The 72,089-nt window shown below is 34.7% G+C and overlaps 3 annotated features.

Moving 5' to 3' along the window:
* Positions 57,410-57,964: an enhancer, noted in NCBI's record as "H3K4me1 hESC enhancer chr3:84597531-84598085 (GRCh37/hg19 assembly coordinates)". NCBI's record gives its function as "activates a minimal SCP1, AML or CMV promoter by ChIP-STARR-seq in naive H9 embryonic stem cells {active_cell/tissue: H9 hESC(naive)}" and the evidence as "EXISTENCE:reporter gene assay evidence [ECO:0000049][PMID:30033119]".
* Positions 57,965-58,520: an enhancer, noted in NCBI's record as "H3K4me1 hESC enhancer chr3:84596975-84597530 (GRCh37/hg19 assembly coordinates)". NCBI's record gives its function as "activates a minimal SCP1, AML or CMV promoter by ChIP-STARR-seq in naive H9 embryonic stem cells {active_cell/tissue: H9 hESC(naive)}" and the evidence as "EXISTENCE:reporter gene assay evidence [ECO:0000049][PMID:30033119]".
* Positions 58,190-58,249: a silencer, noted in NCBI's record as "silent region_14543". NCBI's record gives its function as "represses an Ori minimal core promoter by ATAC-STARR-seq in GM12878 lymphoblastoid cells {active_cell/tissue: GM12878}" and the evidence as "EXISTENCE:reporter gene assay evidence [ECO:0000049][PMID:35858748]".

The following is a 72,089-nucleotide window of genomic DNA, read 5'->3' as shown; positions in this document are numbered from 1 at the left end:
ACCTTGCTCTTCATGCTGTTGTTTTCTACCTTTTCTTTTGTAATTGGACTTCTTTGCTCCTGGTTCAGAAGCAGAATTTCAAACAAAGCATTCCCATGTAAACACATTCACACTTACAAAGACCCTTATCAAAAAGTAAAAGCACATTCAACTTTGATCTTTATTTTGTGGAAATATGGTTTTCTTAGATCTATAACCTCTAAGAAATTTTGTAAATCTTGTTCTTCTGAATTTTTGAAGAGTATCTGGAAAAACACACACACACGCACATATGCACACACACAGAGGCACACATATCTGCAAGTGGTATAATGCATTATATAATTGAAAATATATAGAAGACACCATAGAGCACATGTACATAAGTCTTTGAATAAAGGCAAAGTATATGATAAAGCAAAAGAAGGAGAAAGAGATGTCAGACAAGAATTAGGGGCCCAAAATACTTTCAGTAGCATTTCACTTAAGTCTGTGTTACAAACACAAGGACATGATTTGTCTCTAAATTGAATCACCAAAATTTGTATAAAGAATGTTGGTTTCAGGAAAGCTGAGTTTCACATGGAATGTTTCATGATCTTCTGATTACATAATTTAGTCAGGTTCTCTACTGATTACTAAGTTTAAGCATCAGTAAATCAACTGGCTCCGAGTGCAATAAAGGAATTTCAAACTTGAAACAGCGCATGATAAACAATTGGCTAGCCTAATATCTTTAGTTTGGCCAAATGTCAGTGCCACAATTCTAGGCAACCCTAGAGATAAACACAGGGCTGTCTGAATTTGAGTGAAATAACTCCATCCTAAATTGTATACACACACACACACACACACACACACACACACACACACACATATTTTATTATAGTCCTTTTATAAAAATTAAAACAAAATAGTAAACATTTAAACACATTCAAGATTTTATTTTTAAATATGTTAAAAATGGTAGCAGATAGCTTGTGCTATGTGAAAAATTATCTCGAGAGTTTGATATCTTAAATCAACAACCATTTATTTAGGTCTTGATTCTGCTATTTGACAATTTGGACTGGGCTCATCTGGACTGTTCTTCTGGTCTAAGAACAGTTTACTCATGTGTCTACAGTCAACTGCTGGGTTGTCTGGGTGGCAGTTGCTTTGGATGGTCTCAACTGGGATATTTCATTTCTGTTCTACATGATGTATTGGACTCATTAATATGGTACCATGGAAGGGTTCCAAGAGACAGTGGAAGTTTGCAAGACTTTTTGACATCTAGTCTCGGAACTGATACTTGCTACTTATGTCACATTTGATTGACAAAAACAAATATCAGGTCGTTTTCCACAAAAGTAGATGCTACGATGGTATACCTATTAAAAACGAACACCTATTAAAGGAAAAGAGAGGAAACAACATTGTGCAAAAGAAAAAGTTGATCAGTAATGCAGGTGCGAAAGTCTCAGACAACCTGGTAATGAGCTCTGGAGAAAGGCTAGCCTGTCCGAGTGTCCTCCATTAGGTAAAAATGAACTGGCATTTAGTTTCTTGCTCATGAACTGATTTCATGATAACCTGGAAAAGAAATGACCTTAGGTGATGTGGCTCTCTACAACTGAGGCAGACTCCAAAGCAGCTGACATTTATAGGCTCTCTACTAACTGTATACCTCACAGTTGAATAGTAAGTTCTTGCTTGAAGGGGAATGTGAGCTGAGCATTTCTGCATCTATGGTAGCAAACCAGAAAACGAGCCCAGATTCAAGGGGAGAAAAATAGGCTTGATATGTTATTGGGAAAAGCAAATGGTATCAACTGCAGCCATGTTTGGAAACTTTCACAATGCTAAAAAATACTGATCACAGTTTGTACTCAATATAAATACATATTATTGGATGAACTACTATAAAGCAATGAAATACATTTATGAAGTACATAAGTTTTATTTGATCATTTTCAACATTCATACATACATTGAAACATCAAATTTACCTCACGAATATTTCCTATTAGAATGTGCCAATTAAATAAGGAAATAAATAAATAATCAATTGACTATAAAGTAGATAGGTTTCGTGCTAAGTAGATACAGTAGTACATCTACCTACTTGTTCCTAGATAAAATTGTATGATCTCTCTGTCCTTAGGCATAATTCTTGTCAACTAGACATTCGCATCACAAATATAATTTGTGAAATGCTAAGTGGTTTCACTTTAGAATTAATGGCCTTATCATTTTCCCATCCTAGACAAGCCAAGTACTTTGATGTAATTTCACTGTCTGAAATTTAACTTGTCAGTCATCAATTATTAAAATTTGATGTAGTCTGGCCTACTGAAAAGAGAAATTTGGACAAGAGTCCAAGAGGACCGAGATGCAATCCAAGATATTTGCCTACATTTTCTTATGGTCCTTGGGCAGAATATATTTCTCATTTGTAGCCTCTTCAAATGTAAAGTAGAGACCCCCCTGTTTAAGTTCTTTGCCTTCTTTCTCCCTCATCTCTTTTGGTAGCACAAATTTTGTGACTTACTTTTTCAAAATATTTTTCCTTTGGGAAATGCCTTATGTTAAATACAGAGTTAGAGACTTCATTTATCCACTTTTCAAATTCAATATTGATTTTCACTAGAGTATCTTTCATGAGTCTGCATCTTGCTATCAGCTCCCTTCTCATTTTGCAGAGGTGAGTTATCTGATGGAAACTGCTCTATATATCAGTCTACTTCCTGTATGTTCTTCAAGTCAGCAGAAGTAATTGTGGAAGAGTAAAAGAAAACCTGACATTCTTTGTCGAAAAAGAAATCACTTGGGAAATCTATTCTTTCCATTGGGTAATTCTTGGTAAGTGGTGGCTTCTGGTGAATGACCCTGACTATGCAGCCTTAGGGGAGATGTTCCCTATTCCAAGTGATGGGTCTTAGCTGTCAGTGTGACAGTCAGCCACTTGTCACAAAAACCACTAAACTTCACACTCTGAATCTAAGTACTGAGCCACCAACATCAGTGACTATGCCCTGGACATGAAAAACACTGATAAGAGAAAGAGATTTTATAGCTATCTAGACATATTTATTGTAGCACTACCAACATCGAATGTGGTAATCATTGTGTACGATTTCAATGTGTAGGATAGTACTATTGCCAACATATGGAGAAAAAGGTATGTCACTGGATTGGAAAGGAAAACAAAACATTTTAGTAAATACTCCATCAATAAGAATGTGCTCAGAGTAAGAACTATCTGTATATAATATTTATTAATAAAATTTCTCAATGTATTAATAGTATAGAAAAGGTGCCAAAGGACAACTAATAGGGAAATTTGAGATGGAACAAAAACAATAACAACTTAGACTGATTACATTTGGGTGACTCTCTGAATTAATGTCTGATGATTCTATGATTACAAATAAAACCTATCATTAATGTTATATAGGAAACCTAGATTTAACATGTTCAGGTGGGTTCAAATATGTTTCCCAAAGTGACAATTAAAAACCATGATTATTTCTTGGCTAAATTCTTAGACTAACTCATCTGAAGGAAATTACTCTCAAGTTATACTTGAAATGCATACCATATATTTTTGCCCTAGAGTATTTATTTTCCTTCTTTGCTTCAGAAGCTATTGTTAAAATTAGATGGAGTTGAAACATGCCATATTGCCAAACAGTTTATTCAGGAATTTTTCTTTAGAAAATAAACAATACTGGAGCAAGGTATGAGCATAATGTGCAGAAATGACTGGATCACCTTTATGCGCTTTGGTTCCAATAGATACAAAAGTTCCTGTCATACTGCCTTGAGTCCTTTGTCTCAAAGTTTTTATTCTGTCTTGCTATTTTGAGCCTTCAAAAACTTACAATCTTCATTAATAAATGAAAATCATTGAAGAATATGGGTTTTTCTAGATCCTTGGGGGTCAGGTCTCTTTCATGTCTAGTCTTGAGCAAATTTCTATATTAACTATGGGAGGTGTGAAAAGCAATAAAAACAATGAGAGGAGGTTATCACCTGGCAACTTTCTTCATTGCACAACGAAATTCCACTTGGATTTCTATAATATTAATTAGTTTAGAATGGCAAGGTGAAGAAATACTGCCTCATGTTTAAGTAGGGAGTCCCTGATTTAATTGAGGCACTCTATGTATTTGCTTATTTTAAAAGATTTACTTTTTGTTATATGGTTTAAGTCATTCTATATATAACATTTTAAAACTTAGCATTTAGGGGAAATTTTATATATCAGTGGTAGGTAACTCAAGCTATCACATTTCAAAACTACTTTTGTCCCCAAATGATACAATTCTCTATTTCTGTAATCCCTTGGATACTTTACTTGGAAGTTTAAGGCATGTTTCATCAAGTAGTTGCTTAAATTTGAAATTCCTCTACTACCAGGATCAAGTATATAGTTATTTGGCAAATGTATTTTTCTAGTCCTTAAGGTAAAGAAACCGAAACTAAGCACAATATGGGAGAGACCATTAATTGCGTATATACAGAATCTTGCATTAAATCTGGGTTGTAAATTTTTTCATTCACTTTTAAAGTTAAGTCAGTTGATTTCAAGTTTGCTTTTTATTTATGTTCTTTTCTAAATAATTCAAATAAAGCAAAAGCAAGAGAAGAGCTTCATCAACACACATTGCTGTGATTTGTGAAGTCCTTCACATCAGAATTGAGCCACAGTTGACTACTCATCCCCCCTGACATTGAGTCACTGCTATTTTCTCCACCCAGCTCCAAAATAAAGTGACAGATTTTAAAGGGTGGAACAAGAAAAGCACAGGTGGTACCACCTACTGTGAATCTTTCAGTTCTTCTTAGCTCAGTAACAGCTGTTGGTCTTTTCACAGTCTGTTAAAAGCAAAACAAGGAATAGAATGTGGGCTACTGACATTGTGCAACAATACCATTTGTTTGCTTAGATTATGAAAACCAATGGCAACTTGAGAAGGAGCGTTTCCTATTCAGGCTTTGGGTAAAAAATCTTCCGGCTTGACTGTCTTCCTTGCACACAGTGCTGTTGATCTATTGATTGATTTTGGGAACATTGCAAACGATGTAACTACCATGTGTCTTAATCTCACTAATCTGAAAGTGTATATTATATATTTTGAAGAAATTTTAAGAATTAATGAGCATCTGTTTCACCCTATCTAGGTATACGGGGAGATAGGTGGAAAAAAAAAACAAACAAACTGTTTTGAGCACGGGCAATGTTGCCTCAAATGCCCCTATACAGTGAAGACGGAAATTCTCTCTCCTACCCCCACATACACGCACACACACACACACACACACACACACACACAAACCCACCAAAAATACAGACTTTCTATTCACAGAGTCTTAGTGTATACAGGAAGAGGCAAAATCCCATACCTTTAATAACTACAGGGCCTCCGAGGAAAGAATCTTAGGCACAGGGCTGACCTATGCACTGGGTGAAAATGAGTTCCAATTTGAATAAACAAAAGGAAGTGACTCATTTGGGCTTGATTCAGGCTATCTTCAAAAATCTAAGATAGTGCAGCTTGTTGGATAAAACATGCAATAAGGTACCCTCGACCATAGCGTTAAACAGGTAAAAATTTGTGTTTCCATTTGGTGGTCTACTTTGAAAAAAAATATTCTAATAAAGACATAAAGAGACAGTGGAAAGCACTCAGAAAATAGTCCCCAGGGAGCAAAATGTATAACAACAAGGCTGACAGCAATCTACCCTATCAGTCAGACGATACTGATAATCTGAAAACATATTCAAGATTAGATCAGAAAATTTGTCAGGCTGAGTCTGTGTATTGGTCATAATTGATATAAGAGAGGAGGTGGAAAAGACAAGAGTAAGTAAAAGAACTTATAGCAGGGGATCTATAACACTAAGTGTCTGTAAGAATATACTTTAGCATATTGTAGAGAAGGTAATTGCAAGTTGTCCAGTAGTTCTGGACCAGTTCCAGGAATTTTCGTTTTAATACCTCAAAGGATTTTAATGCAGAAGATAGCCCCCATACCCAAATCAAATTTTTATAAACAAGACCGATTGTCTAGAAAGAAAATAAATTAATGCCTAAAGAAACATAATAAATCATAAAAAAAAGATACATTACCCTAAGAGAGGCATGGATAATGAGTTTGGGGCCGGCATCAGGGAAGGTGTTAGGTTGTTTAAATTCATTTTGTCTTTAAGAAAGTTCATCACAGATGAAAGTAAAGAGTGAGAATTATACATAATGGAAGGTGGTAAGCAGATATGTGGGGGTCGGTCAACTCATGTTATACACACCATTAAGAACTATTCGGGGTAGTTTTTATAAATGCAGTAAGGTGTCAATATCTAAAAGATAACACTGAAATAGTAAAACTGGAAGATTGTTAGAGATCACCTTATTCAGATGTTTTACTTTGAGATAAGGAAACAAACCTAGAAAGCTTCCTCATTTCATCTTTAGATAATCACAACTATTTTGTCATGGCAACTAAATATAGCTCCTTAATTTTCAAATACTAATCCGAAACCATGAAATTCTATTTTCTGAGACATTTGAAATCCCATTGTTTTTAAATTACTTCTAATTTTTTAATCCCTAACTCAAACGATTTTTTTCCTGGTATTTTTATAATGATGTGGCACTTTATTCCATGAATTTTTTCAAAAAATTCTAATTTCTGTTCATGTTAAACATTATAAGAAAATAAACCCACAAGATTACAAATACTGTGAGTTTGAGTTTCCCCAATATCCTCTTTTTGAATATGCCCTTCTTGGGCTATGTCCTCCTTTTTATGTAATAAAGGAAGTCAAACTCCAGGGAATAAGAGGAAGCAGAATAGCCAGCTTGAAATATGCTTTACTTGGTTCTCACCAATTTATTAATGTCTGATGAAGAGAATATGAATCATGGGCAATTATGGAAGTAATGAAAGAGTGATATCACTTAACCATCTGCAACCAATCTTTAATTCACCCTGACATGATTGTCTTTAGCCACAGAATTCTTACATTGAGGATCAAAATCAAGCTCTCATTCATATTCAGACTGGACTTTAATGTCCCTTTCACTGAGTGAAAGAACAAAATAGCAATTGACAATATAATTATTTATAAATTAAAAATATAATTTCATTACAAAACAGTTATGAGAAAAATTATTAATATATAATAAATTTCATTTGCCATAAACTTATATTATCGAAATGGAAAGCATCTTATAGGAAGTATTCTCAAGTGAATTGAACAAAAAACTTAGAAGGAAACAAAAATATGGAAGAAATGAATCTGCACTCACTTGGTAAACTATTTCAGTTCCAATAATGTTCAGTTTCTTTATATATAAAATAAAGAAATAGGTCCTATTTTTTACAAGGATTTTGAGGTAATTAAATAAGAATTGTAAATCATAAAGCATTATATAATCTATGTTATCAATATTATAGTATTAAAGTATAAAGATAAAATATAGTATAATAATATTAATTTAATATTATTCCCTCTTAAAGTCATTCCAAGTATTTAATATGGGATATTTAAGTATAATTTAATATTTTATGGGTCCAAAATTAGGTTATAAAAATGGAAGGATTTTAATATTACATAGAGAGTTTTTAATTTTAATGAGAATGATTTTAAGTAAGGACTCAGATAACATGTAATCATCTTATGTTGTATTTTACAGAAACAGATCCTGCTGCAACTATTTCAGTCTCTTAACTTCAGTGAGCTAAGGTGGTTTGATCATCTTTAGGACCTGACACTGCTTGTGTTTGTTTCACGTTGCTATTAAGGAATATCTAAGGATGGGCAATTTATAAGGAAAAGAGGTTTATTCAGCTCATGGTTCTGCAGGCTGTACCAGAAGCATGGCATGAACATCTGCTTCTGGTGAGGGGCTCAGGAAGCTTCCACTCCTGGCTGAAGGGGAGGGGGAGCCAGCATGTGCAGATCACGTGACAAGAGAGAATCAAGAGACAGGGGAGGGAAGTGCCAGGTTCTTTTTAACAACCATTTGTCATAGGAACTGAGAGTGAGAATTCACTCAATCTCTCAACAATGGTACCAAGCCATTCATGAGGAATCTGCCCCATGACCTTAACACATTTCACCAGGCCCATCTCCAGCACTGGGGATCAAATTTCAACATGAGATTCGGAGAGGATAAATATCCAAACTATACCACCACCGATATGTTCAAGTGTCAACGTCAGATTAACAAAGAAAGAACAGAGATTATATACAGATCATTACACTGATTCTCATTTAATTAACATGTAATTACTATAACAAAGAAGGACTATATTATATACTATATTCTTTTTTTGCCCTGTTTGCTTTTATTATATTTAAAGGTAAAAGTTCAGCATGATTGAAATGTCCTTCTGAGTGTACATTTATGTGATTCAATTAATTCAGATATTTGGCATTTTCAGGGTTAACATGTTAATATTTTAACTGATTAAAACTGACAAAGTTTTATTAAGTCTTATTCTTTATTAGAAATAATACTTTCAGTCCATTATTTATATTTATATGATGTTGATGTACTGTTAGGATCTTTCATATGTTTATAGTCTATTTACATTGAGTTTGTTCATCATTACTTGTTCCATCTTTTTAGCTAGTGACTTTCTTTTAGTAAATCACATTGATTTCTCCTCTTTTACACATTTATATGTCTACATATATATGTAGACAAATGTATGTCAAGACCGTTGTCTAAATGATTATTTACAATGTTTGGTCTTCCATTCCTGAGTTACTTCATGTAGAATAACAGTCTCCAACTCTATCTAGGTTGTTGCAAATGAGATTATTTCATTCCTTTTTATAGCCTAGTAGTATTCCATTTATATATATATAATGAAATATATATATAAATATATATAATGTATATGATTATATATAATGTATTATATAATACAATGTATGTAATATATAATGGAATATAAATGATGTATATAATGTAAATATAAATATATATACACACACACAAACACATACATCACATTTTCTTTATTTCCTCATTGGCTGGTGGTCATTTATGCTCATTGCATATTTTTACATTGCAAATTGTGCTGCTATAAACATACGCGTGTAAGTGTCTTTTTCATATAATGATTTTTTTTCCTCTGGGTAGATACCCAGTAGTGGGATTGCTAGATCAAATGGTAGTTCTTCTTTTAGTTTAATCTCCATACTGTTTTTCATACTGATTGTACTACTTTACATTCCCACCAAGAGTGTAAAAGTATTCCCTTTTTACCACACCATGCTAACATCTATTATTTTTTGATTTTTAAATGATGGTCATTCTTACAGGAGTAAGGTGGCATTGCATTGTGGTTTTATTTTTCAGTTTCTTGATAATTACAGATGTTGAACATCTTTTCATGTGTTTGTTGGCCACATGTATGTCTTCTTTTGAGAATTGTCCATTCACGTCTTTTGCACACTTTTTGATAAGATTATTTGCTGTTGTTGTTTTTCTTGCTGATTTATTTGAGTTTCTTTGATGGGATTATTATTATTATTATCATTATTATTTTGCTGATTTGTTTCAGTTCCTTGTAGATTCTGGATATTAGTTCTTTGTTAGGTGCATGGTTTGTGAATATTTTCTTCCATTCTTTAGGTTGTCTGTTTATTCTGCTGAGTGTTTGTTTTGCTGTGCAGAAGCTTTTTAGCTTAATTAAGTCCCATCCATTTATGTTTGTTTTCATTTCATTTGCTTTTGGGTTCTTGATAATAAACTCTTTGTGTAAGCCAATGTCTAGAAGAGTTTTTCTGATGTTATCTTCTAGAATTTGTGTGGTTTCAGGTTCTAGATTTAAGTCTTTGATTCATCTTGAGTTGATATTTGTATGAGGTGAGAGGTAAGGATCCAGCTTCATTCTTCTACATGTGACTTGGAGCTAGGTTATGACAATGCAAAGCCATAAGAAACATGTAATGGACTCTGGAGACTTTGGGGGAAGGGTGGGAGGCGGGTGAGGAATAAAAGACTGCACAGAGGGTGTAGTGTACATATCTTAGGTGATGGGTTCACCAAAATCTCAGAAATAACACTTAAATAATTTATCCATGTTACCAAACACCACAAATTCTTCAAGAACTATTGAAATAATAATAAATAAATTAAAGATTACTTTGTTTATAGGTGTTTAATTAAAAGTACCAGATAAGAAAGAGCCTCTCCTTTCAAACATACCCACATTCATTGAAAAAAATACATAAGGTAATATTTTCCCTCTCATCTCTGTTTCCTAAGCGTAATCAAAACTAATTAGTTATTCAACAGCAAGTATATTAGGAGGCCAAACAAAGGTCAGAAACACCTTTGTTTAATTGCCACCATTGCATAGTACAGAGATTTGGTTGACGGTGGCTCCAGAAAAGTTTAAAATTCTGCATTTCTATCAATGGTTTTACTTACACTGTCAATTTGCTTTTTGATCAATTTTCCTATAATTAACTACCATTTTTAACTATGATTCTTAATTATTGACTATTTTGCAGGCTTTATTTTTCTTTAATGAATTATAGTTTATTACTGTGCTTACTAAATTGCACTATTTTTTCCAATTCATTTATTTCCCATATAATAAATATTATAGTATTTTTCTGGCATTTACTGATGACTAGCATTACTCATTTTGATTAACAAATTAATTATAATTTACTTTTACTTTTTAAAAAATCATTAACTATTTTATCTATTTAGATTTTATGTCAGCGAATTTTTGTGTCATCATGTTACTTTCTTACTTTCAATATAATAACTTCCAATCATTGCTTTGAATTTGATTCTTGCACTAATTTTAATTGCTGTTTATGTTCATATCTAAGTTAACTCAAGTTGCTGTTAAAAAAGTCATACAATCATTATGCTAAAATTTTGATATTATAAAAAACCTTATGTATCATTATTTATAGCTCTTAATTAGCACCTAATTAATAAACCAATTTACTTTTACCTTTTATTTCTCCCTATGACCCAATTTTTCCATAATCTGTTATAATTTATTTTTACCTTTATGCTGTGATAAATGACTGAGTAACAAAAAACAAAACACCCACGTAACGCATATGTATAACATAACAAATTATTACAAGGCATAATCCTAGTGTTTTGGTAACTTTTTTAATACCTAGAATAAGAAGTTTTAGCCCATCTTGGGTATTTCCTGCCACAACTTGCAAAGAGCTGTTTTTCCAGTAAGTCCTACTCTCTGTAGTAGGCAGTGGTGTTTCAAGGCTGTAACCTGAATGGTATGGATGCTCATTAGTAATGGGCTACTCATCGATTTCAGTTCCTTTTTTATTTTGAGGGGGGACAGAGTCTCACTCTGTTACCCAGACTGAAGTGCAGTGGTGCGATCTCAGCTCACTGCAAACTCTGCCTCCCGGATTCAAGCGATTCTCCTGCCTCAACCTCCTGAGTAGCTGGGATTATAGGTGCGCCCCATGATGCCTGGCTAATTGTGGCATTTTTAGTAGACACGGAGATTCACTATGTTGGCCAGTCTGGTCTCAAACTCCTGACCTCGTGATCTGCCCACCTCGGCCTCTCAAAATTTCAGTTATTTGCTAAGGACAGAGTTAGGATGTGTGTGAGAGAAAGAAAGAAAGAGAGAATGCGGGAGAGAGAGAGAGAGATCTTTATTTTCTTCTTTTTCTATGCAATAAGCCTGGTTCTCACTAACACAGGAAGAACTCAAAATCCTGTAACTATGTATTTGTTTTATCCACATTAAGCACACAACATCTCAGTTGAACAATACTAATGCTATGATGAGCAATATGCTTAAAATAGTTATAATATTTTTGGTTATAATATCTATTGGTTATAATATCTATTCTCTACACAATTTAAAAAATAGTTAAAATCTAGAAGAAATGGATAAATTCCTCGACACATGCATGCTCCCAAGACTAAACCAGGAAGAAGTTGAATCTCTGAATAGACCAATAACAGGCTCTGAAATTGAGGCAATAATTAATAGCCTAACAACCAAAAAAAGTCCAGGACCAGATGGATTCACAGCCAAATTCTACCAGAGGTACAAGGAGGAGCTGGTACCATTCCTTCTGAAACTATTCCAATCAATAGAAAAAGAGGGAATCCTCCCTAACTCATTTTATGAGGCCAGCATCATCCTGATACCAAAGCCTGGCAGAGACACAACCAAAAAAGAGAATTTTAGACCAATATCCCTGATGAACATTGACGCAAAAATCCTCAATAAAATACTGGCAAACAGAATCCAGCAACACATCAAAAAGCTTATTCACCATGATCAAGTGGGCTTCATCCCTGGGATGCAAGGCTGGTTTAACATACGAAAATCAATAAACGTAATCCAGCATATAAGCAGAACCAAAGACAAAAAACACATGATTATCTCAACAGATGCAGAAAAGACATTTGACAAAATTCTAGAACACTTCATGCTAAAAACTCTCAATAAATTAGGTATTGATGGGATGTATCTCAAAATAATAACAGCTATCTATGACAAACCCACAGCCAATATCATACTGAATGGACAAAAACTGGAAGCATTCCCTTTGAAAACTGGCACAAGACAGGGACGCCCTCTCTCACCACTCCTATTCAACGTAGTGTTGGAAGTTCTGGCCAGGGCAATCAGGCAGGAGAAGGGAATAAAGGGCATTCAATTAGGAAAAGAGGAAGTCAGATTGTCCCTGTTTGCAGATGACATGATTGTATATCTAGAAAACCCCATCGTCTCAGCCCAAAATCTCCTTAAGCTGATAAGAAACTTCAGCAAAGTCTCAGGATACAAAATCAATGTGCAAAAATCACAAGCATTCTTATACACCAATAACAGAAAAACAGAAAGCCAAATCATGAGTGAACTCCCATTCACAATTGCTTCAAAGAGAATAAAATACCTAGGAATCCAACTTACAAGGGATGTGAAGGACCTCTTCAAGGAGAACTACAAACCACTGCTCAATGAAATAAAAGAGAATACAAACAAATGGAAGAACATTCCATGCTTATGGGTAGGAAGAATCAATATCGTGAAAATGGCCATACTGCCCAAGGTAATTTGTAGATTCAATGCCATCCCCATCAAGCTACAAATGACTTTCTTCACAGAATTGGAAAAATCTACTTTAAAGTTCATATGGAACCAAAAAAGAGCCTGCACCACCAAGTCAATCCTAAGCCAAAAGAACAAAGCTGGAGGCATCATGCTACCTGACTTCAAACTATACTACAAGGCTACAGTAACCAAAACAGCATAGTACTGGTACCAAAACAGAGATATAGACAAATGGAACAGAACAGAGCCCTCAGAAATAATGCCGCATATCTACAACTATCTGATCTTTGACAAACCTGAGAAAAACAAGCAATGGGGAAAGGATTCCCTATTTAATAAATGGTGCTGGGAAAACTGGCTAGCCATATGTAGAAAGCTGAAACTGGATCCCTTCCTTATACCTTATACAAAAATTAATTCAAGATGGATTAAAGACTTACATGTTAGACCTAAAACCATAAAAACCGTAGAAGAAAACCTAAGCAATACCATTCAGGATATAGGCATGTGCAAGGACTTTCATGTCTAAAACACCAAAAGCAATGGCAACAAAAGCCAAAATTGACAAATGGGATCTAATTAAACTAAAGAGCTTCTGCACAGCAAAAGAAACCACCATCAGACTGAACAGGCAACCTACAGAATGGGAGAAAATGTTTGCAACCTACTCATCTGACAAAGGGCTCATATCCAGATCTACAATGAACTCAAACAAATTTACAAGAAAAAAACAAACAACCCCATCAAAAAGTGGGCAAAGGATATGAACAGACACTTCTCAAAAGAAGACATTTATGCAGCCAAAAAACACATGAAAAAATGCTCATCATCACTGGCCATCAGAGAAATGCAAATCAAAACCACAATCAGATACCATCTCACACCAGTTAGAATGGCAATCATTAAAAAGTCAGGAAACAGCAGGTGCTGGAGAGGATGTGGAGAAATAGGAACACTTTGACACTGTTGGTGGGACTGTCAACTAGTTCAACCATTGTGGAAGTTGGTGTGGCAATTCCTCAGGGATCTAGAACTAGAAATACCATTTGACCCAGCCATCCCATTACTGGGTATATACCCAAAGGATTATAAATCATGCTGCTATAAAGACACGTGCACACATATGTTTTTTGCGGCACTACTCACAATAGCAAAGACTTGGAACCAACCCAAATGTCCAACAATGATAGACTATATTAAGAAAATGTGGCACATATACACCATGGAATACTATGCAGCCATAAAAAATGATGAGTTCATGTCCTTTGTGGGAACATGGATGAACCTGGAAACTATCATTCTCAGCAAACTATCTCAAGGACAAAAAACCAAACACTGCATGTTCTCACTCATAGGTGGGAATTGAACAATGAGAACACATGGACACAGGAAGGGGAACATCACACACCGGAGACTGTTGTGGGGTGGGTGGAGGTGGGAGAGAGAGCTTTAGGAGATATACCTAATGCTAAATGACGAGTTAATGGGTGCAGCACACCAACATGGCACATGTATACGTATGTAACAAACCTGCACGTTGTGCACATGTACCCTGAAACTTAAAGTATAATAACAATGATAATAAAAAAAAAGTTTTTCATACTTCATTGTCTGAACATACGCTTATTACACACTATATACCACTATATACTTTTAACCTTCCTTTTTTCTAAATTTACTGGTAAACATATGTTTAATGCCCACTACTTGTTCTTATGTCAATGTTTCTCTGGTCATTTTGACTTTTTGAAATTTGTTCTTAAGTATATTCTTCAGGAAGTTTTGATAAGAGCAGTAATATTTGAATTATTCTATATTTATGCTGATAGCAGTCTGTCAGTGACTTTTATACTTAAAAATATATCTCTATTTCTTGCCTCATATTTTCTTGACTATCTTGAATGCTTTTACCATTTTATTCTTACATGCCAAACATTTTTGTTAAAATATAAAAAAAAGGAAAATGATTACTCTAAAAGTAAAAAGAAAATTTGTGATGGTAGTCACAATTTTTTCCTCTTGAAAGTCTCTGTTTTTCCAAATACCCAAATAATTACTCTTTTTTACAATTTAATATATTTACTAGAACATTTCTTGGTTTTTGTAAGTTTTCTTCAATATTCTTAGGTATACAATGTGCTTTTTCACTGTATTTTAAAGCTTATAGTATATAATTTTAACATAATTTTTCTCTTTCATGAAAGTTGATTTATGTGTAGCTTTTGAGTAGTTCTGCACTCTTGCTATTGCTTTTTCTTGATTGAAATACAACTATATTGGATCTCATCTGACTCTCTTAATATTTGTGCCCTTTTTGCATCCATTTTATTTGTTTGTTATTTTCATGTCCTTTTTTTGTTGTTCATTTGTTTGTTTGTTTTTGAGACGGAGTCTCGCTCTGTTGCCCAGGATGAAGTGCAGTGGCGCGATCTCGGCTCACTGCAAGCTCTGCCTCCTGGGTTCACACCATTCTGCTGCCTCAGCCTCCCGAGTAGCTGGGACTACAGGCGCCCGCCACAATGCCCGGCTAATTTTTTGTATTTTTAGTAGAGACGGGGTTTCACCATGTTAGCCAGGATGGTCTCGATCTCCTGACCTTGTGGTTCACCCACCTCGGCCTCCCAAAGTGCTGGGATTACAGGCGAGAGCCGCCGTGCCTGGCCTATTTTCATTTTCAATATATATTTTTAATTATGAAATAATTTCAAACATGGGAAAATAACAAGTAAAATACCGTTAACATTTTTTTCCTGACATTTGGAGATAATTAATTAATGTGGTGCTTGTCATCACCATATGATTTATTTTATAGTTCCTATACAAAAGGACTTTCTACAACACAATCATAGTAACTATCAAAATCAGGAAATTAATGTAGATACATTATTACCATCTACTCCTCAGACATATTCAGTTGTTGCCAGTTATCTCTGTCTAGGCTTTCTCGGGTTTTACCTTATTTGTAAGCTAACAAGTTAACATATCACATGTTTGTTTCAAATTCTTTGCTCCTCAGTTCCCATGGAGGTGATATGGTGTGGTTTAGGTGAATGCAACACAAACAAAGTACAATCTGTACTGCAGATTAAAAAACCTGAACCTGGCCGGGCGCGGTGGCTCATGCCTGTAATCCCAGCCCTTTGGGAGGCCTAGGCGGGTGGATCACGAGGTCAAGAGTTTGAGACCATCCAGGCTAACACGGTGAAACCCCGTCTCTACTAAAAATACAAACATTAGCTAGGCGAGGTGGCAGGTGCCTTTAGTCCTAGCTACTTGGGAGGCTGAGGAAGGGGAATCGTTTGAAACCAGAAGGCGGAGGTTGCAGTAAGCTGAGATACTGCGGCTGCATTCCAGCCTGGGCAACAAGAGCGAAACTCCCATCTCAAAGAAAAAATAAATAAATAAAATCATATCTACCAAGCCTTTTGTTATACAACCATCCTTGAAAACATATGGCAGAACAAATTCTGTCAGTACCTCTGTGAATGGGATGTGCAAAAATGTAAAAGACTCATGGAAAATTGTCTTGCCTACATCCCAAAAATGTCTATTTGTCATGTCTGTTTCGTTTATTTCAGTGGGCAAGATTTTTTAAGTTATTCTGTGACTTTTGTAATCTTGACATGTTTGAAGATTACAGGTCTGTTATTTTATAAAATGTCTATCAATTTAAATGACCTTATATATTTTTTCACACATGAACTCAATTTATGAATTTTTGGTAAAAATATCATACAAGTAGTCCTGTATTTTTTATGTGTCTTATTCAATTTATCCCATCACTGGTAAAGCTACATTGTATCACTTTATATAAAGTGATATCTGCCAGATTTCTTTATTAAAAATCACTACATTTCCCATTTAATAAGTGTTTAATGGTGAGATACATTGTAAATATCTTGTTCCTTATCAAACACTTACCATGTATTTTGTTATCTATTGGAGCTTCTTGCATTCATTATTACTTTGATAGTTAACAAATGGTGATTTAAAAATTTCACTCTTTCTTGTTTATGTATTTATTGCCATTCTGGTTTAGAGCTTTTTCATTTATATATTGTTTTATTTTATTACATAGCTATGGATTCATGAATTTCTATTTCATTTAATGAATTGCAATCCATGTCTATTATTTTGTATTTTAATTATCAAAATTTCCAATTTTAATTTGATAATTAAAAGTGTCACTGGGAACTACCTCAAGCTAGTTTCAGTGTCTTTTGACATTTTTATACTTGTGGGATTTATAGTCTGGGCACTAGGTGGGCTATTTTTATTGTTACTATTCACAGGCTGGTCACAGTAGACGTATGTACAAATATCACTAGCATTCCTACACATCAACAACAGTCAAGCTCAGAGCCAAACCAGAAAGGCAATCTCATTTACAATTGTCACAAAAAGAATAAAATGCCTAGGAATACAGCTAACCAAGGAAGTGAAAGATCTCTACAATGAAAATTACAAAACACTATTTAAAGAAATCAGAGAAGACACAAACAAGTGGAAAAAAAATCTCATGCTCATGGATAACAAGAGTCAATATCATTAAAATGGCCATACTGCTCAAAGCAATTTTATAGCTTCAATGCTATTCCTATCAAACTACCAATGACATACTTCACAGAACTAAAAAAAAATAAAATAAAAAAATAAAAATTCATATGGAACATAAAAAAAGCCTGAATTTGCAATTGTAAGCACAAAGAACAAAGCTGGAGGCATTACATTACCCAACTTCAAACTACACTGCAGGGCTACAGTAACCAAAACAGCATGGTACTAGTACAAAAACAGGCACATAGAACAATGGAACAAAATAGAGAGCCCAGAAATAAGATCACAAACCTACAACCACCTGATCTTCTACAATGCCTACAGAAAGAAGCAATGGGTAAAAGACTTCCTATTCAATAAATGGTGTTGGGATAACTGGCTAGCCATATGCAGAAGACCAAAGCTGGATCTTTTCTTATACCATATACAGAAACCAACTCAAGAAGGATTAAAGACCTAAATGTAAAATGCAAAACTATAAAATCTCTGGAAGACAACCTAGTCAATACCATCTGAAACATGGGAATGGGCAAAAGTTTCATGACAAAGACAGTTGAAGCAATCACAATGAAAGTAAAAATTGATAAATGAGATCTAACTAAACTTAAGAGCTTCTGCACAGCAAGAGAAGCTCTCAGCAGAGTGAACAGACAGCCTACAAAATGCAAGAAAAAATTTGCAAACTATTCATCTGAGAAAGGTCTAATATCCAGCATCTATAAGGAACTTAAACAAATGTACAAGAGAAAAAGAACCCATTAAAAAGTGGGCAAAGGACATGAACACTTTTCAAAAGAAGACATACATGTGGCCAAGAAGCATATGAACAAAAGACTCAATATCACTGATCATTGGAGAAATACAAGTCAAAACTACAATGAGATACCATCTCACACCAGTCAGAATGGCTATTACTAAAAAGTCAAAAAAAAAAAAAAAACAGATGATGGTGAGGTTACTGACAAAAGGGAACACTTATACCCTGATGGTGGGAGTGTAAATTAGTTTAACTATTCTGGAAAGCAGTATAGCAATTCCTCAAAGAGCTATAAGCGGAACTACAATTCAACGCAGCAATCCATTACTGGGTATATACCCAGAGAAACATAAATCTTTCTACCATAAAGACACTTACAGGCGAATGTTCACTGAAACACTATTCATAGTAGAAAAGACATGGAATCAACCTAAATGCCCATCAATGACAGATTGCATAAAGCAAATATGATCCATATACACGATGGGACACTATGCAGTCATACAAAATGAATGAGATCATGTGTTTTGTGAGAACATGGATGGAGCTGGAGGCTATTATCCTCAGCAAACTAATGCTGGAATAGAAAACCAAATATGGTATGTTCTCACTTATAAGTGGGAGGTGAATGATGAGAACTTATGAACACAAAGAAGGAAACAAGAGACATTGGGGTCTTGTTGAGGGTGGAGGTGGGAGGAGGGAGAGGAGCAGAAAAGTTAACTGTTGGGTACTGGGCTTAATTCCTGGGTGATGAAATAATCTGTACAACAAATCCCATGACACGAGTTTACATATTCAATAAACCTAAACATATATCTCCGAACCTAAAATAAAAGTTAAGAAAAAGAATGGCTATACTGTCAAAAGCAATTTATAGATTCAATGTTATCCCTATTAAACTACCAATGCCACATTTTGTCACAGAATTAGAAAATACAACTTTCTAAAACTCATATGAAAACGGTCTAAATTCATATGGAAACAAAAAAATATCCTGAATATCCAATGCCATACTTAGCAAAAAGAACAGAGCTGAAGCATTCCCAAATTAAAACTATACTACAAGTTTACAGTAACCAAAACAACATAGTACTGGTACATAAACAGAGACATAGAGGAATGAGACAGTATAGAGAACCCAGATAATAATACTACACACCTGCGACCATTTAATCTTTGTCAAAGTCAACAAAAACAAGCAATGAGGAAAAGACGTCCTATTTAATAAATGGTGCTGGGAAAACTGGCTAGCCACATGCAGGAGATTGAAACTGGGTGTCTTCCTTACACCATATACAAAAAATGACTCAAGATGGACTAAAGACTTAAATGTAAAACCCAAAACTATAAAAATTCTGGAATATAAATTAGGAAATACCATTCTGGCCACAGCCTCTGGCAAAGATTTCATGAAGAAGTTGCCAAAAGCAATTGCCACAAAAGCAAATATTGACATATGGGATCTTATCAAACTAAAGAGTTTCTGTACAGTAAAAGAAACTATCAACAGATTTAACAGAGGACTTACAGAATGGGAGGAAATATTTGCAAACTAAGCATTTGACAAAATTATAATATCCAGAATCTATAAGGAATGGATTCAGAAGCAGAAGACGACCCCATTAAAAAGTAGGCAAAGGACATGAACAGAAAACTTTTCAAAAGACATACATGCAGCCAACAAGCATATGAGAAAATGTTTTATATCACAGGTCATTAGAGAAATGCAAATCAAAACCACAGTGAGATACTATTTCACACCAGGCAGAATGGCTATTATTAAAAAGTCAAAAGAAAAAAAAAAAACAGATACTGGCAAGGTTGTGGAGAAAGGAGAAAGTTTGTACATTGTTGGTGGGAGTATAAATTAATCATTGTGAAAGGAGGGTGGTGATTTTTCAAAGAACTTAAAACAGAATTACCATTTGATCCAGAAATCCCATTACTGGGTATATACTCAAAGGAATATAAAACATTCTGCCATAAAGACACATGTACATGTATGTTCATCGCAGAAATATCCACAACAACAAAGACATGGACTCAATCTAAATCCCCATCAGTTGTAGACTGGATAAAGAAAATGTAGTAGATATGTGCCATGGAATACTATGCAGCCTTAGAAAGAATGAGATCATGTTCTTTGCAGCAACGTGAATGAAGCTGGAGGTCATTATCCTAAGTGAACTAATACATGAACAGAAAACCAAAAATAGTACGTTCTCCCTTACAAGCAGAGCTAAACATTCAGAACACATGGATGCAAAGCAGGGAACAACAGATATTGGGGTCCACTTGAGAGTGGAAGGTGGGAGGAAGGAGCATTGGGTACTGGGCTTATTAGTTTGTGATGAAATAATCTGGACATCCAAACCCCCATGACACACAATTTACCTATAACAAACCTGCATATGTTCCTGTGAACATAAAATATGAGTTAAAAAAAGTAAACATTAAAATTAAAAATATTTTGTAGTGTAATAGAGAATCCTTCCCAACCAGTAGTTTTGCAAATGTTGCCTGTAAACATTCAGGTCTCCTGTCTCATTATATTTATATACTTTCTTGTGTCATGTGGGGAAATTAAAAGATATGTCATTTATAAATCATGTTTGTCCATTGTTTGACTAATATGCAATAAAGATGTATGAATAGAGAAAATCTATATACATTTACAAAAAGCATTATGTTGCACATAAAATTTTGAAACCTGCTTATGAATGTTTTTCATGTCAAAATGTAATTTTAATGAACAGATATGATAACCTGGAATTAATTTTAGGTATAATGTCCACTAAGATTCTTTCTTTATTATTTTGTAGGGGTTTAAAATTTCACATAAACTTGATGGTAACAAGCTGTATGGTACATGTTTAAGGATAAATAAATATGAATATATGTACCAGAATGGAATATATTATTATGATGTCTTTTACATAGGTTGAGAGTAGAAACTCTTTCCTGAAAAATTGATTTTTGTTTGTGACTTTCAATAAACTTTATTTTAGAGGGTATATGAATGGGTCCAATCAAAAATAATTCTCTTATCCACAAAGCTTAGAGTAGTTGTTGTTGGCTTACACAAATTTTGTGTGCTTTCTAACATACTCTTAGTTTTAAGTTCCCCTATTCAAGCAGGCATGTTACAAAGTCTAGTGGGTAAACTCATGTTCTATTACATGTACACAGATTATAATTAAGTTTCCTCAAAGCAATCAGAAGTCTATCCATGAATAGAGCTCGGTAAATAGTCAGTAAATATTAATATAAAAGCCAATATTCTTGATGCCAACGACATAACAGTTACCCAAACAGAATAAAATTGCTGTCCACAGAGTGTTTATATTATTTTTGCAATAAAATATGTAAATTTTTGCATGCTAGAATGTGGTAAATATTTTAGAGACACATTTAGAAGGTAAAGTTTGAAAGTCGAGGTTGTTATAATTTTAAATAGAACAGATAGAAAAGACTTAACTGAGAAGGTGACTTTGGAGCACAGATTTAAAGAAGGTGAACAGTTAAGTCATTAAACTATTTTGAGGAATGAGTGTCTGTGATCAGTAGAGGCAAAAGCTCATGAGCATGTTTAGCATGCTCAAGGTGCAGGAAAGAAGGCAAAAGGAGATAAATGTAATTCAAAGGCAGGAGAACAGATGAGGTCACAGACAAAATTGTGGGGAGTGAGGGAGGTAGCAGTTCATAAAGGGCCATTCAATGTATTGTAAAGTTTAGATCTTACTCTGAGTGAGGTGACAAATCATTCAAAGGTTTAGAGTGAAAAGCTGATATGATCTGTTTTTAATTTTAAAAAGATCATTTCCACTGTTGTTTTGATCATATAATTGAAGAAAAGATGTGAGGGGCCAGGACTGTAATTATGGAGTCCAATTAACTAGATAGAGGGATAATCCAGACAAGAGATAATGATGTCTTGGACTATGGTGGTCTCAATAAAGTTTATAAGAAGGAACCACGCTCTTAATATATTTTATTTTATTTTTATTATACTTTAAGTTTTAGGGTACATGTGCACAATGTGCAGCTTAGTTACATATGTATATATGGAATACTATGCATCCATAAAAAATGATGAGTTCATGTCCTTTGTAGGGACATGGATGAAGCTGGAAACCATCATTCTCAGCAAACTGTCACAAGGACAAAAAAACCAAACACCGTATGTTCTCATTCATAGGTGGGAATTGAACAATGAGAACACATGGACACAGGAAGGGGAACATCACACACCAGGGCCTATTGTGGGGTGGGGGAAGGGGGAGGGATATCATTTGGAGACATATATTTTAAAGGTAGAACCATCAAAGTTTGTTGATGAACTGGATATAGTGGTCAGCTAAATTAATGTCATGGGTGTTTAATATATGCAGTTGCATATGGCTCCACATTAATAAGGATCCTATACTTGATTTCATGCTTTGTTTTTCCATCTTTAAATTTATGAAAATTTTAACTTCTGACTTGTATCTTCCATTATTTGTTGGAACAATGGATCATGTCCATGATCAGAGGAGATAAGCACAATATGCCTGCCTACCTTCATTTCTTTCTACTTCATTCACAGAAAGTTGTCAAGATTAGCCATACGCACATAATTCCCGTAGTTGTACTATGTGTGGAAGTTCAATGATACTCAGAGACACTGGCTTCCATATCACACTACCCTTGTACTCTCTTTGAGTCTTGCTGAATTCCAAAAAATAATGGGTGCACTGGAATGTGTGCTCGTATTCCATATCGACATGTCAATAATTGACTAAATGAGGACACTGAAAGCCCTGTGAGGTTATGCTTTCCTTTCCAATAAAAACTTGCTTTGAACGCAGAAGCAGTGGTATTCCAAGAAACAAAACTAACAAGGAATTATATTATATCCCTTCTTACTCATGTCACTTTCCTCTATTAGCCAACTATGTATGCTGATAATCATGAGATAGGAAGAATGGGAAAGATGGGACATCCGCATTTCCTCTCCATTTAGTCCTTCCTTACTCCTCAGTGAACTGAAGACAGAATTAGTAAAATATGTTGTAGAGCAAGAAGTAATTAAAAAGAGATGAGTTGTTTTGTGTAGTGTTTCTTCTATTCTAATAAAAACAAATTAACAATAGCAAAATAAATAGCATGAGATTATTATGATGGGTTTAATCCTGGAGGAAAGTAAAATTTTGGAGATTCAGTGGGAAAAAATTGTGCTTATGTGATGGTTTTTGTTGGTCAAAAATAAATATAATCTACTTCACAAAGTGGTAGATTTAGCCTTTGAAAGGAGAATAAATATGATAAGACTACAAAATTACATAAAAATGGGATTACAAGATAAAAATAAAAATAATAAACTTTATTTCACAACATAACCTCCATCAAGGTCAGCACACTTTTGTAAGCAGTGATATGAATATTATTCATATCAAAATCATATTATTCATGTCAGGTAACATGAGTAAGAAAGGATATATTAGAATTCCTTGTTTTGTTTCTTAAAACACCACTGCTTCTGCAGCCATTTAGTCCATCCCTAAAGAACTGAGGGTCCTGGGAACTTAACCATGTCAATGCATTCTTTTTTACATTATTAACATTAAAAAAAGATATCTTTAATTTTTTTTAAGACTAGGAAACAAAAAGAAGTTAATATAAACCAAATCATGACTATAAGATAGATAGATGCATGTTGATTTCCCATAAAAATTCTCACAAAATTGTGCTTGTTTGATGAGAGGAATGAGCAGGAACGTTGTCATGATGGAGAAGGAGTCTCTAGTGAAGGTTTCCAGGACATTTTTCTGATAAAGCTTTGGCCAACTTACTCAAAACATACTCTAATAAAGAAGATATTATCATTCTTATGGCCATCCAGAAAGTCAACAATCAAAATTCCTTGAGCATCCTAAAAAAACTTTTGCCATGACTTATGCCTTTTGCAGATCTGCTTTTGCTTTGACTGAAACACTTCCACCTCCTGGTAGCCATTGCTTTGATTGTGCTTTGTCTTCAGGAACGTACTGGTAAAGCCATGTTTCATCTCTTGTTACATTTCTTTAGAGAAATGCTTCAGGATGTTGATCCAATTTTTAAAATTTTCCCCTGATAGTTCTTACTGTGTCTGCAGCTCATGTGGCATAAGAGTTTTGGCACCTATCAAGTGGAAAATGTGCTCAGCTATAGTTTTTCAGTCAGAATTACGTAAACTGAATTGAGACGTCTATGATGTTGGCTATTTTTTCTGCTGCTAATAGTTGGTCCTTTTCAATTAGGAAATGAACAAGATGAATTTTTTTTTCTCACAAATTGATGTGAATGGTCTGCTGCCACAGGCTTCAACCTCAATATTCTTTGTCCCTTCTTAAAATGAGCCTTTCATTTGTAAACTAATTATTTCTTTAAGGTATTTTCACCTGAAACATTTTATAAGGCATCATTGATTTCACCACTTTTCCACCCAAGCTTCGTCATAAATTTGATGTTTGTTCTTGCTTCAATTTTAGCAGAATTCATATTGCTCTGATAGGGGGTCTGTTCAAACTGCTATCTTACCCTTCTTAATGCCTCAACCTAGACCCTATTCAGACATGTTATAACAACTTAGTATGAGTTTATCTTGGTGTAAAACATTTAGAACCCTTGCATTGCTTTTTCATAATACACGTTTTCCATGAGCTTTTTGAAGCCCTCTCATTGTTCATCGCTAGCAACGGGAAAGCAAAGATACATGTATAGAGCTTGGTAGATATGCTCACACGAAAATAGTTTGTAGAAGTTATCCTCTGATTAATTATTTTCTCAGTTAAAAAGTTAGCAAGTTCAATTTTCACAAATGGGAATAAGAGAAAGGAGAGGAATGGGAAGGAGAGGAGTAGGAAGATTTCAGTCTTATGGGCACCTTATCAGAAAAGTCTTTTCTGAGTCCTTAGAATATTTTTACAATATTAGCACCATCTTCATCTTGTTATAACTTTAAAATTTATTTGTATATTTCATTTTGCAAATGATTCAAGTCTATTTCTCCTAGTAGGTTGTAAGCCTTGTGAGAGTAGAGATCATGACATCTTACCAATTGCTGTGCCTAGCACAGTGTTTTGAATATATTAGACAATAAATACACAACTACTGAATCAAATAATTTGTGAATGTGTGTTTCTGTTTGAAATCTTAATTTTTAAGCCACTTTATTGAGGTGTGTAAGAGCTGTACATATTTAATTTATACAACTTGATGAGTTTGGAGATAATTATACACCCAACAAATCACCATAATCAATGTCATAAGCAAGTCCATCACTTCCATAAGTTTCCTTCTGCCCTCTTTATTATTATTGTTATAATTATTATTTATATGGTAAGAACACAAGATCTAAAAACTGTTTCAATGTGTGAGTAAAATAGTAAATGAATTATAAGGGATAATTGACTTCAGCTTTGAAATTCAGACTGGTTATGATGTCCAATTCTTTCCACAGAATTTTGTAAAGTTTATGCATTCGCATAATCATGTTTAGATTTTTGTTTCTCAAAAAATGAACAGCAATTCTGAGGTCTCAAGTCCCAGAAGTATTTTGTTTCTTTCACTTTATTCCAACACAGACTAATCATTAACTTAGTGGCCACACTCCCATTAGAATTTTCTTGTAGGTCATTTATCTTGTAAGGTATAGTCTCCTGACTAATTGTTGACCCAATATCTCACCCCCTTTTTTGACTGGTCTGTTAGAATCCAGCTTCAAATTCCAAACCTTGCTTGTCTTTGTTTTCTTATAATATTTTCTCAAGAGGTTTTGCAAACGCAAACATGCTGTTTTACACACCTAATAAATGTTGTAACACTTAGAGTCTGTAGGTGAGGTTTATCTATTTGTTTCATCATATTGTATGTCATATCAATATCAAACTATATCAAACAATATCAGTTTATCATATTCCCCTTTATCTTTAAAAAACAAACTTAAATATATTTTGTAACAATACATACACATTTAATGAATACAACTTGATGAGTTGGGAAATAAGAATATATCCATGAAACTATCACCAAAATTTATGCCAGAAAATTTTGTATCTCCAAGGAATTTCTCCTACCCTCTTTATTTTTGGTGATAACAATATGTAATATAAGATTTATTTTCTTAACAAAGTTTAAAAATGTACAATACAAATTTTTAAGCCGTATTCACATTGTTGTACATTAATTCACCAGGCATTATTCATCTTATATAACTGAAATTGTGTATCCCTGGGCCAACATTTCTACATTTTGACATTTCTCCCTTCCTCCAAGCCCCACAACCATGGTTCCATTCTCAGCGCCTGCGAGTTGGACTATTTTATATTCCACATATAAGTCAGATAATACATTATTTGTCTTGCTGTGTCTGGCTTATTTCATTTAGTATGATGTCTAAGCAGGTTTATTCATGTTGTTGCAAATGTCAGGATTTCCTTTTTTTTCTTTATCCATTCTTTGATAAATATTTGGTTTATTTGTGTATTTTAGTTATTCTGACTAATGCTGCACCAAATGTGGGATCTGAGATCGCGATTTCATTTCCTTTGCATATGTACTAAGTATTGACATTGCTGTTTCACTTAGTAGTTATATTTTTTATTTTTTTGAGGAATCCCCATACTGCTTTCTATAATGGTTGCACCAGTTTACATCCCAACCAATGGTGCACAGATAAAATATTTGCAAACAAATATCTGATAAGGAGTTAGTATTCAAAATAGCCTACAACTCAATAACAAACAAGTAATCCAATTTAAATATGGGCAAAGAAACTGAATAGACATTTGTTTAAAGAAGACATATAAATGGCCAGCAGGTATATGAAAAGGTGTTCAACATCACTAACAATCAATGAAATGCAAACCAAAATCACAATGAGTTATCATCTCATACATGTGAGAATGGCTATTATCAAAATGACAAAAAAATCAATATCAATTCTTCCAATCCATGAACACAACATGTTTTTCCATCTATTTCTGTCTACACTAATTTGTCAATGTTTAATAGTTTTCAGTATACAGATTTTTCACCTCCTCAGTTTAGTTTATTTCTAAGTATTTTTTATCTTTTTGGTGGTATTGTAAATGTTTTCTTAATTTCATTTTTAGGTAATTAATTCCTAGTGTATAGAAATGCAATTGCCTTTTTGTATACTGAGTTTGCATTCTGCAGCATGTCTGCATTCATTTACCAGTTATAACAGTTCTTTTGTGAAGTCTTTGGAGTTTTCTACCTGATCTATAAGATTGTGCAGTCTGCAAACATAGATAATTTTCCTTTTTCCTTTTCTATTTGAATGACTTTTATTTCTTTCCCTTGCTTGATCCTTTGGATAGAATTTCTATTACCATGGTGAATAGAAATGGCAAGTGGACATGTTTGCCTTGCTCCAGATCTTACAGAAAACACTTTCAGTTTTTTTTATCATTGAATATTATGTTAGCAGAAGCATTACAAGATATACCTATTTTGTTGAGAGTTTTTATCATGAAAGGATGTAGAATTTGTCAAATGGTTTTTCTGCATCTATTTAAATGATCATATGATTTTCATCTTTTATTCTGCTCATGTGGTGTATCTCATTGATTGATTTGCATATGTTGAATCATCCTTGCATCCCACTTTATCATGGTGTGTGATTGCATTAATACCTTGTTGAATGTGGTTGCTAGTACTTTATTGAAGATTTTGGCATCAATGTTCTTCAAGGATATTTGACTATAGATTGTTTTTTTTTCTTCTCCTTCTCCTCCTCCTCCTCCTCCTCCTTCCTCTTCCTCCTCTTCTTCTTCTTCCTTTTTTTTTTTTTTTTTTTTTTTTTTTGAGGTGGAGTTTCACTCTTGCTGCCCAGGCTGGAGTACAATGGCACGATCTCAGCTCATCGCAACCTCCACCTCCCAGGTTCAGGTGATTCTCCTTTCTCAGCCTCCCGAGTAGCTGGGATTACAGGCATGTTCCACCACACCTGGCTAATTTTGTATTTTTAGTAGAGACGGGGTCTCTCCATCTTGGCCAGGCTGATCTCAAACTCCCGACCTCAGATGATCTGCCTGCCTCGGCCTCCCAAAGTACTGGAATTACAGGCATGAGCCACTGTGACCGGCACTATAGATTCATTTTCTTGTGATATCTTTGTCTGGCTTTATATCAGGGGGATGCTAGCCTCATTAAAACAGCTTAGAAAGAGTCCCTCTTCTATTTCGGGAAAAGTTTAAGAAGGGCTGGTATTAATTCTTCTCTAAATGTTTGAGAGAATTCATCCATGAAATCATCTGGCCCTGGATTCTTCTTTGTTTAGAACTTTTTAATCTCTGATTAAATTTCCTCATTTTGTATTGGTCTGTTCAGGCTTCCCAAGTGAGTCTTGGTATGTTGTATGCTTCTAGAAATTTATTCACTTTTTCCCAGTTGTTCAATATTTTGGTGTGTAGTTTTTGGTAATATCATTTATGATTTGTGTGTCTATGATCTATTTGTCATATTTTTTATAATCTATTGTTTATGATCTCTTTGTAATATATCTCTTCCATTTATTATTTTATTTATTTTTGTTTTCTGTTTTTTCTTTTAGTTTAGCTAAGTGTTTGCCAGTTTTGTTTATCTTAGAAACAAACTCTTAATTTCATTGATTTTTCCCCTATTTTTAGATTTATTTATTTCATTATTGTTACTCTAATCTTTATTTCCTTTCTTTCTTCTAGTTCTGGGATCAGATTGTGCTTCCTTTTCTAATTTCCGGAAGTGAAATATTAGGTCTTTTATTTGTGTTATTTCTTTTTTTAATGTAGGCATTTACCAGTAAAAATATTCCTCTTAGTACTTTATTTGCTAATTTCTATCAATTTTGATATATTTACTTTCACACTTTTCAAGATGTTTTCTAATTTTTCTATTGATTTCCTCTTTGATCTATTGGTTGCTGAAAGGTGTCTTGTTTGATCTCCATGTTTATAATATTTTACATTTTTCTTTTGTTATTGATCTCTAATTTCATTCCATTGTGGTTGGAAAAGAAACTTCACATTGTTGTAATTATTCTTAAATTTATCAAGCTTTTTGTGCAACTTATCATATGATCTGTTAGTCGGAAGTTTCTATGTGCAATTAAGAACAATATATATTCTGTTATTGTTGGGTAGAATGTTCTGTATGTTTCTTAGGCCCATTTTATTTATAATATTTTTCTAGTTCACTATTTCCCTACTGATTTTCTGTCTGGAATATGTGTCCATTGTTGTAAATGTAGTATTGAAGTCTCCTACTATCGCCGTATTGCTATCTACTTCCCTTCTCAGATCTTGCTTTACATATTTAAGTACACTAATGTTGGAGATATATATATATAGTTGGATATATATATGTATACATATATATATATAGTTGGATATATATATATGTATACATATATATAGTTGTGTATATATGTATACATATATATATCCAACATTATGCAAAGTGAGAATTTTCTTATGTAAAGCAATAATTATAAATAATGTAAAGCAATAGTTATATGTAATTGTATGTATGTATGCACATATATGTATATACATTGACAATTTAATTATAATGTGGGTTGGTATAGATCTTTTTAGACTTAACCTATTAGGGTCCTTTGGGGCTTCATTCATATGTATGTATGTATGTACATACATATATGTAAAGTAATATATGTAAATCAAAATTATAAACAAATATATATTATATTCTATATTATAGCTTCCTTTCAAATTGATTTTTTAAATCATTATATAATAATCTGTGTCTCTAGAGGCAGTTTTTGATGTGAGGTATATTTAATCTGCTATAAGTATGGTTATTTCTGTCTTTTTTGGTGACCATTCTCTTGGAATATATTTTTATATGTCATCTCTTTCAGCCTATATATGTATTTAAATCCAAGGGAATATGTTGCAGGCAAAGAAAAATTATTTGATATTTTAAAAAATCGATTTGGGCACTCTATATATTTGATTGGTGAGTTTAATCCATTAACATTTAATTATTGATAGCTAAGGACTTATTATTATGTTTTATAGTTTTTTTAGTTCCTGCTTTCCTCTCTTGCTATCCCCCTTTTTGATTTGATAATTTTTGTGGTAATATATTTTGATTCTTTTTCTCTTTTTCGGTATCCACTTTTAGTTTTTTTCATTGTGGTTACTATGAGGCTTACATAAAATTTCTTATAGCTCTAAAGGTCTATTTTGACCTGATAACCAGTTAACTTCTATTGCATACAAAAGTCTCTATTTTTCCTCTCCCCACACACTTTGTGTTTCTGATGTCAGATTTACTTCTTTTTGTATTGTATCCATTAACTAATTTACGAAAGTTATAACTATTCCTTGTACATTGGTCTTTTAAATTTTACACTAAATTTAAAAGTGAGTTACACAGCACCACTGCAATACTACATTATTCTGTATTTATTTATATATTTACTTTTGCCACTGAGATTTATACTTTTATATGCTTTTGTGTTACTGTTTAACATTCTTTTATTTCAACATGAAAAACTCCCTTCAGCACTCTTGTAAGGTAGGTCTAGTTTTTGCTCGTTTGGGGGAAATTTTTATCTCCTTTATTTTTAAAGGACAGTTTTTTTGAATATAATATTCTTATTTGGCAGGTTTTTTTTTTTCTTTCAATACTTTGCATCTGTCATCCCATGCTCTCCTGGCCTGCAAGATTTATGTTGAGAAATCGGCTGACAGTAGTACAGCTGTTCCTTAGAATGAAAGAGCCACTTTTCACCAGCTGTTTTTGAAATTCCCTCTTTGTATTTGACATTTGACAATTTAATTATAATGTGTCTTGGTATAGACCTGTTTAGGCTCAACCTATTCAGGTCATTTGGGGCTTCATGATTCTCAAAGTCTATTTTCCTCCCCAGATTTGGGAAGTATTCAGCAATCATTTTTCCAAGTAAACATTCTATCCTTTTTTTTAAATCCTACTGTGACTCTCATAATGTTTATTTGCTTCACTTAATGATATCCCAGATGTCTCAGAACCCACTTCGTTTTTAAACATTTTTTCTGTTATTTGACTGGATAATTTCAAAGGACCTGTCTTCAAGCTCATTGATTCTTCCCTCTTCAGAATTAAGTCTGCTATAGGACCTCTCTATTGGATTTTTCACCTCATTTGTTGTATTGTTCAGCTCCAGAATTTCTGTGTTTTCTTTTTGATATTTTTGACCTCATTATTGAATTTTTCATTTTGTTTATGTATTGTCCTTCAGGTATTGTTTAGTTATCTGTGTTCTTCTGTAGCTCACTAAGCTTCTTTAAGATTATTAGTTTGCAGTCATTGCCAGACAGTTCATGGATCTTTGTTTTTCAGGGTTGGTTAGCAATACTTTATATTGTTCTTTGGTAGTGTCTGTTTTTTTATGATTTTTGTGACCTTTCTATCCTTGTATTCATGTGTACACATTTTTAAAACAGTAACCTCTTTCAGTCTTCATAAACAAGATTTGGCAGGGAAAACCCCTCACTAGTCAGTCTGTCCAGAAATTCTGCGTAGGCCTGGTAAGTAATCTGGGGTCCATGGTTGGGTGGACAGGTGGGCCTGATGATGGAAATTAAGAACAATCAGGCCTTGTGCCATACCCGTGTGCATGTAGGCCTCATGCTAGGGTCCATGGATTGCCTGAGTTTAGATCACCCATTTGTGGATGGGTGACCCTGACTGCTGGGTCTGCAGTCTAATGGGTCTGCTGCTAGGGTTTGTTGTTGAGTGGGTCTGGTGCTGGGATCTGCATGTGGATTTGGTGCTGAGGTCTACAGTCACATGTGCTTATTGCTAGTGTCTATGCTTAAGCTGATCTGGTGCCAGAGTTTATTAACTGTACTTTGGTGCCATAGTCTATGGGCAAAGTGGCCTGGTTCCAAAATCCACAGCCAAGTTGAATGCTAACTTTATTATTACTTTTATTCTTAGGATATCTTGTGGGCCAAGGGAATCTCTCAACACTGTGCTATTTGGGCTGGTTTGTGAGCGTTAGGAAAATGATATGGTTTGGCTGTGTCACCATCCAAATCTAAACTTGAATTGTATCTCCCACAATTCCCATGTGTTGTGGGAGGGACCCAGGGGGAGGTAATTGAATCATGGAGCCGGTCTTTCCTGTGCTATGTTTGTGATAGTGAATAAGTCTCATGAGATCTGATTGGTTTATCAGAGTTTCCGGTTTTGCTGCTTCCTTATTTTCTCTTGCTGCTGCCATGTAAAAAGTGCCTTTCATCTCCTGCCATGATTGTGAGGCCTCCCCAGCCATGTGGAATTGTAAGTCCAATTAAACCTCTGTTTCTTTACAGTCTCAGGCATGTCTTTATCAGCATTGCGAAAAAGGACTATATGGTAAATTGGTACCAGTAAAGTGGGGCATTGCTACAAAGATACCTGAAAATGTGGAAGTGACTTTGGAACTGCATAACAGGCATCAATTGTAACAGTTTGAAGGGCTCAGAAGAAGACAGAAAAATGTGGAAAAGTTTGGAACTTCTTATAGACTTGTTGAATGGCTCTGTCCAAAATGCTTATAGTGATATGGACAATAAAATCCAGGCTGAGGTGTTCTCAGATGGAGATGAGGAACTTGTTGGGAACTGGAGCAAAGGTGACTCTTGTTATGTTTTAGCAAAGAGACTGGCAGCATTTTGCCCCTACCCTAGAGATTTGTGGAACTCCGAACTTGAGAGAGATGATGTAGGGTATCTGGCAGAAGAAATTTCTAAGCAGCAAAGCATTCAAGAGATGAGTTGGGTGCCATCAAAGGCATTCAATTTTATAAGGGAAGTAGAGCATAAAAGTTAGGAAAATTTGCAGCCTGACAATGCAGTAGAAAAGAAAAACCCATTTTCTGGGTAAAAATTCAAGCCTGCTGCAGAAATTTAAGCCTGCTGCAGAAATTTGCATAAGTAGCAAGCAACCTAATGTTAATCCCCAAGGCCATGGGGAAAATGACTCCAGGCCATGTCAGAGACCTTCTCAGCAGCCCCTCCCATTAAAGGCCTGGAGGCCCAGGAAGAAAAAGTGGTTTTGTGGGCTGGGTTCAGGGTCCCCGTGCTGTTTGCAGCCCAGGTACTTGGTGTCCTGTGTCCCAGTTGGTCCAGCCATGGCTGAAAAGGGCCAAAATACTGCTCTGGCTGTGGCTTCAGAGGGTTGAAGTCCCAAGACTTGGCAGTTTCCATGTGTTGTTGAAACTGTGCGTGCACAGAAGTCAAGAATTGAGGTTTGGTAACCTCCGCCTAGATTTCAGAAGATGTATGCACCAGACCCACTCAAGAGCAAAGTTTGCTGCGGGGGCAGGGCTCTTATGGTGAACCTCTGCTAAGGCAGTGGAAGAAAGTAAATCTGGGTTTGGGGCCCCCACACAGAATCCCTACTGAAGCCCTTCCTAGTGGAGCTGTGAGAAGGTCACTGTCCTCCAGACCCTAGAATGGTAGATCCAAGAAAAACTTGCACCATCCACCTGGAAAAGCCACAGACCCTCAATGACAGCCCGTGAAAGCATCTGGGAGGAAGGCTGTACCCTACAAAGCCACAAGGGTGGAGCTGCCCAAGACCATGGGAACCTACTTCTTGCATCAGCATGACCTGGATGTGGGACCTGGAGTCAAAGAGATCATTTTGGAACTTTAAAATTTGACTCACCCACTGGATTTTGGACTTGTGTGGGCCCTGTAACCCCTTTGTTTTGGCCAATTTCTCTCATTTGGAGTGGCTTCATTTACCTATACCTGTACCCTCATTGTATCTAGGAAGTAACTAGCTTGCTTTTGATTTTAAAGGCTCACAGTCAGAATGGACTTGCCTTGTCTCAGATCAGACTTTGGACTGTGGACTTTTGGGTTAATACTGAAATGAGTTAAGACTTTGGGGGACTATTGGGAAGACATGATTGGTTGTGAAATGTGAGGACATGAGATTTGGAGGGGCCAGAGGTGGAATGATATGGTTTGGCTGTTTACCCACCCAAATCTTAACTTGAAGTATATCTTCCAGAACTGTGTTGTGGGATGGACCCAGGGTGAGTTAATTTAATCATGGGGCCCAGTCTTTTCTGTGCTATTCTCATGATAGTGAATAAGTTTCATGAGATCTGATGGGTTTATCAGGGGTTTCTCCTTTGCTTCTTCCTCATTTTCTCTTGCCACTGCCGTATAAGAAGTGCCTTTCACTTCCCACCATGACTGTGAGGCCTCCCCAGCCATGTGAAGCAGTAAGTCCAATAAACCTCTTTTTCTTCCCATTATCAGGTATGTCTTTATCAGCAGCATGAAAAGGGACTAATACAGAAGATAATGTTATTCATGGATAGGTGTTAAACCAGTGTTTCTGTGGGAAGATGAAGACAAGAACCTCCTATTCCACCATCTTTCTTATATCATTGCTAAAATGCTAATGGTATTAGTATTTCTGTATTTTTTCCATTCAGGTATTCAAAATAATTAGAGAGTCATTATATACTTCATTTAAGCATGACATTCATTCTTACTGGTCTCTAGAAAGAGCTTGATTAATCATGGGAGTCCCTCTTTCACATTTTAATGCATGCTCTATGAAGAAATCTCATCTTCCTCCAGAAAAAAGTTATTAAAATCACCTACCTATACTTTAATGTGCTATTTTATTTTTAACTTTAGCAGTCTCTGTGTGAAGTTGTTGCTACATGTTGTAGGAATCGAATCTCATTTTTGGTGAAGCCAGTGGCCGTGTGAAAATTCTTTACCTATTACAGATTGTGAGTGTGGCTTCTTTGTTCCTTGGTGTCATGTACTTCTTTGTGTTATGCCACAAGCTTTGTTAAATTGTTTTTAACATTGTTTTGGTAATTGAAAAAAAAATCTTCTTTAATTTGCATTATTTTGCCAAGTGCTGTAGGAACTCATCAACCTTTTATATAAGCTGAAATTTGAAGATATATTTCCTAAAACCTTTACACTTTTCCACTAAAAGAAAAGTTACCTTGCATGTAAAGCACACTTAATTGGTGTTCTTTAACTCATTTCAGGCAGGAATATATACATAGCACTCGATACATACCAGAACATTTCCTTCAGTGTCTCTATTCAGTATCTCATGGGGAAAACTATAGTCTTTTGTTAATCTCGCTAGAATGGCTTAACTTTGGAGATTGTTCACAGGTTCACAGTGCTGTTCTTGAGATGGTTTGATTACATTTCTTTTTATTCTTTATCCCAATAGAGCCTAGAAAACAAACTTAATGTTGTCAATGAAGTTTCAACTATTTAATATATACAAAACCAAATTCATAAAATCAAGTTATCATGTTTTTGCTAACAATTCATAAATATGTAAAAAAAATTTTTAGAAAATAAATTTCTACTTAATAGTAGAAGAAACCAAAAATTTTCCTTCTGAAATCAGAGGCTAGGATTTCCTTTCTAAATATGAAAACAACTTATTTGCCACATGGTTCTATATTAATCCTACCACCTGCTGTATTTCCAAAGGAGATTCCATTCAGCCTTTTTAAATACAATTCTGAACATAAAGAATAAATGTGCCAGAAAGAAGCTGGAAAGTAAATAACAGCAGGTTTCACTTGAAATATAATACTTGCAAATTTAGGCATGAAATTTTTAGTGACATTAATGAGGATGGTGGGACTAAATATCCCTCTGCTTCACTAAATCTACATTTATATATAACTGCACAGTCAAAACTGAAATATCTGACCTTAACTGACTCCATTAGGCTTAGATGTTGCAGGAAGAGTTATGTGATATATATTCTTTAATTTAATTCCATATAATACTGTATCTTCCTTTGTTAAATGATAAAGTGATTCTTTCAGAAGCCAGCTGTGTATGCATGTGTGTAACATGGTAAAAACCAATGTTAACAGCTGCAGATTGACCAAAGATAGCATAATGCATATTTTCTGACCAGTAAATTACATATCACAGCACGCACTGATGAAGCAGAACAAAGGTGTTTCTTCACAAGGATGACAGAGCTCAACAAATACCTACAACCATAACTGAAATAAGAAACTATTCCTTTAGCAAGAAGAAAATTCTATTCTATTAAACAATCTACTAATTTTTACCTTTGTGTTATTTACTTACTTTTATCTTTATTACTAGTTAATATGATCTTTTATATGTCAATAAGCTTACATTTAATTGTTAAAATCTGTGTCCATTAATGATTTTGTCTTAATTTCTTTTATAATATAACCTGAAATGATCAGAGCTAGTTTGGAGTATATGGAGGGCTTTTCTGAAAGATTAAAACAAAAGTCACATGCTTTATGCAAATGTCAAATGACTAGAACAAGAAAAGCTAGACATTTTAAGTTAATTTTAAAGAGTATGTTATGTGCCTTGCTCCTATGTTCCTTAAAACTGCATTTTCTTCACGCCTGTAATCCCAGCACTTTGGAAGGCAGAGGCGGGAGGATCAGAGGTCAGGAAATCAAGACCATCCTGGCTAACAGGGTGAAACCCCGTCTCTACTAAAAAAAAAAAAAAAAAAAAAAAATTAGCAGGCCGTGGTGGCGGGCTCCTGTAGTCCCAGCTACTCTGGAGGCTGAGGCAGGAGAATGGCGTGGACCGGGGAGGCGGAGCTTGCCGTGAGCAGAGATCGCTCCACTGCACTCCAGCCTGGGCGACAGAGCGAGACTCCGTCTCAAAACACACACACACACACACACACACACACACACACACAGACACACACACAAACAAACAAAAAAACCACTACATTTTCTTTACCTCTTGAAGGAAACTTTAGTTTGACTATTAGAGGGCACTGTATATATGGTAATCCATTGGTACCCTGAATTTGATTAAGGGCTCTGCCCAAGAGGCAAATAAAATAATTTGACAAAACAAAATTATGTTATTAAAACACAGAGGGGAGGAGGAGACAGGAGGAAAATAACCAAGAGTATTTTAGAGGTGCCACTGAAGAGAAAGATTGCAAGAATACTCTTGGTTTTTATTCCAGTTCACAGGCATCATAAAATAATTTTCTTTTGTCAGGAAAGTTGAAGGCATCTCTGGTTATTAAAACATAAAGGGCCTAAGTAGCATGTTCATGTTGCTATTATCCTATTAAAGTGACAGTGACAGCAGTAGAAGGGTCTTGGATTTGATTTTGGAATTATCATATGTCTATTGTAAACTCTAAGTTGGATTCATAATACATAGAAAAAACAAAGAAGTGAAGATGCTCAGTTTTGATGAAGTTATATTGTAAAGTTATGACAGTATTCTTTTGACACTTTAGAAAACTGACCATTGGAAAGATGAAAATATTTAATTCAGGTTTTTATCTTACCATTAAATTTTTATGTTGCTTTTTCATTTATTTAATAATTTTATTTTAAACCAGTTTAAATATTATTTTATTAAGCATATATAGTATTTATGGTTTACATTTCTACTTAACAAAATATCTTCCTAGCAGATAAATATTCACAGCTGGCAGGAGTATTAGACTGCATTTAATTCAACTGCAATTGTCATAAAAGCTCCAGGTTAATGAGACTTAATACTTGTGATGGTTATTATTGAGTTCCAACTTGACTGGATTGAAGGATGCAAAGTATTGTTCCTGGGTGTATCTGTGAGGGTGTTGCCCAAAAGAGATTAACATTTGAGTCAGTGGACTAGGAGAGACAGACCCACTCTTGATCTGGTTGGACACCATCTAGCCAGCTGCCAGTGTGGCTAAGATAAAAGCAGACCGGGGGACATGGAAAGACTAGACTGGCTAAGTCTTCTGGCCTCCATCTTTCTCCTGTGCTGCAGGCTTCCTGCCCTCAAACATCGAACTCCATGTTCTTCAGCTTTTGGAGTCTTGGACCTACACCAGTGGTTTGCCATGGGCTCTGGGGCCTTTGACCACAGACTGAAGGCTCCACTGTCAGCTTCCCTACTTTTGAGGTTTTGGCACTTGGACTGGCTTCCTGGCTCCTCAGCTTGCAGATGGCCTATTGTGGCACTTCACCTTGTGATCGTATGAGTCAATACTCCTTAATAAACCCCTTTTCATATATATATATCCTACTGTTGCTGTCCGTCTAGAGAACCCTGACTAATACAATACTGATTTTAACACTCCGATATTTTTAAACTCATGAAGACTGATCAGTTTTGGCATACATACACACATCCATTCATATGTGTGTGTGTGTGTGTGTGTGTGTATATATACACACACATATTTATGCACACACACATACATACACATACATACATAAACTATATAAATATCAATATAAAATATTTATAGCACATTATCACAGACATAAATTAGCAGTACTTCTCTCACTATTATATAAATATCACCTGCAAACAAACGGCTACTTTCTAACAAAATGGGAAAATGGACAAAAGCTCAAGAACAAACACAAAAAGACATTTATACCTATGAAGAGATATCCAACCCCATTTATTAAGACAGAGATCTAGACTAAAATTAGTAGAGGAGATTGACAAAAGTTCAAATTTGATAACTCAGTTTATTGGAAATGATGTATAAACTACCAACTCTTATTAATTGCTGGAAAGGAGGTAAATTGGCACAATCCATGTGGAAGGCACGTTGTTAGTCTTATATATTTTACAAAAGTAATTTTGACACAGAAAATCTGATTTTGAGAATTTGTCCGACATATTGCATTTCATATATATATGTAATTGACCTGTAAAATTTGGCTCACTTATAGTGTTGTCTGCTCTAGCACAAGATTGAGTGGAGGCTCTAAAAGCCAAACTACACAGAAATTACTATATAATTTTTTGTCATCTTAGAATGGAATATTATTTAGCTGTTAAAAATGTCAAAGTCATTATGTTCTAATATGAACAGATCTCTGAGATATATTATTACATGAAAAATAGGAAGGTTCCGAGCAACGTGTCTGGAAAGGGGGAGGAAAAGCCTCCACCACATTGTAAGTGTTTTTATATGTATATAACTACTTGATAGAATAAATAAGAAGTTAAATAACATGTTGTGAGAAGAGAAATAAAATTATGAGGCCATTTAAAATTATGTCATATGGTAACATTTCAGTTTTCATCAATTTATATGTGACTTGTAGATGCGACAAACACGTCAAAGAAAAAAATCAACAACAAATGTGTTCATTCTTCTTCATCTAGCAATTTTTTTTTTTTTTTTTGAGACAGAGTCTCACTCTGTCACCCAGACTGGAATGCAGTGGCGTGATCTCGGCTCACTGCAACCTCTGCCTCCTGGGTCCAAGTGATTCTCCTGCCTCAGTCTCCCAAGTAGCTGGGAGTACAGGCGTATGCCACCACACCCAGAAAATATTTGTATTTTTTGTAGAGATGGGGTTTCCCCATGTTGGCCAGGCTGGTCTTCAACCCCTGACCTCAGGTCATCCAACTGCCTCGGCCTCCCAAAGTGCTAGGATTACAGGCATGAGCCATCATGCCCGGCCTTTTTAGTAAATATTTAGAGAGGATTTATTATGTGCTGGCACTGACATAGGCATTCAGAATATAAAGATGAATCAAACACAGATTTGCCCTCCAGGAGCTCATAGTAGAGGTTGGGAAAGGGGTTGACAACTTCTTACCATATTATAATAATTCAGTATAATCAATGTTATGATTTCAGTATGTGCAAGGTGTAATGGGAATGGGAAGAAAAGTACTTTGAATTAGACATCTCAATTTAAATGCCTCCTGTCTGAGAGATGTATTTTACACTGAAATTTTATATAAATAAATAACAGCATCTACTTGTTTTCTAATGTAGTACTTGGAAGACAATTTAATAAATGTCTGTGGTGTGTGTGTGTGTGTGTGTGTGTGTGTGTGTGTTTAAATCCTCCCAAAGTATAAGTGCCTAAGGAGTGACAGATTTAATTTTACCTTTTAGAGAAACTACTATACTTTGTAGTAGTCTGTGGAGAAACAAGACAATAAGAAAGAAACAAGCAGCACTATAAAGACAAAATAAGTTGTTTGGTTAACCTGAAACAAAAAATTCTCTGAAGTAAACTTAATATTTCCTTTCAATGTCCAGTCACATAGAAGTGTATTTACAAAGAATACCACTCAGCTTCTTAAGAAAACATGTTCTCAAATTATATATTGTAAGCCACTGTCAAATTCAGCACCATTTTTTATCCTGAAGAAATGACTATGAATAAAAACGTTTTAAATTCTTCATATCAGTTTTATATTTTATGATAATTGATTATTGACCAACTAGGTAGGTTAGGGAGATAATATTCTCATTTTTTGTTAAACGTCTCTCAACATTCTGAGATGTATCTGGGAAAAAGAATGTAAATGTGGGATTGAGATCCTGCCACAGTTCTCAGAAAGAGTGAAACAAGCTTTGCTCTCGTAGGCTGCCATTCTAAGTACACATTATGCAGGGTTATATAAGCATTCTTCATAAAGAAAACAGAGGATTTTAGATCATGTTTTATGAATTCTTGTGCTGAGCCCACTGAGACCATGAACTTTATCTTGGGTGGAAGAACTAAACAAAAGAATGCTTTTACTCTTTTAATTTTCATGGGAAATTGCTTCTCAGAAATTCTTTCTGACGATAAACTGTTCTGAATTATTATTATTATTATCATTATTATTATTAAAAACAACTAAGATTCAGATTGAATGCTCTAATGGTAAAGTTCATAATTGGACTATAAGTCATCAGAGTTGACATTCTCAATGCATTAGAATGAAGAAAGTAGAAGTTTGAAGGCTCTGTACATAACCGTTTTCTTCAGGGATTTATAACACATTATGCAATAGGCACATGTTAAATACTGTATCTCAAATATAGTCACTCAATTCTACTTCTAACACTAACTAGATTATATGATCATCAATTTTTTAAACTTTAACCTGACTCTTTATTCTCTACCAATTCTGTTTCTGAGTGATAATGACATTTCAACCATATTTTAATGTTTGCCGAATTGCAGTAAACAACATTTTCATATTTGGAAAAATTAAAGCAATAATAAAATTTACAGGTTGCAATCCTATGATAATCTTCAGTTGCTTTTTTGACCACCCATTCTTTTAGTAAGAACATCCTCGTTTCTTTTGTCATTCACATCTACTCTTTTGGCCTATGTGCTTAATGATATTGGCAGCACTGTCTTGATTAGCATAAATCCATCAGTACTGTCTCATTTTAAAGTGTCCTATATTGTCCAAAGTGTTTTACAATTTATTGTGGGAGTCATACATGAGCAGCATATGTGCAAATTATGTAAATTGTGGAAGCAGAAGAGAAGGAAGCCATTATTTTAACACAGAGAATCAGGGAAAGTTATCATTCAAGATTTATCAGAGACTATCTCCTTGTTGCTTTGGCATTGTGCATAAGTGTTTTCTACAATAATGTCCCATTGCCCAGCCTGTAACTTTGGGAATACTGTGATGGCGGCAGTGACCAGTCTCCACATTTCATTGTTCAATCATTCACCTCTTGGGGTACTGAGAGAAGGTTTCTCTAGATCTGTCCTCGTGATCGCAGGATAAGAAAAACAATTGCCTTACAAATACTGCACAAATGCATTTAACTGGAAGAAATTGATTGGCAGAGTATTCACCGCAGTGTGTTCTGGGAAACGCAGATTTTAGCTTTCAGAACTTTGTTTCAGGAAGATGTATTTGAAGCAGGTGGGCATGAAAGCTGAAAGCTGAGTGCAAATCAACGGTAGTCAACACAGAGATGTATGTAAAACATCTACATCGGATGTATTTTGACCTGGAGTTCAGCATAGATAGATCTTCAAATTTGAAGTCAGTATGCTTTGAGTATAGCATATAGTTTAGAGGTGAAGAAGAGATGAGAGGAGAAAAAGCTGCTGGACTGAATAACCATATATCTAAAGTGATTGATGTTTCTATTACACAAGAAGAGCTTCATTTTCTTATGTATGGCTTGTCTTGAATCCTGAGAATTTTTTCTCTGAAAATATATTCTTCATTTCCAAATTTCCAAATTCTTGTAGAACTATATTTTAATGTTATTGCATCTGATTGTACTTCCTAGTGTTTTGCAGTTTGTCTTGTCTGCAGCATTATTTTCACAAGATTTTACGTGCATTGTGAGAAAAAAAAGATTGTGTTCAAATACATGTAGGGTAACTTGTATGAGATAAATTTAGGGTATCTTTACATAAGATATCTGAAATTTATTTGAACGCAAACTTTTTTGGGGGAATATATATATATCCAAAATTATTGCCTGCTTCAGATTTCTAAAAAGTTAAAACTATGTTATAAAGAGTTTTATTACACTGTTTATTTCTCTTTCGCTGTAGTAAGCACATTTCATCAAATTCATCAATTGCCAGTGAATAGTAAAACTTTAGAGCTGCTTTGAACACTTCAGCTAGTTTTATATCTGACTCACATTTTATTTTTTCATGTGTGTTTGTATGTGGTAAAAGCCCATATGTAATCTCCTAGGGGTTATTTTCTGTAGCCAGCTAAGTGGTCACGTAGAGATGCTCGAAATTTTTTTTCTTAGATTATTAGAAGTAAGACAAAGATAATCTATAGGACAATTCATATAGCTTTGTTATTTTAGAAAAAAATCTGTCTTAATAATTATGTATATGTTTTGATAATAAGTAGGTGAAATATTTTAAATAAAATGTAACAATCTCCAAATCTCGGTAGTATTGAGATATAAATTCTAAGGAGTACAGTTCATGCTTTCTGAACAAAAGGCATATTTGAAAGACAAACATGCCTTGGAAGCTAGAGATAGTGTATTCCTCTGGAGAGATTCAGAAATGTAAAGTTCTTGTCTTATTTTTCCTCTAACACATTTAACATACTGCAGGATAATAAACATAGAGACATCTCTCTGTCTCCCGGAAAGAGAGCTGCTTAATGACTAAGAGCTTTTACTCTAGAGGAGAGGATAGGCAGATGTATCACCAGTTCCATACAAACTTAGAATCTTTTCTGGGTTTCCTCCCCTGTAGTACAGCTCCCTGCATGCACATCTAAACAATTAAACTTCATCCTGCTGTGAGAATCCTGGAGGAAGTACTCTGTAGATTTTGCTGACAGTAATACATGGTCTATTCCTTTGATCTAAGGATCTTATGCTCTTCTTTCAGTATATGGACATGAAATTGTAACAGACTAACTTGCAGGCTTACAAGCAGGGAAAACCTTAGACCCTTCCTAGTCTGTATTATCTGAATACTGCAAAAGTCTATTTTGCACTCATGTTTCATTCTCACTGTAGAAGAACTGGGACATCCTCCCTAGTATCCTAACTCAAGTAAACAAGAGGGAGAACGGTGTAGAGTTTACACCAATAAGTGTCACTCACTTTCCACTCTCATCTTATTGGTTAAAATGGGGTTGGAAGTGCAACTTCCAGGAAGCGAAAGAGCCAGGAACATTTGGTGAACCAAACTAATGTTTACCACAAATAACTAATTCACTAACTAGAAACATCTGTATTCTTATTTAAAATGTTTGGTTTAAGTATTTTGTACTAAATAAGGTGAAGTGTGTTGGCAAAATGTGAGGTCTGTCTTTTTATCTCAATGCGTTTTAAGTTTAGAGAGAAAGAATCATAGTTTAGCAGCAAAGCATCAGGATTTTGACCCCTACCTAGTTCAATATTCAAAATGTAAATGCCATTTCCAAAATAGAAAATAACATCCAATATTGAGGCCGGGCGCGGTGGCTCACGCCTGTAATCCCAGCACTTTGGGAGGCCGAGACGGGCGGATCACGAGGTCAGGAGATCTAGACCATCCTGGCTGACACGGTGAAACCCCGTCTCTACTAAAAATACAAAAATTAGCCGGGCATGGTGGCGCGCGCCTGTAGTCCCAGCTACTCGGGAGGCTGAGGCAGGAGAATGGCGTGAACCCGGGAGGCGGAGCTTGCAGTGAGTCGAGATCGCGCCACTGCGCTCCAGCCTGGGCGACAGAGCGAAACTCCGTCTCAAAAAAAAAAAAAAAAAAAAAAAAAAAAAAGAAAATAACATCCAATATTGAAATAACAATAGCTCAATTAGAAAAATAAAGGAACCACACTTGTTCAACAATACCAGAAGCTTCAATTTCTGTTCTAAACACTCCAAATTAGAAAGAACTGGGGCTAGAGTTTGATGGAGAAATTCAAGATAGTTTAACATATTTATGTGTATACATATATACAGCTAGAGTTTGATGGAGAAATTCAGATAGTTTAACATATTCGTGTGTGTGTATGTGTGTGTGTGTGTGTGTGTGTATATATATACACACACACACATATACATATGTAGTACTTAGTCTATGCTGTTTTATGCACCGTACTGTTCTAAACACTTTGAACATGATAATCCTAACATGTGCACACTTTATCATTAACTTTATTTTACAAAGGATTGAACTGAGGCACAAATATATGATATCACTAGCCTTAGACCACATAGCTAATATGTGGAAAAATGTCTAGATTCCAGTCAAGGCAATTTGACTCCAGAATCTGTGTTCTTAAACAATTTCTAGGGCTATGGACATGTGTCTTGTTTTACATGAAAATAAAATATTTTTTGCTACTTGTTTTGAACTTGGAAACACTGGACCACTTTTAGGAGAAAGTCTATATTCATTTGGTATATCATAAGTTGTCAAATTCAAGATCATGGGTAAAGACATATTTTGGCTTATAACATAATTAACTCTTCTGTGGCTTAGGATATAATTAAACATTTTAAGTCAGAATAATCCTAAACTAAAGTTATATAGAAGATAGAGATTTCCCTATTACAGCAGCTTTTATGCTTACCCTGAATTATCAGTGGTTCTATAGATAGAATTAGTGTAGTTACAGATATTAACAAAAATTTCCCTCTTCCGTAAAGCATTGAATGTCTTGCTATTAAAGGCTGAGATACCATTTGATTTACCCCCTTTATAATTATATCATGGAGTAAAATTCAGGTTGGTTATGTATCCAGTATGTTTGTATTTATTTATTCATTCTTCCCTTTTCCATAAAGGTTCATTTTGTCATTCTCCAAGAAAAATTTCATCCAATGACTGTTTTCCTAGAAAGCATATGTATGTGGAATATAGGCTCGGATTAATAACACTTTTCTTTTCTTATTTTCTATAACTATGGATTGTTACTCAGAATGTCTTTCCAAACTTTGGTAGCAGTGCTCCAAAGTATAGAAATTTTCTACAATAGCAGAGCCTGGAAGGGATCTATAGCTACAATTTATCAATAAGACAGTTACTGGCAAAGAACCAGTCAGAGATTTTATGGAGAACTCTGTGTATGAAAATTGAATTGGAAAGGAATGGAAAGAAATGCTAAAACACAGAGAACATCATATACATAAAGTTCAAATCTGCATGCTATAGTTGAAATTTTAAAAAATTTGACTGACAATTATATTCTTTATCTGAATATAGATTTTAAAAGGTATGAAGACATACGTGACCTTTTTAAAGTAATTTGTAGAATTAACTGTGAACCAGCTCTTCTCTTCTCTGCCATGAGAAAGCTCTCTTGCCACACACAAAATCGTAGTGGCTAACAAGGTTAAATAAAATTAATAAAAAGCTTCAGTTTGAATTTTTAATGACACCATACCCAAAAGCACGACCTTGTTTCACGTGCCAATCTCTCATTACCCTTTTTTTTTTACATTGCATTCAACTTTCCTTTATAAAAATTGAAATTCACAGTCATCCCTTGAAACACTCTGAAAATTTTCAACTAAACTGTATAGGCAGAACTCACATTACACAAAAGAAAACTTTTAAAACACTCACCATCTGGGAATCTCTGCTCACAGAAAGCATAGAGACAAATCTCTTATTAGGCTATACATTTTTCTATTTTAAAAGAAAAAGCAATTATTAAAAATTCTATTGCTTAATCAGAAAAATCTACCTTAAATAATCCTAGATGTGAAAAATATGTGCTTAGTATCCTTTATGACATATGGTCAACATCCATTTTAGAATTCTGACCTCCAAAACTGAAAGACAATTAATTTAGGTTAAGCTACCAAACTTGTGGTCATTTATAACAGCAAAAATGGTAAGCAAATACATTACATTTTTCATTTTACTGTAATGAGTCTACGTGTAGATTTATTTTGTTTAACATTCATATCTTTATTCAATATCAGAACATGCTTGTTTTTTTTTTCATGTTTTGTTTCTAATAAGGCTTGTTGCATTTTCACATGTCTATGATTTTGTGGAGATAGAGAAGGGTCATTTACCAGCCTCTTCCAGTTAGAACTGGTGGCCAGATAGTATGTTTTTCTTACAGGGACTTTGAAAGAATATTTTGACTTTTAATGTCCAAAGCCTTTTTTTTTTTTTTAATATATATATATTTGTGTGTGTGAGTGCAGTGATGCGATCTTGGTTCACTGCAATCTCCACCTCCCAGGTTCATGCAATCCTCCCACCTCAGCCTCCCGAGTAGCTGGGACTACAGCTATGCGCCACCATGCCTGGCTAATTTTTGCATTTTTTGTAGAGACAGGTTCGCCATCTTGCCCAGCATGGTCTCGAACTTCTGGGCTCAAGCAATCCACTTGCCTTGGCCTCTAAAATTGCTGGGATTACAGGTGTGAGCCACCACCCCAGCCTGCCTCCATGTTTTTCTATACCTGGTATAGAAGAGCTTTTCTACCATGTGAGCTTTTTCATGCTTCTGCAAGCTACATAGGTCAGATTGTCTACAACGCATAGATTTTCTAGTCCGTTACCATTTGACCATTAGCACTTCAGTTTCAAATATGTATTAATATTTTCTTTCTACTTTATTTCTTCTTCATTCTCCTTTTATTTGTAGGTTTATGTTACTCTTTCACTTATATTTCCACACGCTTTAGAAGAAAGCAGACCTCAAATTCATGTACAATTTGTCAAAAAAGTAGATGTATACCATGGGGCAAATAAAAATAATTTGCCTACAGAGTTAAAAGAATACGTGAAGGGCCAGATAAATATGAAACTCTGGAGCTATAGAGAGAATATTTTTATGTTTCTACTCAGCTGGAGACTTTTGAGCAAATATTACTGAAACTTTGTCCTGGGCTAAAAGAGCAAGGCCTGGAAATTAATTTACAACTCCATGTATAACTAATAAGGAAACTCCAGAAAGACGTACCTAATTCCAGAGGCGCACACACACACACACACACAGAGTTACAAATTGATATATTTATATAACATATTCACAATTTCTTATTTGTGAAAATAAATAATATTGCTCTTTCTTCAGAATAAAAGCGAAGACTGTAATTGCAGAGGATGTAAGTTTAGGGTTCATTTAGAAATTATGGAGGAGTTAGGCAAAGAGGTAAATAACGGGTTGTATATTTCTAATATATTTAAGGTTACCAGTGCACTTCTATAATTTATAGTGAGTTTTAGCTTTCTATTGAAAATTTAAAAACAAGTTTAAATATGGATTTCAGGTGAACAATAAATTAAACCAGAACCCTAGCCCCATTGAAATGATTTTGATGTTTCTTTTAATACTTTGTAGTTTGTACTTGGAGGTAGCCTTTCATATAGCACTAGGAACCACATAAGACCATTTATTTTTTCCTGTGCTTAGAAAGAACACCATGTGTTTCACTTTCAATATGCTTAGAACAAATGCCATAGCATAAGATATGACATAATAATTCTTATTTGTACCTTATAAAATTTGAGCATTTATTTTGAGGCTGTCTACAGATTAGTGGTTCTCCATTTGTATCTGCATTCATGGTCCCCAGAAGGAAACACTGTAACTTGGTTAATGTTGGTTGTTTGCCACTTTCCAGAGAGATCTTCAACTAACTCACTGTCCTGTAGGACTAGTAAATAATCCATTCTTCATTATTAGATCTTCCTTTCTCTAGAGTCATTTGAAGGTCCCAGATTGTCACACACTGACAAATCATTGATTGGCCACTCTGGCCGTCACACTGCTGTGGTGACCCTGTGAATGTCTAATTTTCTAGCCTTGAGATTCACTGGCCTAGCTTGAGTTCAAATTGTTTTTAATAAACAGTGTTATGGTCATATTTTCCAGGATAAGACCATAGACAGACTAATTTAACTCAAATTTTACACAGACTTACGTCTTTCATGCCAAACTTGGAGCCAGGAAATACTGTCAAATCAAGTGTTTTAATACCTAGAGCTAGGGTGCGGTGGCTCACGCCTGTAATCCCAGCACTTTGGGAGGCCGAGGCGGGTGGATCACGAGGTCAAGAGATTGAGACCATCCTGGCCAACATGGTGAAACCCCATCTGTATTAAAAATACAAAAATTAGCCGGGCGTAGTGGCGGGCGTCTGTGGTCCCAGCTACTCAGGAGGCTGAGGCAGGAGAATGGCTTGAACCCGGGAGGCGGAGCTTGCAGTGAGCCGAGATCGCATCATTGCACTCCAGCCTGGCGACAGAGTGAGGCTCTGTCCCAAAAAAACACAACAAAACAAAACAAACAACCATCCAACCAAACAAACTAACAAACAAAAGACTTAGAGCCTGGCTATCCAGGAGCACCTGTCAGAAAGCTGTTCTGCGGGGTTCACACCTCACAAAAGAGACCATTCTGAATAGTTAGAGCTTTCCACTCTTCAAGAATCTCTCCCAAGTTTGGGAAATTTTTTTCCTTCATTCTTGACCCCTGTTTTCTCTTTACTCTATAAAGTGCTAGCATATTTGGTTTAGTTAGTTTGGGATTTTACAAATCGCAGGAAGAACCAGTGACTTGAACCAACTTTTGATACTAGGACAGCATCCATTCACCCAGAAAAATAAATGCAAAATTATGGATAACTTATCAGAAGAGAGACTTTAAATTATTAAACACAAATTAATATCTAAATAAATTACCTTGCCTCATTTATATTCATCAAATTAGTCCTTATTTGTAGCGCACAGCTTATTTATTTTACAGATTTTTCACTGAGCAAAGTCATATAAATAAGCAGAAGCTTTTAATGCTTTGAAGACAGAAAAATACATTATTTTGTTTTTTCCTGTTATGGTTTGTTGTTTTTTTTATGTTTGGCACATAAAATAGATGAGATATTTCATGCCCAGGTGTATTATATATTTTGAGCAAATACCTTGCGCATTTATTGTGCTGTTTCCAAAAACACTGAGGGAGTTGGGAAACGTCTTTGCTCATCTCTAATCCAATTCTCCTTCATTGTTTCCTGTACTTTCACTTCATGAACCATATTTCTCAAATAAATGGCATCTATTCCTCTAAAAGAAGACTCCTGTAATTCCATCTGAAAGCTATAATAACACAAATTTTCTTTCTTTTCACAATTTATATGATTTGAAATAAAGTAACCACTAAAGCAGTGAGGGAACATTTTAGAGCTTTTACTAAAAATACACCGTCACAGTCTGCATTTAAAACATTGAAAATCAGTTTGACGACATAATTAATTACGTATTAACACTGAAAATATGATAATAAAGTAGTCTCAGATTATGAGTGTTTCCATAATATATATTGTTCATTAATTAATTTGGTTTTGATTTTCATCAATTATACAATAAAAATCATGTATACATAAAAAATGATGAATCATTAAAAATATTTTCTAGTCTATTTAGAAATGCTGCTAGAATAAGCAAAGAGTATTTAGATTATAGTCATATTTTAGGTCTACTTTTGTTATGTATTAGTTATGAGATGACTGAGTATATTTCCCATATATTAAATGGTGATATTTTTCTCCTTCACAGAAAAGGAAGAAGGGAAATAGAGTAAGGGAGAAAAAAATGACAAATTAAACAGAACCCAAAATTTGGAAAGTAACTGTACCATGCCTCACAAAACAGTTAAACTGAAAAACAATACCATGCAGTGTAGCTTGAGTGAAAATTATTTTAACGAGTGTTATGGCCATATTTTTCCACAATAAGACCATAGATAGATTAACTAAACTCAGATTTTACACAGACTAATATTCCAAAGATAAACTCATCACTTTTCCAGTAACTGGTTTATTTTACCAAGTTTCACCAATTCTGCTGGACCTCCCTCTTTGAAACATTCCTGAGATGGTCGATGGCTGGTGTTCTGCCTTGCAAGTTTAAGAAAACAAACTTTGTCTAGTCAGCAAGTATTCCTAGGTGCCCTTCTATGGAAACTTCAACAGAAAAAGACAAGTGGAAGTCACAGAATACCTATGAGAGCGTGGGTTGTATACAAACCAAACTGAACATGTTAACAGAAAATAAATTAAGAAAAACAGAAAAAGGAATGTAGTTATAGAAAATCATATGAACTACTGTCATTTTATGTCTCCAAATACTAACTGTAAGGGTGACCTATTAAAGGATGAAAATCTTAAAAAGGAAATCATATGGATGAAATGGTGTGAGCAACTAAAGAAGGGGAGAGAAGAACGCAATATGAAAAACATTAATGGGAATAAAGAGAAAACAAGGTAAATGTTGAAGTGGTTCTAATTTATCATTTATTGTAATTGTTTATTTGTTTCCATCAAAGATAAGAAACATGAAGATTATGGAAGGTAAAAGGAGATAAAAATACTTAGGCAGTATTTTTATCTTTGAAGTTTCTTTGAAGGAACAAGAGTAACAGGAAAGCATTAAGCTCTTGCTCAGCAAAAGATTAAGTGATTATTAATTCAGTTGAGAGAAACTTCAATGGTTACAGTTGCATTAATCCAAACTCCAGGAAATAAAGCATTTGATATGATTTTCAGATCTCTAGTATAAAATGAATGCATTTTGGAGATTTTATCAGGTGCAAAAGGACCAAGACAGCAGGAAGAGTGATCAAAAATTAGTGATAAATACTCAATTCACTCTCTTTAGGAAGAACTGATATGGAAAATATTGTCACTTTAATATAAAAATGATTTTCACAGTTCCTCTAAAAGTAGAAGATAGAAGTGAGATTTAGATTAAGATATAATAAAAAGAGTTATTATATATTGTGTATTTACTATGTGCCAGGTGATGTTCAGGAACTTTATATAGTATACCACAATTAATCCCACACAACACCATCAGATAGTATTGCTGCCATTTTACGGATGAGGGAATTGGGATTTTGATCTATTTTAACATCCTTTAAAGATGATATAATCATGTCATTTTTGAACCCAATATGTATGTTCTTTTCTCTACTTCAAGCTACTTCAAAATATGCACACCTACAAATGGAAGATAAGTTCAATCACCTCTCAGATATTTTTTCTTCATTTTCATGAATTAAAATCGGGATTAGATTAGGTTGAAATAAGAGAAAGGTATGCTACAATTATGAATAAAATTCTTAGTCGGCAAGTATAGGAAGTTTATTTTAGAATATGAAACAAATAGTGCATGCATTATATGCAAACTGTCCTGAAGCATTTTCATGAGGGCAGTTTGATTGGCGCTACTACTGCTATTCCTACTAGTACCACCTCAATAACCACTTCCACCACCACCGCTAAAATATATCTTTTATTATATACTTGCTGTGTGCAAGGCTTTGTGCTAAGTGCTTTATGTACCTTATCATGACACTTTTTAAAACTCAAGTAGTTAATATTATTACCACCATTTTATAGGGAAAGATACTGAGACTCATAGAGTTTATTAAACTTCTCAGAATACATAGATCGTAAGAGGCAATCCTAAAATTGGGAGTCAATTTAATCTTCCTACAAATTCCATGCTATTCCTCTCTGCTTTCTGCCTATTTATATGTTATTACAGAGCTTGAAATGCATTTTATATATAATTTTATATACATATTGTATACATTTTTTCTGATTATTCCTTACCATAAGATGATGAAATGGAAAAGTCAGAGGTTAACCTTATTTATTTATTTATTTTTTAGAGATGAGAAAGCTGAGGTTTTATTTTCAATGCAGGTAATACAGTAAGAGGTGTGTTTAAGAATATAATTCTAAGCATAGGTAGAGCTAAGTCTAAATCTTGAAAAGGCTTTTCCAGCCCACTCAAAATGCTTATAAATCTGCCCTCCCTTTTCTCTAGCTGCTTCCAAACTCAACAGTCTATGCTATTGAAATGTCTATTAGGCTTCATCTATTTATTCTGCATTTTTTTCATTTCCTGTTCTGACCTATCTGGTCCTGTCCTGCCTGTCTTGCCTCATCTTTTTTTTTTTTTTTTCTCACAACTTTCATTGGCTTTCCATGTTGCTAAGGAAAAGCATCCAAACTTATAACTTTGGATGTCAAAGTTCTGCTCAAGCTGGTCCCTGCCTAATGCTTATACCTTATTCTGTTGCACTCCCTCCCTCATCCAGTGTTCTCCAGCCATGTCCATCTTTTTATTGTTCTTACAGTTTGCTAGGTTCAGTCTCAAATGGGGCCTTGTATATTAGATATTCTTTCTGCCTAGAATGTCATCCCCCTAAATGTTGCCATGGCTAGCTCATTTCATTTAGATTCTGACCTAGCCTATATTTCATTTACTTGTAGAAGGCTGTCCTCCAGATACTCTTATCACATCATCTTTTTTAAAAAAATTGATGCATAGTAATTGTACATGTTTATTGGGTCCATGTGATATTTTAATAAATGCATACAATGTGTAATTATCAAATTGGGATATTTAATATATCAATTACCTCAAACATTTATCATTTATTTATAACGGGAACATTTCAAATCTTTTCAACTATTTTGAAATATACAATAGATTGTTGTTAACTCTAGTCACTCTGTTTTGCTATGGAACACTAGAACTTATTTCTTCTAACTAACTGTGTATTGGTACCCATTAATCAACCTCTCTTCATCTCCCTACCACCATATCCAGTCTCTAGTACTTATCATTTTACTCTTCTACCTCTTTATTTTTTTGGCATAACACTTGTTGTAGCTCAAGTTGCTATAACAAAGTGACATGGACTGGGTGGATGGTGGATGGCTTATTTTAAAAAAAGTATTTTTGACAGTTCTGGAGATTGAAATTCCCAGATCACGGTGCCAGCATGGTCAGGTTCAGGAGAGGGCCCTTACCTGGGCTGCAAACTACTAACTTCTTCATATAGTGGAGAGCAGAGGGCCAGAGAGCTCTCTGGGCTTCCTTTTATAAGGGCACTAAACCCATTCATTAGGACTCTACCCTAGTGAACCAAAGGTAATTAGTTACCCATGAACTACATGAACTAATTACCCAAAGACCCGAATGATTATTACCATTACATTGTGGGGTAGGATTTCAACATATGCCATTTAGCATGAGGACACATTCAGTCAATAACAGTACTTATCATCACTAAGCATGATATGATTTCTTTTGGTCTTTTAGACCTTTGTTTATTCATTTTTCTTTCTCTACTAAACTAAAATGTAAGCATAATAATAGAAACCTTGTCTCTTTTATTTTCTGCTATAATTTCTATAGTAGAACAGTGCCTGATATGGAGGATATTTAATGATTTTTTTGAGATCTAATTTATATATCATAAACTTCACTGTCTTAGGTGTAAAGTCCAGTGGCTTTTAGAACATTCAAGCATTGTGCAAACATCACCACTAATTTCAAAACATTTTTATCATCCCCTAAAGAAATCTCATACTCATCAATAACCACTCTCTATTCTCTGCTGTTCCCGGTCCCACACAACAACTAATCTCTTTTGTCTATGGACTTGCCTATTCAGGACATTTCATGTAAAGGGAATCATGCAGTATATGGCTTTTTGTAAGTAGGTTTTTTTTACTTACTTTACTTATTTTCAGGGTCATCCATGTTGTAGCCTGCATTAATACTTCATATATATATATAGTTGGATAATATTTCATTGTATAGACATCCACATTTGTTTAATCTGTAGATTCATATACAATTTTTTGAAGATATGTTTCAATTTTCTTAAACATATGTGTGTATATATATCTTATACACATAATCTGGAAGGAATTTCATACAATATTTTTAATATTTTGTGCAAGAAAAAGTTTTGACTGCAAATTGTCACATGAGGTCAGGTGTAAAATTTTCTACTTATGTCATCATGTCAGCATTCAAAAATTTCAGATTGTGAGGCTTTTCAAATTTTGGATTTTCAGATTAGGGATGTTTAGCCTCTACTCAGTTATACTCAGGAAGAGCGAATGTTTCAGTTTAATTCAGAAAACTGAAAAAGACAGATTTCCCAGTTCAAAGCAGTCAGGCAGGAGGAATTCTCTCTTATTCACAGGAGGATCAACAATTTGTTCTGTTAAGGCCTTCAACTGAGTGACTGACAGCCACTCACATAAGGAAAGACAATCTGCCTTACTCAGTGTACTGATTCAAATGTTAATCTCATCAACCCTCCCCCCAACAGACCCACCCAGAATAATGTTTTATCAAACATCTGGACATCCCATTGCCCAGTCAAGTTGACACATTACAACTAATCCTCATAGTTTACCCAATATTCCATGCTAAAACATGTTATTATAAATATATGTTGGTAAAATAATAAAACTCCAGGAATGCAAGAACAGAAAAGATTTCACCAATTGCCTTTCCTGAGTTAGTTATGTAAAGCATTACTTCGATAAAGTGAGACATAAATAAAAATTAAAAATCAACTTGTAAGGAAACTTTGTATTCCAAATATGACTGTCCTCAGTGAAATCAGTAAAGCTTAAAGATAGCAGAATAATGAAAATTAATTTAAATCTCAAAAATTTGTAAAATATAAGACTTAAGCCAGCAAAGTGTCAAAGGAAGTAATTTGCATATAAACTCAAAATTACTAAAATAGATCAAAAAAGAAAAAGAAAGTACATCAATTAATATAACTACAAGATAGAGGAGAGGAAATGAACACTAAATTTCTTCTGTTAATTGGCTGAGTTTATATGTGAAACACTATGGTAAATAAAAAGTAGATAATATTCTATTGCCAAAAATTACATATTGAATCATTTTAAAATTTGATTACAGTAATATTAATACTAAGATAACTAATAGTGTAAATATTGAAATATAATACAATTTAAAGTGACTAAAGAAAAAAATGATTAGAAGGAAATAAATCTGAGTAAGACAAAGATGAATAAGAAAACATGGTAACAATAAGAAAAGATAAACTAAAAACTTAAAAATATATTGTCAACACAAAAGCCAAATATGATATTTGTAATGGTAACTGAAGTAGATTTAACAATGACGGTTTACAATCAATATATTACATATTAGAATTTTAAAAAAATTAGAACACTTTGCTCCACAGGTGCAAATTCTTCCACCACTTAAGAATACAGGGGCTGTGAAGAATTAAAAAATAAAAATAAAGCAGATTAATATTTTAACATAGAACAAATAGAATATTGTAGAAAAAGCATTAAAAGAGAAATATTTTTATACCTATTAACTAAAAATAAACAGAAATTTCATCAGCAGATATGGGAAACACCTGCTTTCATGATTGATAGAGTTAATTATAAACTTAGTAAATTATTTAAAAGCACAGTGAACCACATTAAATATGAATGGAAATTGGTAACTGATATAAATATGAGAGGATTTTTTCATTAATATATTAAGAATTCACATAAGTCAATGAGAAAAAGAAGATTATTTCAAAATAAGACATGGTTGAAGAATATAAACAATTATTTCTTAAAAATAATAATCACAAAACATGATTATAAAATAAAAATTCAACATCACTGGTGATCAAATAAAATAAAACGGTAAATGCCACTTATCTTTATGTAATCTATATGTGCTTGTAAGAAATCAAAAAAATGCATTATTCATAAGCTTGTACAGAGATACTTCTGTTTATTATAGGTGGGATATAATATATAAAAGTATATATATATATGCTTTTCTTGGAAGCCAAGGTGGAAATGTGTGTATCAGTCTGTTCCCACGCTGCCAATGAAGACATACCTGAGACTGGGTAATTTATAAAGGAAAGAGGTTTAATTGATTCATAGTTCTTATACAGCTGGGGAGGCCTCACACTCATGGCGATAGGCGAATGACGAGCAAAGTCACCTCTTACATGGTAGCAGGCAAGAGAGAAGACGTGCAGAACAGAAGGGGGAAAAGCGCCTTATAAAACCATCAGATCTTGTGAGAACTCATTATCACAAGAACATCATTAGGGTAACCACCTCCATGATTAAATTGCCTCCCACAGAGTCCCTCCCACCACATGTGGGGGTTATGGGAACTACAATTCAAGATGAGATTTGGGTGGGGACACTGCCAAACCATATTAATGTGTTATTGGTATTTCTCTCTTGACAGTTTATCTTAAAATGTTTATTAGTGTTTAAAAATTTTGTATAAAAATGTTCAATATTAAACTGTTTATATTATAAAAAACAAAAGATAATATAAATTTTTTGTTCTAAAAATCACACTACATGCAACTGTCTACAATGTAGCCATTAAAAGTATGTATTAATTGATTTAAATGTAAGTTATGTATTAAAATAAAAGTAGATTATATAATGAAAGATATAACAGGATCTCATTTATAGTGTATTTGAAATTTAAAGTATATCTCTTTTTATAAAGCATCTCTATCATTTATACCTATTTAAAAATCACCATTTGGCAACCTTCAGAGTAAAGATTAATGCAGAAATATATTTGTGAATGTGTACTAAAACTGGTGTGTAAAATATTTGATGAGGAATAAGTTATTACACAAAGGATTTCCCCATGAAATAGGTACTCAAAATGGAAAAAACAACAACAACCCAATTTTGCAATGATAAAGGCTACTAGAGAGCACCTTAATCAAGCTGTCAAAGTTAACATCAAGAATGATGGTAGAGAAGGGGGACAAGATAACCGACTAGACCCAGCCAGGAAGCGCTGCCTTCACCAAGAGAGAGCAAAATATCATGTAAACCAACATAATTTGAGCAGGTATTCAATTCAGAGGATGAAGAAGCAATGCAAACTCCGAGGCTGAAGAGGGAGAAAGCTAGAAATCCTGTGCTGGGGACTCAAATGCTAGGGCTAGTTCCCAGCCCCAGAGGGCTCCTGGGAAATGGGTGAGTGAAGGGACTGAGGGACAGCCCATTCTTGCCACAGACTGCTGGTTTCTTAATTACAGAGGATTCCATGTCCCCATTGGATATTTCAGCTTGCAGGGGATCTGCCCAAGAGTAGGAGGAGTCAGAGCTTCGGCCGGCATGGAGCCCAAGGGCTTTTGTTCATGGAACAGTTTCTGCGGAATGTGGCTATAGGTGCCCATCCCCCTAGCGGCCACCATCGTCCTCCAAGAAACTCTAGTAGCAGCTGACTGCGGGCCAGGAGAGAGCAAAGTCAGTTTCTACCTGAGGACAGGGGCACATCTGTTCTGCCGGCACTCCTGAATGCCAGTCCCTTCCAAGGTCCCTCCCTGGCCATACCGCAAGAGTGTGTGCACAGCGCACACTCCACAGCCCAGCCTGGGTGATTTGCTCCCAATATTCCCAGCAACGTGGGAGCCCTTTGGATTCCCAGAGCAGCTGGGCCAGTTTCACGTCCCAGGGCTGTTGCATACAGCTCGCAAGGGCTGAACCAAGGTCTGTGGCTGGCATCCAAGTGGGGGAGAAGGCCCCACTCTCAGAGCACTGTGAGGAGTGAGATGCATGGGTTCATGGGACGGTGCAGGACGGGAGCATACCTCCTTCCGCAGTGCCAGTCCAGAAAAGGTGTGGCCTATCTTCTTGGAGCGGCCTGTTTGGCCCAAAACACCAAAGGAAATGCAGGTGTGGCGCCAGTGACTGGGGCCGGAGGGGGGTCTCCAAAGGCCCAGAGTTGACCTGGTCAGAGGACATCTCTCCCTTCCCACTGCAGAGCAGGCCTGGGAATGCAGAGAAATACGAAAGAGCTGCACGGCCGAGTAACAGCCTACAGACCGTTAATTTTAAGCGCCATCTACTGGATTACATCTCAAACTACAATACCTAAAGTATTGAGTGACTGTGTAACACCCCTGTGAAACCAAGGGCAAAAATCCAACCACAAAGATCCTATACAGAGCTTTGGCCCTCTGAAAGCACCTGGATAAGAACCTGACTGACTGTACTCAACTAACCCCACAATTAAGGGAACACCAGCTCTCCCAGAAAGAGAATCAGCACAAGAATTCTGGCAATTCAAAAAGCCAAAGCATTCCTTTGTCTCTAAATGAGCCCACTAGCTTTCCAGCAATGATTCTTAACCAGACTGAAATGACAGAAATGACAGACATAGAGTTTAGAATCTGTACGGTAAGTAAGCTCATCGATATTCAGGAGTAACATAAAATGCAATCCAAAGAAGCCAGGAAACCCAGTATAATGATCTCCAGGAGCTGATGACAAAATAGGCATTTAAAGAAAGAACTGAAAAATTCACTACAAGAATTTCATAATATAATCACAAGTATTAATTGCAGGAAAAAAAAACTGAGGAAAGAATCTCAGAGATTGAAGAACTGTTCTTTAAATCAACTCAGTCAGATAAAAATAAAAAAGAAAGAATATTGAAAAATAAACAACATCTCTGAGAAATACGGGATTATGCAAAGAGATAAGACCTATGACTCACTGGCATTCCTGAGAGAGAAGGAGAGAGAGTAAGTGACTTGGAAACATATTGGAGGGGATAGTCCATGAACATTTCACTAATCTCAATAGAGAGGGTGACATACAAATTCAAGAATAAAGAGAACCGAGGCTAGATACTATAAAAGTCGACCATCTCCAAGGCACATAATCATAAGGTTCACAAAGGTCAATGTGAAAGAAACATTCTTAAAAGAAGATAGAAAGGTTAGGCCACATACAGTGGGAACCCTATCAGGATAGCAGCCAACATCTCAGCAGAAACCTTACAAGCTAGAAGAGATTGGGGTTTATTTCCAGCATCCTTGAAGAAAAGAAATTACAACCAAGAATTTCATATTCCATCAAACTAAGCCTCATAGGCAAAAGAGAAATGAAATTCTTCTCAAACAAACAAATGCTGAGGGAATCCATTACAACTAGAAAAGCCTTACAAGTGGTCCTTAAGGCAGTACTAAACATGGAATCAAAAGAATAACACCTGCTATCACAAAAACACACTTAAGCACATAGCCAAAAGGCACTGTGAAGCAAATACACAATCAGCTTTCCATAAGAACCAGCTAATAGCATAATGACAGGATCAAAGTCTCACATAGCAGTACTAAAACTGAATGTAAGTCGCCTAAATGCCCCCATTTAAAATATACAGAGTGGTAAGCTGTATTTTTAAAAAAGAGACAAGATCCAACCATTTGGTATTTTCAAAAGACCCACTTAATATGTAATAGCATCCACAAGTTCAAAGTAAAGGGATAGAGAAAGACTTACCTTGCAAATAGAAAAAGAAAAAGTGTTGGAGTTGCTATTCTTATATCAGATAAAACAGACTTTAAACCAATAACAATTAAGAAGGAAGAAGAAGGGCTACGTAATGATAAAAGGTACAATTCAACAAGAAGACGTAACTATCCTAAATAGATATGCATCCAGCATTGAAGCACCAAGATTTATAAAACAAGTTTTTCTTGAAATACAAAAGATGTAGATAACTAAACAATAATAGAGGAAGATTTCAAAGCCTCACTATCAGCTTTAGACACATCACTGAGGCAGAAAACTAGCAAAGACATTTTGGACTTGAACTCAACACTTGATTAATTGGACCTAATAAATATCTACAGATTATCCCACCCAACAAACACATAATATGCATTCTTCTCATCTGCACACAAAACGTACTCTAAGATTGACCACATGCTCAGTTATAAACCAAGTCTCAAAAAATTAAAAAGAAATAAAATTACACTAAGCACAGTCTTGCACCATAGTGAAATATAAATAAAAATCAATATCAAGCATATCTCTCACAACAAGACAAACACATGAAAATTAAACAACTTGCTCAGAATAACTCCTAGGTGAACATCAAAATTAAGACAGAAATGTAAATATTATTTGAAATTAATTAAAACAGGGACATTACTTAGCAAACTCTCTGGTATGAAGCTAAAACAATGTTAAGAGGAAAGTTTACAGTACTAAAGGCCTTCATCAAGAAGTTAAAAAGATCTCAAATTAACAATCTAACTCTACACATAGAGGAACTAGAATGAAAGAGAGCAAACTAATCCTAAAACTAGCAGAAGAAAAGAAATAACTAAAATTAGAGAAGCACTGAATAAAACTGAGTTGCAAAAATCAATAAAAATAATCAATTAAACCAAGAGTTGGGTCTTGGAAGAACAGACAAAATTGAGAGACTTCTACCTTAATTAACACAGAAAAAAATAGGAGATCAAAATAAATACAATATGAAATGACTGATGATGATATAACTGATCTCAAAGAAATACAGAAGGTCACAGAGATTATTATGGACAACTCTATGCACACAAATTAGAAAATCTGGAAGAAAAGGATATATTCCTAGAAATGCAAAACCTCCCAAGATTGTACGAAGAGGAAAATGAGAACCTGAACAGACCAATAACAAGTTACAAAATTGAATCAGGATTAAGAAAAAACATACCAACCAACCAAAAAAAAAAAAAAAGAGTCCTCAGTCTGGTAGATTCACTGTCAAATTCTGTTAGAAGGAAGAACTGACACCAGTTTTACTGAATGTATTCCAAAAATTGAAGAGGGACTCTTCTACTCATTCAATGAAACCAGCATCAGCCTGATACCAAAATATGGTAGAGACACAATGGAAAAAGTAACAAAAACTTCAGGCCAATATCCCTGATGAATATAGGTACAAAAATCTTCAACAAAACATTATCAAACTAAATCCAGCAGCACATAAAAAACGTTAATGCACCACAATCAAGTAAGCATTATTCCTGGTATGCAATGATGGTTCAACGTTCACAAATCAATAAATGTGATTCACCACGTAAACAGAATGAAAAGCAAAAACCGTATAATCATCTTAATAGGTGTGGAAAAAAGCATTTGATAAATCCAACATTGCTTTATGACAAAAAACCCTCAACAAGCTAGAGACTGAAGTTTGATTGATACCTCAAATAATAAGAGCCATTTATAAAAAACCCATAGTCAACATCATACTAAATGTGCAAAAGCTAGATGCACTCCCCTTAGGAACTGGAACAAGGAGTCCCACTCTCCCCACTCTTAAGCAACATAGCACTGGAAGTCCTATCCGAAGCAATCAAGCAAGAGAAAAAAAAAAGGTATTGAAATAGGAAAATAGATAAAACTATCTCTTTTCCCTGATGATATGATTCTATATCTAGAAAACCCTTAGAGATGCCACAAAAAGTTATTGTAACTGATAAACAACTTGATTAAAGTTTCAAGATACAAAACAAGTGTACAAAAAATAGTAACATTTCTATACACCAGAAATTTTCAAGCTAAAAATTCACAGCTTGAAAAATTTTCATATAGGCATTGAAAACCAAATGCACATGTTCTCACTTGCTAGTGGGAATAAAATATTGCGGGCACATGGGCACAAAGATAGAAACAAAATACGGCAAACTACTAGTGATAGAAGAGAGGGAGGAATGTATGGTTTGAAAAACTACCTATTCTGTCATACACTCAAACCTGGATGATAGAATCTGTACCCCAAACCTCAAGAACATAATACCATTTACAATAGCAAAACAAAAAAACAAAAGAAAACAAACAAACAAACAAAAAAGTGTAGTCATAAATCTAACCAAGGAGGTGAATGATCTCTACAAGGAGAACAACAAAACACTTCTGCCAGAAACCATGGAATATGCAAATAAATGGAAAAACAATCCACTTTTGTGGACTGGAAGAATTAATATTGTTAAAATGGCCATACTTCCCAAAGCAATTTACAGATGCAATGCTATTCCTATAAATATGCCAATGTCATTTTTCACAGAATTAGAAAAACTTATTCCAAAATTCATATGGAACAAAAAAAAGAGCACGAAGAGCAAAAGCAATCCTAACCAAAAAGAACAAAGCCAGGGTCATCACGCTACTCATCTTTAAACTATATTACAAGGCTGTAGTAACCAAAGCAGCATGGTACTGGTACCAAACCAAACACAGACAAATGGAATGGAATAGAGAACCTAGAAATAAAGCCACACACCCACAACCACATTATCTTTAACAAAGCTGACAAAAGTAAGAAATGGGGGGAAAGACTCCTTATTCAATAAATGGTTCAGGAATAACTGGCTAGCCATATACAGAAGAATTAAACTGGTTCCCTGCCTCTCACCATATATAAATATTAACTTAAAATAGAGTAAATATTTAAGTGTAACACCTGAAACTATTAAAAGAAAAAACCTACAAAATACCCTTCTGGACATCAGGCTTGGCAAATAATTTTTGGTTAATTCCTGCAATTGCAACAAAAACAGTAATTGGCAAGTGGGATCTAATTAAACTAAATTTCTTCCACACAGCAAAAGAAACTATCAACAGAGTAAACAGACAACTTACAGAATGAGAGAAAATGTGTTTAAACTATGCATGTGACAAAGGATTAATATCCAGAATCTATAAGAAATATAAACAAGCAAAAAACAAATAACCCCTTAGAAAAGTGGGCAAAGGACATCAACAGATGCTTCTCAAAAGAAGACATACAAGTAGCCAACAAATATATGGAAAAATGCTCAATATCACTAATCATCAGAAAAATGAAAATCAAAACCATAATGAGATACCATCTCACACCTGTAAGAACCTGTAAGAATGGGTATTATTAAAATATAATAATAGATGTAGGCAAGCACTGGAGAAAAGAGAAAACTTTTACACATGGTTGGTGGTAATGAATTATTTTAGTCCCTGTAGAAAGTGGTTTGGAGATATTTCAAAGAGCTTAAAAAAGAGAAGCCATTCAACCTAGCATTTTCATTACTAAATATATACCCAAAGGAAAATCAATTAATTTACCAAAAAGACATATGCACATGTATGTTCATCACAGTACTGTTCACAATAGCAAAGACATGGAATCCTCAGCAAATTCACATAGACACTGAAAACCAAATGTCCCATGTTCTCAATTGTTAGTGGGAATAAAACATTGCGGAAACATGGACATAAGGATGGAAAAAATAGATACTGCAAACTTCTAATGAAGGGAGAGAGGGAGGAATATGTGGGTTGAAAAACTACCTATTCTGTCATGCACTCAAACCTGGATGATAGACTCTGTACCACAAAGCTCAGCAACACATCTATGTATCAAACCTGCAAATGTTCTCCATCCCTTGTATCTAAAGTAAACACTAAAATTATTTAAAAAAAAGAAAGAAAGAAAGAAAAAGAAAAAGTACTTAGCTCCTGAATGGTTTTCAGTGATTTAGCAACTGTTGTAAACACTCACAAGCTGACTCAGGGACAGGCAGACTGAATGTCTCAGTACACTTATTGTTGTTATAACAGAATCCCTGAGACTAGGTACTTTATTAAAAAATTAAATTATTTAGCTTTCTGTTCTGCAGGCCGGGAAGTTCAAGATGGATTGGCTGCATCTGACAGCTTTTGGTGAGGGTTTTGTGCTGCCTTAAACCATGGCACAGAAACAGAAGGGAATCTCTTTTTGCAGGAAAAAAAAAAAATCAAACCGGAGAGACAGCCTAGATTTTATAACTGGCTCTTGTGGCAACAAATTCAGGCCCATGAAAGTAAGAATTGATTTCTGTGAGAAGGGCATTCATTAATCCCTCTTGCCAACCTAACACCACTCAAAGGCACAAACTCCCAATACCATCACGCTGGGGACCAATCGTACACATAAATTTTGGTAGCATAAACCATATTTAAACCATAGCACTTGTGATGAAATAAATTGAACAAAGCAAAAGTTAACAATAAAATAATTACTAAAAGTTTAAAAAAAGAGTGGTGGTAGAAATCCAATAGAATGCAATGAAAGGAACACAGCATTGTTTCTACAATATTCCTACCAAATTTTCATAATCTGATTCTGAACATAAAGAATGTTAGGTAAATCAAAATTGAAAGAAATTCTACAGAATATTTGGAGGTAAATAAAATATTTCAGAAACATACAGATTTAAGGATACGGAAGATACAAAAAACAAAATATTCACATAATACTGGACTGGATCATTTGACATAAAATAAATTTTTGAAATTTGAACATTATTTCTGTCATCTAACTCAATCAATTTGTAGTAAAGATTTTACTGTTTTTCTGTAGAAGGGAAGTACCTTCAGAAAATACAAAGACTATTCTAAATTTAGTATATAAAGATTTATATTTTTATCTTAATATTTAAAATATAACTGTTCTTAGAACCAGATAAAAATTAAAGTCAATGTTTAAATGAATCAGGGATTTCTATAGAGATATATTACAAATTTTCATTGAGCTTATCTTTAAATTCTTTCATGTTCTATTGATTTCAAAAGGAAATACAATACAAAGGAGAAATGTAGTCAAAATCATGCTTAATATAATTTGTACTTTAAAAATATTTCGCTGTATCATAAAATTGAAAAACTCATTCAACTGTCAATGTATTTTTAAATTTGTTTCATAGGATTGTTTCATTTTATAAAGAAATTTAGAAACGTTTGGAAACTTGATTTAGTAACTTGGATATTTTTCTCATTGTCCTTAGTTAAGCTGTCCATTCAATTAAGTATCTACTAGAAAAGTTGTATTGTTTTATACACACATAGGATGAATAAGACAGGCATAATATTTTACTTGTATCTTTTTTTGCAGTTCATTCAATCTGCTTTCACGGTCCTTAGAATTGTTGTCCTGCTTTCTGTTCCCAAAGGATAATTACTTTTTCCTCAGCGAATACTCCTAAACTACTTTTGAGGCTAACCAAAACCTGTAACAGATTTCAAATCTTACAATATATGATTATGAACAACTGTGTTTTATGTACTTAAGAGTATTTTAATTATTAGAAAGTGGTATGTGATACAGCATGGCTTTATCAATATGTGATTCCAGTAATAATTACTTAAAAATATTGAATAATTGACTTTCTTTTCTCCTTATCTTAAAAGTGACTTATATCTCATTTCTTTAACATATGACTGAGTATTCTTCTTCAAAAGATATTTGTCACTTTACACACAAACACAACAGAAAATCAATGAGAACAACGTAAGTATGATGTGATTCATAAATGTAATTTGGTCTTTTTAAGAATACAATCTACAAAGACATGTTTTGCAGTTATCTGGAGTTGATCATATTCTGTGATACTTAACAGAGATTGAGTAAAAAGTTATTTTTTTTTTCAGAGGTTGTATTAGGTTGGATGTGATATATCCCTTAATTTCTCCAAATCTGTTTTCTTATTTGTAGACCTAAAGAAAAATAATACCTGTCCCATTTACCTTGGCTGCTTAGTGTGTGGCTCAAGTGAAAATGAATGTGAAATCACATTAAGTATCTTGCAAATATACAATGCTTTTAGGTATCACTATTTTTTATTTTATTTTATTATGAATTTTTGAGATTGAGTCTCACTCTGCCCAGGATGGAGTGCAGTGGCACGATCTCGGCTCACTGCAACTTCGGCCTCCCAGGTTCAAGTGATTCTTCTGCCTCAGCCTCCCAAGTAGCTGGGATTACAGGTGCGTGCCATCACACCCAGCTAACTTATTTCTAGAAATGGGGTTTCACCATATGGGCCGGGCTGGTCTCAAACTGCTGACCTTGTGATCCACCTGCCTCAGCCTCCCAAAGTGCTGGGATTACAGGTGTGAGCCACTGCACTCAGCCTAGGTATCATTATATTTCTAATTTTAGCTGAAATCTCGGAAATACTTTTTTGTATAGACAGGTACATTAGTTTGTAACATTGTATTAGTCTGTTCATACAGTGCTATAAAGAACTACCTGAGACTGGGTTATAAGAGGATAAGAGGATAAGAGGTTTAATTGATTCATGGTTCCACAGGCTGTACAAGAAGCATGGCTAGGAGGCCTCAGGAAACTTACAGTTATGGCAAAAGGCAAAGGGGAAGCTAGCATGTCTCACCATAGTGGAGGAGAGAGAGAGAGAAGGTGAAAGTATCACATGTTTTCAAACAACCAGATCTCCTGGGAACTCACTCACTATCTTCAGAACAGGAAAGGGGAAGTCTTCCCCCATGATTTAATAACCTCCCACCAGACCCCTCCCCCAACACGTGTGGATTGCAATTCAAGATGAGACTTGGGTGGGGACACAGAGCCAAACCATATCATTCTGGCTTTGGCCACTCCCACACTTCATGTCCTCACATTTCAAAACACAATCATAACCTCCAACAGTCCTCCAAAGTCTTAACTCATTCCAGCATTAACCCAAGTTCAAGTTTAAAGCCTCATCTGAGACGATGTAAATTCCTTTGGCTTATGAGCTGATAAAGTCAAAAGGAAGTTAGTTACTTCCAAGATACAATAGGGGTACAGGCATTGGATAAATGCTTCTATTCTGTATTAGTCAGGGTTCTCTAGAGGGACAGGACTAATAGGATAGATTTACATATAAAAGAAAGTTTATTAAGGAGTATTGACTCACACAATCACAAGGTGAAGTCCAACAACAGGCCATTTGCAAGCTGAGGAGGAAGAAAGCTAGTCTGAATCCTAAAACCTCAAAAGTAGGGAAGGGACTTCTGCCTAAACATCCAGGCATTTCCATACATCCTCTGATTTAGGTAAAAGTTCCCAAAGTCTTGCCTTCTGCACACCTGCAGGCCCAACATCACATAGAAGTCACCAAGTCTTGAGGCTTGCACCCTCTGAAACTATAGCGTGAGTTGTACATTGGCACCTTTTAGACAAGTCTGGTGCTGGAGCAGCTTGGGGGCAGGGCATCATGTCCTGAGGCTGCATAGAGCAGAGGGACACTGGGCAAGGCCTACATAACCACACTTTTCTCCTAAGACTCCAGGCCTGTCATGTGAGGGGCTCTGGCAAAGGTCTCTGACATGCCTTGGAGACATTTTCCCCATTGTCTTGGCTATTAATATTCAGCCCCTCTTTACTAATGCAAATTTCTGCAGCCTTCTTGAATTTCTCCCCAGAATATTTTTTTTTCTTTTCTACCACATGGTCAGGCTACACATTTTTCAAACTTTTGTGCTCTGCTTCCCTTTTAAACATAAGTTCTAATTTCAGACCATCTCTTTGTGAACACATATGACTGCATGCTGTTAAGAGCACTCAGGTCACATTTTGAATGCTTTGCTGCTTAGAAATTTTTTTCACCAGATAACCTAAATAATCTCTCTGAGGTTCAAAGTTTCACATATTCCTAGAGCAGTGGCACAATGCTAACAGTCTCTTTGGTTAAAGCATAACAAGAGTGACCTTTGCTTAAGTTTCCAATAAGTTACTCATCTCCATTTGAGACCACCTCAGTGTGGACTTCATTGTCCATATCACTATCAGCACTTTGATCAAAATCATTCAACAAGTCTCTAAGAAGGTCCAAACTTTCCCTCATCTTTCTCTCTTCTTCTGAACTCTCCAAACTGTTCCAACCTCTGCCTGTAACCCAGTTCTAAAGTTGCTTCCACATTTTCAGTTATCTGTATAATAGGGCCACACTCTCCTGGTATCAATTTTCAGTATTAGTTTGTTCTCACACTGCTGTAAGGAACTACCTGAGACTGGGCAATTTATGAAGAAAAGAGGTTTAATTGATGCACAGTTCCACGGGTTGTACAGGAAGCATGGCTAGGTGGTCTTAGGAAACTTACAATCAGGGCAGAAGGTGAAGTGGAAGCAAGCATAACTCACCATGGTGGAGCCAGAGAAAGAGAGAGAAGGCCTAAGTGCCACACACTTTCAAACAACCAGATTTCATGAGAACTCACCATCACAAGAACAGCAAGGGTTAAGTCTGCCTCAATGATTCAGTCACCTCCCATCAAGCCCCTCCCCTGTAAAATGGGGATTACAATTTGAGATGAGATTTGGGCAGGGACACACAGCCAAACCATGTCAAATATTTTTCTTGCAAATGAAATGATTACAATCCATAACACATAGCTAGGGGAAATAATATTGTGGACTTTTGTGATAAGAAAATCCTCAAATTTTTCATTTTGTTCCATCTTTAATTATGTTTAATGAAAGTAAACTTATATCCCAATATTTGAGTTATATTTACCTGGTGATATTCTATTGTTCCAAGATACAAATTAGAATAGAGAACAGATGGAATCTGTTATTTTATATAAATCAAAAGCCACTCATTATGTAAAATATTAAATGAATTAAAAGGAAAGATAATTTCAGCTAGATATTTGAGCATTTATGCTCTATTTAAAACGTTGTTAAGAGTTTAGTTCATTAACATTTTGCAGAGCTTTTAATTTTTGTTGTTGTTGTTATTTTAGCTGTGAGAATTTATTTCATTCTTGTAAGGCCCTATGAGCTGGCCCCACCACAGTCAAGCCATTGTGACAATCCCCTGCCCTTGTGATAATGTACTTTGTGATATTCCCCATCCTTGTGAATGTACTTTGTGATATTCCCCACCCTTTTGAATGTACTTCCTAACATTCCTCCCCCTGCTTGTGACAGTACATCCTTCCTGCCCTTGTGAATGTACTTCGTAACATTCCTCCCCATCCTTGTGACAATACACCCTCCCCACCCTTGAGAATGTACTTTGTAACATCTATTCCCTGCATGCAAAACATTGCTCCTGCCTCCACTGCCTATCCCAAACCTGAAAGAACCAATGATAATCTCACCTCCCTTCGCTGACTCCTTTTTCAGACTCAGCCCGCTTGCACCCAAGTGAATAAACAGCCTCGTTGCTCACACTAAGCCTTTTCAGGTGGTCCCTTATATGAACACATGTAACAATTTTGTAACACATGGCCACATTATCAGATGCTTTTTGTAGTTATATTACTTGTGTATCAACTATTTATAAATAACAATTTGAGAAGTCCTTGCATTACCATTAGAACCCTAACACCTTCAGAGACAATTGTGCATCAAAATAATATTTTTAATTGGTTCCTTTACATAATTAACAAGTAAAAGCTTATCAATCAGGTGCTCTTACATGGAAAAAAGTATAATTTACCATGCAAAGAAGCTTTGGAATAATTTTAATAAGTTCTTAAGAATTAATGGCAAGAGATAAGAGCTGTGATTCAACATTTTTTTTTCATAAATTCTCAAGTAATTTAGACCATGAAGTCCCTACCTTGCAAATAGATCAAAATATGATGCAAACATTTTCATCTTAGGCTTATCAAACTGTTAATTTAGCATTGAGAGGGTTTATGCATTAGACTTAAAAAATTTGTAATCATAAATAGATTTAACTGTTTGAACTTGAAATTTATAACATGTCAGTGTATTACTGTAGGGATTAGCTAAATTAATTTTCAGTTCGTAACATAGTTGATGTTAGAATAACATTACGTAGAATGTACTTTTTCTGCTCATGTAAACACTGACTTCTCTTAGTAAGTTTTTGGCATACACAGAAAGAAGCTGTACATTTATTTAGTTTACAGTCATATCTTCATTATTCAGAATTTCCTGTGCAGTTCATAAATTATCTAGGCCTCTTTTTAATCTGTCTTCTGCTTGCAATTTCCAACTCTTTGAAATGTTTGCTTGTTTGCTACCCCATGGAGACTATTCTCTACTTATCTCATAATTAATCTCTCCCTCCCTCTCTTCTTTTTTCTCTAGCAAACTCATCTTATAAAGGCATAAAAGAGTCTCCTTTAGCTCTGAGATGCAATAATACTTAAATGGTCTTAACACCAACATCACAACACTCACCAATTCTTATTAAACAGTTTGCCAGAGGAAAACAATAAAAGAACAAATACAGACTATTTTGGGTTGAAGTTTAATGCTCCTCTTCAATCTCTCCCTCTACAGTCATGTAATAATTATGACTTCTTATTGAAGTCATTTAGGGACCCATCAGACTATTTTTGAATTTCAGCTACTTAGTTTTTTTTTTTCATTGCTTTGTAAATGTATTCTCCAATTGCATCGTAGTCTTATATGATCATGTGTTGGACAGGGAGCTCTCACTTCTCATTTTAAGAAAACCCCCAAATCCTATTAAGCCACATGACTTCAACACTCTAAATAATTCAAGACAGTTCAAAATATTTATTTTTTCTAGGATCTCAACTCTGTTATCAATAATAGGTATATTCTTTTAAAATCCATATGGCCATTTGAACACCATCTGTGGCATTTCAGACTCAGTGTATTGCTTCCCAGAGATACTATTATCTTTTATTTGGTAAATAAATCATTAAACAAGTCACCATGAAGAGATCACCAATTAATCTTTCACTTTCCTGTAAGACTAATTTTTAGAGAAAAATTACAGCTCTTATTTCATCATTTCCTAATACAAAATCCTGTATAGGTTATATAAATGTGAAGCTCAGAAGAAACGTTGGAACTAAAGCTGTAAATGTGCAAGTTAACAACATGTCACTTACACTCATAAGACTTGATGAGATCACCAAATTAGTAACTGTAGAGAAAGAAAAAAAAATATATCATGCTTAGGTTCTTGGACTAGACACTAGTAAAAGGTTGAGGGGGAAGAGAGGTAAACAGCAAAGGAGACAGATTGAGTGATATGATGATAAGAGGAAAAATAAAAGTTTGAAGTAGAGAAAGATGAAGACTGAGAATTGACAAATGGATCTAATAATATCATGGTTATTGGTGGCCTTGATAGGAAGAATGTTGATAGACTCTTGACTGGAAGAGCCTGAATAGTTTCTTTGTCAGGGTGAGGGAAGAGGAAACCAAATTTAGACATCTCTTAAAAGGTAGTTTTACTTCAAAAATAAAGAAAAATGGGTGATAGTGAATGAGGTAACTGGCATCATCAATAGATTTTGTTAAAATAAAGATGAGAAAAATAACATATTTTACAGTAATAGAAAATTTCCAATAAATTTATTTTATATATGTTTAGGTATCATAATCTTGCTGAACGTTCCTATTAGTCTGAATATGTGTTTCATAGTTCTGTTTGTGTTTTTTTGTTTAAGCTTATATTTTCTTCAAAGAGTGTGATACTTATTACTCCCATTCTAATTCCTAAACATCCTTTTCGTCTTTCTTTTATCTAAATACTAGTCAAACTTTCTACTAATATGTTAAGCATTATTGATATTAAATTGAAATAATCGTATTTACTATAGGTGTTTTTTATATATAGCTTTAAAGCTTTTTAGGGGAAAGTCTTTTATTCCAAGTTTTCTGTGACAAGTTTGTCTTTCTTGTTGGAGAAAGATGTCCTAGACCAGAGACACGAGTACCACAAAATAGAGACTTCTGAATTGGAAGTAAATACTAATAGGGAAATAACACTGCAGTATAGAAATAGGGAGTAGAGTAGTCTTGTACTACTTAACTGTGGATTTAATCTGTGCCTTATTTTCCCATTGTGTTTCAGGAATATATCTAATACATAGTTCAGGTTGCAAATGTCAGGACTTGATTTTGGAATAACAGAAAATTCTAATGCTTATAATCTTCAGCTGACCCATTCTATTTTTTTTTTTCTGTTCACTGTTATCTGACCTTCTATAGGATACTTAGTTCCATAAGATATTGTCCTATTTTAAAATAAAACCCCCAAGAAGAAAAATGACAGTTTTTGATTCTTCATAGCTAACTGTGAAAAATTGTTTAAAACCCTTTCCTGTTTTTTGGTTCTCT

This window comes from Homo sapiens, chromosome 3, assembly GCF_000001405.40.
Source record: "Homo sapiens chromosome 3, GRCh38.p14 Primary Assembly".
Lineage (NCBI taxonomy): Eukaryota > Metazoa > Chordata > Mammalia > Primates > Hominidae > Homo > Homo sapiens.
This window is presented reverse-complemented; position numbering and strand designations above follow the sequence as displayed.